Source organism: Bubalus kerabau, chromosome 19 (genome assembly GCF_029407905.1).
Source record: "Bubalus kerabau isolate K-KA32 ecotype Philippines breed swamp buffalo chromosome 19, PCC_UOA_SB_1v2, whole genome shotgun sequence".
Classification (NCBI taxonomy): domain Eukaryota; kingdom Metazoa; phylum Chordata; class Mammalia; order Artiodactyla; family Bovidae; genus Bubalus; species Bubalus kerabau.
In genome coordinates, this window is record NC_073642.1 from 15441462 (window position 1) to 15513550 (window position 72089).

Here is a 72089-nt window from a genome sequence, read left to right on the forward strand (position 1 = left end):
TGTGTGTGCTAAGTCACTTTAGTTGTGTTGGACTCTTTGTGACCCTATGGACCATAGCCTGCCAGACTCCTCTGGATTCTCCAGGCAAGAATACTGGAGTGGGTTGCCATGCCCTTCTTTAGGGGATCTTCCTAACCCAGGGATCGAACCCACGCCTCTAATGTCTCCTACATTGGCAGGCGGGTTCTTTACCACTAGGCCACCTGGGAAGCCCTCTGGTGAATGTATGTGGTGGTTTAGTTGCTAAGTCGTGTCTGACTCTTGTGGCCCATGGACTGTAGCCCATCAGGCTCCTCTGTCCATGGGGTTTCCCAGGCAAAAAGTGGGAAACCATTTCCTTCTGCAGGGGAGCTTGGATCAAACCCAGGTCTCCTGCACTGCAGGCAGATTGTTTATCAACTGAGCCACCAGGGAAGCCCCTGGTGAATGTATAGTGGTATGCTACTGTGGTTTACTTTGCATTTTGCTGATAGTTAATGATGTCAAGCATTTTTTATATGCTCATTAGCCATACATGTCTTTTCCTTTGTGAAGTATTTGTTCAGTTTTCCCATTTATTTATATGGTGGTTTTACTTAATGTTATTGACTTTGTATTGTTGTATTTGGTAGATCCTTGTTTTGTAAATATTTCTCTATCTATGGCTTGTCCATAAATTTTACTATTTATGTCTTGATATAAAAAGTTTTTGATAAAGTCTCATTTATCAAATTTTTCTCATTTATGGTTCTTGCTCACTGTGTCACATCCCATCTAAACTTTTGCTTATCCACAGGTTGCAAAGATATTCTAAGTTTTTCCAAGAAGCTTTATAATTCTAGTTTTTTCAGTTGGGTTTATGTTGCATCTTGAATTAGTATTTGGGTATGGTGTGAGGTGGGGGCTTCCCAGGTGGCGCTAATGGTGAAGAACATGCCTGCCAATGTAGGAGACATAGGAGACTCCAGTTCGATCCCTGGGTTGGGAAGATCCCCTGGAGGAGGGCATGACAATGCACTCCAGTGCTCTTGTCTGGAGAATCCCATGGACAGGGGAGCCTGGTGGGCTACGGTCCATGGGGTCCCAATGAGTCAGACATGACTGAAGCAGCTTAGCATGGACACACGCATGATGTGAGCTAAGGGGTCAAGATTCATTGTTTTTCATAAGAATGTTTAGCTGTTTCACTCCCATTAGTTGAAAATGCTGTATTACTTCTTTTTTACTTTTCAATTTCTCTCAGCAGTGTTTTAGAATTTCAAAATAGAGGTCGTCTGCATCTCTATTTTATATTGGGGTACAGTTCACTTACAATGTTGTGTTTCAGGTGTATAGTAAAGTGATTTAGTTATACATATATACATACATATATATACACATATATCCATTCTTCCAGATTCTTGCCATATAGCTTGTTACAGATTATTGAGTAGAGTTTCCCATGTTATATATTAGATCCTAGTTGATTATCTACTTTACGTAGAGTAGTATGTATATGTTAATCCCAAATTCTTAATTTGTTACCCCCCCCCACTCCCATCCCAGTTTTCCCCTTTGGTAACCATAAGTTTGTTTTCAAACGATATGAGCCTGTTTTGTAAATAAGTTCTTTGTGTCAATTTTTTTTTAAAAAGATTCTACTTTTAAGTGATATCATATGATATTTGTCTTTGGTACTTAGTGTAATCTCTAGTAGGTCTATCCAGTTCAGTTCAGTCGCTCAGTCGTGTCTGGCTCTCTGCGACCCCATGAATCGCAGCACACCAGGCCTCTCTGTCCATCACCAACTCCCAGAGTTCACTCAAATTCACATCCATTGAGTCGGTGATGCCATCCAGCCATCTCATCCTCTGTCATCCCCTTTTCCTCCTGCCCCCAATCCCTCCCAGCATCAGAGTCTTCTGTTGCTGCAAATGGCAATATTTTCTTTTTCGTGGCTGAGTAATAGTTCACTGTATATATGTACCACATCTTTATCCATTCCTCTGCTGATGGACATTTAGCTTGAGTCCATGTCCTGGCTGTTGTAAATAGTGCTTCAATGAACACTGGAGTGCATGTACCTTTTTGAATTATGGTTTTCTCTGGATACCAATGGGATTGTTGGATCATATGGTAGTTCTATTTTTGGTTTATTTATTTTTGTTTATACACTAGGTCTTCATTGCGATATGTGGGCTTCTCATTGTGATGGTGTCTCTTATTGTGGAGCACGGGTTCGAGGGACCATGGGCTCAGGATTGTGGCTCACAGGCTGTAGGGCGTGAGGCCTCACTAGTTGCAGCACACAGGCTTGGTAGCTGTGACTCAGCAGGCTCTAGAGCACAGGCCAGTATTTATGGCACATGGGCTTAGTTGCTTCACGGCATGTGGAATCTTCCCAGGCCAGGGATTGAACCCATATCCCCTGCACTGGCAGGTGGATTCTTTTCCACTGCACCACCAGGGAAGCCCTATTTCTAGTTCTTTAAGGAACCTCCATACTGTTGTCCATAATAGTTGTACCAATTTATAGTGCATAAGGGTTCCTTTTTCCCCACAGCTTCTCTAGCATTTATTATTTGTGAACTTTTTGGTGGCCATTCTGACCTGTGTGAGGTGATACTTCACTGTCGTTGTGAATTGTATTTCTCTAATAATAAGTGATGTTGAGCATTTTTTCATGTGATTTCTGGCCATCTGTAGGTCTTTAGAGAAATGTCTATTTGAACATGGACATTTTTTTTGATTGGGTTGTTTGAGCTGCATAGATTATTTGTAAATTTTGGAAATTAACCCCGTGTTGGTCACTTCATTTGCAAATATTTTCTCCCATTCTGTGGGTTGTCTTTTTGTTTTGCTCATGGTTTCCTTTGCTATCCAAAAGATTTTGAGTTTTAATTAGGTCCCATTTGTTTTTGTTTATATTTATATTACTCTAGGAGGTGAATCCAAAAAAATATTGCTGTGATTTATTTCAAAGAGTGTTCTGCCTATGTTTTTCTTTGAAGAGTTTTATAGTGTCTGGCCTTGCATTTAGATCTTTAATTCATTTTGAGTTTATTTTTATATAGTGTTAGAGAATGTTTTGAATTCATTCTTTTATATGTAACTGTCTAGTTTTCCCAGCACCACTTATTGAAGAGACTGTCTTTTCTCCATTGAATATTCTTCGCTCCTTTGTTGCAGACTAATAGACCATGTGTTTATTTCTGGGCTTTCTATCTTGTTCTGTTGATCTATAAGTCTTTCTTTGTGCCAGTATCATACCATTACAATTAGGGTAACTTTGTAGAATTGTCTGAAGTTAGGGAATCTGATTCCTCCAGCTCCATTTTTCTTTCCCAATATTGCTTTGTCTGTTTGGGGCCTCTTTCATACAAATTGTAGTTTTTTTTTTCCCCCAGTCCTGTGAAAAATGCCATAGGTAATTTGATAGGAATTTCACTGAATCTGTAGATTGCTTTGGGTAGTATAGCCATTTTGATGGTATTGATTCTTCTGATCTAAGAACATGGTGTGTGTCTCTATTGGTTTGTGTCATCTTTGGTTTCTTTCATTGATATCTTACAGTTTTCTGAGGACATGTCTTTTGCCTCCTTAGGTAGGTTTAGTCCTAGGTGTTCTATTTTCAGTGTGATGGTAAATAGGATTCTTAATATCTCTCTAATACTTTATTGTTCAGATCAGATCAGTCACTCAGTCATATCCAACTCTTTGCGACCCCATGAATCGCAGCATGCCAGGCCTCCCTGTCCATCACCAACTCCCGGAGTTCACTCAGACTCACGTCCATAAAGTCAGTGATGCCATCCAGCCATCTCATCCTCTGTTGTCCCCTTCTCCTCTTGCCCCCAATCCCTCCCAGCATCAGACTCTTTTCCAATGAGTCAACTCTTCGCATGAGGTGGCCAAAGTACTAGAGTTTCAGCTTTAGCATCATTCCTTCCAAAGAAGTCCCAGGCCCGATCTCCTTCAGAATGCACTGGCTGGATCTCCTTGCAGTCCAAGGGACTCTCAAGAGTCTTCTCCAACACCACACTTCAAAAGCATCAATTCTTTGGCCCTCAGCCTTCTTCACAGTCCAACTCTCACATCCATAAATGACCACAGGAAAAACCATAGCTTTGACTAGATGAACCTTTGTTGGCAAAGTAATTGTCTCTGCTTTTGAATATGCTATCTAGGTTGGTCATAACTTTCCTTCCAAGGAGTAAGCATCTTTTAATTTCATGGTTGCAGTCACCATCTGTAGTGATTTTGGAGCCCAGAAAAATAAAGTCTGACACTGTTTCCACTGTTTCCCCATCTATTTCCCATGAAGTGGTGGGACCAGATGCCATGATCTTTGTTTTCTGAATGTTGAGCTTTAAGCCAACTTTTTCACTCTCCTCTTTCACTTTCATCAAGAGGCTTTTGAGTTCCTCTTCACTTTCTGCCATAAGGATGGTGTCATCTGCATATCTGAGGTTATTGATATTTCTCCCGGCAATCTTCATTCCAGTTTGTGTTTCTTCCAGTCCAGCGTTTCTCATGATGTACTCTGCATGTAAGTTAAATAAACAGGGTGACAATATACAGTGTTGACGAATTCCTTTTCCTATTTGGAACCAGTCTGTTGTTCCATGTCCAGTTCTAACTGTTGCTTCCTGACCTGCATACAAATTTCTCAAGAGGCAGATCAGGTGGTCTGGTATTCCCATCTCTTTCAGAATTTTCCACAGTTTATTGTGATCCACACAGTCAAAGGCTTTGGCATAGTCAATAAAGCAGAAATAGATGTTTTTCTGGAACTCTCTTGCTTTTTCTATGATCCAGCGGATGTTGGCAATTTGATCTCTGGTTCCTCTGCCTTTTCTAAAACCAGCTGGAACATCAGGAAGTTTATGGTTCACATATTGCTGAAGCCTGGCTTGGAGAATTTTGAGCATTACTTTACTGGCGTGTGAGATGAGTGCAATTGTGCAGTAGTTTGAGCATTCTTTGGCATTGCCTTTCTTTGGGATTGGAATGAAAACTGACCATTTCCAGTCCTGTGGCCACTGCTGAGTTTTCCAAATTTGCTGGCACATTGAGTGCAGCACTTTCATAGCATCATCTTTCAGGATTTGGAATAGCTCAACTGGGATTCCATCACCTCCACTAGCTTTGTTCGTAGTGATGCTTTCTAAGGCCCACTTGACTTCACATTCCAGGATGTCTGGCTCTAGGTGAGTGATCACACCATCGTGATTATCTGGGTCGTGAAGATCTTTTTTTGTACAGTTCTTCTGTGTATTCTTGCCATCTCTTCTTAATATCTTCTGCTTCTGTTAGGTCCATACCATTTCTGTCCTTTATCGAGCTCATTTTTGCATGAAATGTTCCTTTGGTATCTCTGATTTTCTTGAAGAGATCCCTAGTCTTTCCCATTCTGTTATTTTCCTCTATTTCTTTGCATTGATCGCTGAAGAAGGCTTTCTTATCTCTTCATGCTATTCTTTGGAACTCTGCATTCAGATGTTTATATCTATCCTTTTCTCCTTTGCTTTTTGCTTCTCTTCTTTTCACAGCTATTTGTAAGGCCTCCCCAGACAGCCATTTTGCTTTTTTTGCATTTCTTTTCTATGGGAATGGTCTTGATCCCTGTCTCCTGTACAATGTCACGAACCTCATTCCATAGTTCATCAGGCACTGTATCTATCAGATCTAGGCCCTTAAATCTATTTCTCACTTCCACTGTATAATCATAAGGGATTTGATTTAGGTCATACCCGAATGGTCTAGTGGTTTTCCCTACTTTCTTCAATTTAAGTCTGAATTTGGCAATAAGGATTTCATGATCTGAGTCACAGTCACCCCCCAGTCTTGTTTTTGCTGACTGTATAGAGCTTCTCCATCTTTGGCTGCAAAGAATATAATCAGTCTGATTTCAGTGTTGACCATCTGGTGATGTCCATGTGTAGAGTCTTCTCTTGTGTTTTTGGAAGAGGGTGTTTGCTATTACCAGTGCGTTCTCTTGGCAAAACTCTATTAGCCTTTTCCCTGCTTCATTCTGTATTCCAAGGCCAAATTTGGCTGTTACCCCAGGTGTTTCTTGACTTCTTACTTTTGCATTCCAGTCCCCTATAATGAAAAGGACATCTTTTTTGGGTGTTAGTTCTAAAAGGTGTTGTAGGTCTTCATAGAACCGTTCAACTTCAGCTTCTTCAGTGTTACTGGTTGGGGCATAGACTTGGATTACTGTGATATTGAATGGTTTGCCTTGGAAATGAAGAGAGATCATTCTGTCGTTTTTGAGATTGCATCCAAGTACTGCATTTTGGACTCTTTTGTTGACCATGATGGCTACTCCATTTCTTCTGAGGGATTCCTGCCCGCAGTAGTAGATATAATGGTCATCTGAGTTAAATTCATCCATTCCAGTCCATTTCAGTTTGCTGATTCCTAGAATGTCGACATTCACTCTTGCCATCTCCTGTTTGACCACTTCCAATTTGCCTTGATTCATGGACCTGACATTCCAGGTTCCTATGCAATATTGCTCTTTACAGCATCGGACCTTGCTTCTATCACCAGTCACATCCACAGCTGGGTATTATTTTTGCTTTGGCTCCATCCCTTCATTCTTTCTGGAGTTATTTCTCCACTGATCTCCAGTAGCATATTGGGCACCTACTGACCTGGGGAGTTTCTCTTTCAGTATCCTATCATTTTGCCTTTTCATACTGTTCAAGGGATTCTCAAGGCAATAATACTGAAGTGGTTTGCCATTCCCTTCTCCAGTGGACCACATTCTGTCAAATCTCTCCACCATGACCCACCCGTCTTGGGTTGCCCCACGGGCATGGCTGGGTTTCATTGAGTTAGACAAGGCTGTGGTCCTAGTGTGATTAGATTGACTAGTTTTCTGTGAGTATGGTTTCAGTGTGTTTGCCCTCTGATGCCCTCTTGCAACACCTACCATCTTACTTGGGTTTCTCTTACCTTGGGCGTGGGGTATCTCTTCATGGCTGCTCCAGCAAAGCACAGCCATTGCTCCTTACCTTGGAGGAGGGGTATCTCCTATAGCGCAGGCGGCTGCGATATGGCGCGGCATGGTGCGCCATAGCAGGGCTGAGATGAGCCACCCCACATCCGAGGTCAGGGGCAGAAGCCAGGAGGACCCCATGCCCGAAGGGCGGTGGCCAAGAGGAGTTACCCCACTTCCGAGGTCAGGGGCAGAGGCCGAGAGGAGCTACCCCACTTCCGAGGTCAGAAGCGGCGGCCGGGAGGAGTTACCCCACGCTCCTAAGCCCGAAGCCAGGGGCGGCGGCTGGGAGGAGCTACCCCACGCCCCCACACCCGAGGCCAGGGGGGGCGAGGAGAGGAGTTACACCATGTCCGAGGTCAGGGGTGGCGGCCAGGAGGAGATACCCCACGCCCCAAGCCTGAGGCCAGGGGCGACGGGCTGGAGGAGCTACCCCACGCCTCTAAACCTGAGGCCAAGGGCGGCAGCGAGGGAGGAGCAACCGCACGACCGAGGCCAGGGGCGGTGCCCGGGAGGACAAACCCCACGTCCAAGGAGCCATGGCTGCGCAGGTGCAGGAGGGCCTAGAGGAGCTATCCCACATTTTATTGTTCGTGTATAGAAATGCAAGAGATTTCTATGTATTAGTTTTGTATACTGCAACCTTACCAAATCCATTGATGAGCCCTAATAGTTTTCCGGTAGCATCTTTAGAATTTTCTAGGTATAGTATCATGTCAACTGCAAACAGTGACAGTTTTACTTCTCTTTTGATTTGGATACTCTTTTTTTTTCTTTTTCTTCTGATTACCATGGCTGCTGCTGCTGCTGCTAAGTCACTTCAGTCGTGTCCGACTCTGTGTGACCCCATAGATGGCAGCCCACCAGGCTCCCCCGTCCCTGGGATTCTCCAGGCAAGAACACTGGAGTGGATTGCCATTTCCTTCTCCAATGCATGAATGTGAAAAGTGAAAGTGAAGTCGCTCAGTCATGTCCGACTCTTCACGACCCCATGGACTGCAGTCTACCAGGCTCTTCCATCCATGGGATTTTCCAGGCAAGAGTACTGGAGTGGGGTGCCATTGCCTTCTCCGGATTACCATGGCTAGGACTTGAAAATCTAGAACGAAAGTGACAAGAGTGGACATCCTTGTCTTATTTCTGCTCTTGGAGGAAATGCTTTCAGCTCTTCACCAGTGTGTATGATGCTAGCTGTCTGTCTGTCACACATGGCCTTAAATTACGTTGAGGTAGGTTCTCTCTAGTCCCACTTTCTGGGGAGGTTATTTTTTTAAATAAATGGGTATTGGATTTTGTCAAAAGCTTTTTTCCTGCATCTATTGAGATGATCATATAGTTTTTATTTTTCAATTTGTTAATGTGTTGTATTACATTGATTTACATATATTGAAGAATCCTTGCATCCCTGGAATAAATTCCACTTGATCATGGTGTATGATCCTTTTGAAGTACTGTTGGATTTGGGTTGCCAGTATTTTGTTGAGGATTTTTGCATCTATGTTCATCAGAGATACTGGACTGTAATTTTTTTTTTTGTAGTATCTTTGTCTGGTTTTGGTATCAGGGTGATGGCAGCTCATAGAATGAGTTTTTCAGGGTTCTTTCCTCTGCAGTTTTTTGGAATAGTTTCAGGATAGGTATTAACTCTTCTTTATATGTCCGATAGACTTCACCTGTGAAGCCATCTGGTCCTGGACTTTTCTTTGTTGGAAGATTTTAAATCACAGTTTTCAATTTCAGTACTTCTGACTGGCCTGTTCAATTTTTCTGTTTCTTCCTGGCTCAGTCTTGGACAAATTCTTAGGTACGACATTCTACTACTTTGAGGCTGTTCATTTAATTGGCATGTAGTTGCTTGCTGTAGTCTCTTATGATCCTTTGTATTTTTGTGATGTCCATTGTAAGTTCTCCTTTTTCAATTCCAATTTTATTAATTTGAGCCCTCTCCCCTTTTTTCTTGAGCCCAGGTAAAGGTCTGTCATTTTTTTGGTCTTTTTCAAAGAACCAACTGAAGTTAGTTTCATTGATCTTTTCTATTGCTCTTTGACTCTTTCATTTATTTCTGCTCTGATCTTTATAATTTCATCTTATCTAACTTTGAGTTTTGTCTGTTCTTCTTTCTATAGTTGTTTAAGGTGTAGATTTAGGTTTTTTGGGATTTTTCTTCTTTCCTGAGGTAAGATTGTATTGCTATAACTTCCCTCTTAGAACTGCCTTTGTTGCATCCCAGTGCATGTCAAATCTTGTGTGTACCCTCCAAGAGTACAGTCTGTCTTCTCAAGTACAGTCTGTTTCCTCACTCAAGCCCTGCTGACCCTCACAGCTAAATGGTCTGGGGGTTCCTCCTCACAATACCAGACCCCCCAGACTGGGGAGCCTGATAGGGGGCTCAGAAGTCTCACTCCTGTGAAAGAAACTCTGCAATATAATTATTTTCCAGTTGGTGGGACTTGATTATATTGCTAAAGTACCCCTCCTACTATCTCGTTATGATTTTCTCTTTGCCTTTATGTGTGGAATATCTTTTTTGATAGATTTGAATCTTCTTTGTCTATGGTTATTCATTGTGATTTTGGTGCTTCCATGAGAGGAGGTGAGCTCAAGTCCTTCTCTATCTTGAATCTCATCCCTCTATTGTGTGTCTTTTATTTATAAACCAAATCCTAGTCATGTGGGTTTCTTTTGTTGCTATTATAAATTGTTTTTATTTACATTTTTCAATCATTTGCACACTAGTATGTATAATACAACCAATTTATACATATTTATAGGGGCTTCCCTGGTAGCTCAGATGGTAAAGAATCTGCCTGCAATGCAGGAGACCCCGATTTGATCCCTGGGTCAGGAAGATCCCGTGGAGAAGGGAATAGCCACTCACACCAATATTTTTGCCTAGAAAATCCCCTGGACAGAGGAACCTGTTAGGCTACAGTCTGTGGGGTGACATGAATGAGCAGCTAACACTTTGACTTTCATGAGTGCTTATATGATTTGTCTTGCTAAATTCACTTATTCTAGTTGTTTTGTTAGATTCCTTGGGATTTCCTATGTGAACAATCATGCTATCTTTAAACAGTCTGTATATTTTTATACCTGTTAACAATGAAGTTTTCTTTTACTTGCAGCAGTGTTTAAAACTAATTATAAGAATAGCATTAGTGCAATTTGATACAGAACCAATGCCAAACAGAATAAAGCTCATCAAAGTATTAGTTTGTAAAAATGCTTCTGACTAGATGTTCAGTGATAGGGAATTAGTTCAAAAATTTGTGGCATACAAACATAATGAAATATTCTGCAACCATTAAAAATCTTGTTCTTAGATGAATGTTCAGTTCAGTTGCTCAGTCGTGTCCAACTCTTTGCAACCCCATGAATTGCAGCACACCAGGCCTTCCTGTCCATCCACCAAGTCGGTGATGCCATCCAGCCATCTCATCCTCTGTCGTCCCCTTCTCCTCCTGCCCCCAATCCCTCCCAGCATCAGAGTCTTTTCCAAGGAGTCAACTCTTCGCATGAGGTGGCCAAAGTACTGGAGTTTCAGCTTCAGCATCATTCCTTCCAAAGAAATCCCAGGGCTGATCTCCTTTAGAATGGACTGGTTGGATCTCCTTGCAGTCCAAGGGACTCTCAAGAGTCTTCTCCAACACCACAGTTCAAAAGCATCAATTCTTTGGCGCTCAGCTTTCTTCACAGTCCAACTCTCACATCCATACATGACCACTGGAAAAACCATAGCCTTGACTAGACAGACCTTTGTTGGCAAAGTAATGTCTCTGTTCTTTAATGTGCTATCTAGGTTGGTCATAACTTTCCTTCCAAGGATGAATGTTAGAGGCATGGAAAAATGCTGATGTGTTATGTGGGGGAAAAAAAGAAAACCCAAATAGAAAATAATCAGAATGAATTATGTTGTACTCAAAAACAGTTTCAAAGTCTTTAACACATCAAAGGTTGATTCACATGGGCCTACAGTCACTCCAGAATTCAGGCTGACTGTGTCCTACCATCTTGTGACTCCATCTGAGACGGGTGGTTCCTGTAGTTGCTGCCGCAGGGGGACAGGCTGGAGAATAGGCAGAAAGGGATATAGTTAACGTCTCACATTTCGTTGATGTAAACAAGTCCCATGGCCTTTTCCAACTGCAAGGGGCATAGATGGTCACCTTTATGACCAGGAGAGGAAAGGGACTGATGAACATCAGTCATGTCCTCTGCAGTATGATTCTAATCTTTAATGCAAATGTTTTATAGCATTAGTAATATTGAGGTGGTCAGAAAATATATCTGTAGTTGCATTTGCCCTACAGTTTGCAAGCCTGCATCTCCTGACTTAGATGTAGAAATTTACATAGAAAAATCAGTGTTCAAGATAAAGATTAGAACTCAAGGGTTCTTTTGAAATGACAAAAATGACATTAAAACAAAGGCAAATATTGTAGTAACTTGAGGAAATAACAGCTACTATCTATAGGCCAGGGAGGCATTTTGCAACATTTTTAGATGAGAGTAAATGGGTTCAGAGTGATGGACGTGCTTGGCAGAGACAGCAAACCTGCAAGTCAGCACAAGGAGAGGAGATAACTAATCACATAGAAGTAAGTCGATGGATGGAGATTTTTTTTCAATGGCATTTCTGGAAACTGCCAGCATTTCTGGAAAAATGCTTGAAATGTGTCAGAGAGAGGTACCCACAACTAACCTACAAAAACATTAGGAACCAGGTGACCAAGGCTCTGTACTCTGGCCTGCTGACTTTAGCTCCTACTCGTGACATCACACAAGCAAACCCAGGAGCCTGTCTGCAGTGGAGCCAGAGGTTGTGCGACAGGACCGTGGAGAGAAGAGAGGCCGGGACTGCAGTTGGCTGTGGAGGGGAAGAGTCGGCGGCACCGCAGTGGATTCTTGGATGCTCACAGCCTCCAAGCCAGTGCTTTCCTGACTCTCCTTGGCAACTAGTGCTCTGATCTTCTCATTCCTTCCAGAGTAAGTATTTACTGAATGCCATCTGAAGACCAAGCAATGTGGTATAATAATAAGCTGATTAAACAGCCACCTCTAAGACTCCACTAGCTCTCCTGGCCTGCTACTGCTGAAAGTTTTCTCCCGTGGGCTACCGCTGCCAACACAGAATGTCCACACACAACACTTTATAGCAAGTCAGTATGCTAACCAACTAGTAAGCCGGGTTCCCAGAGGAAGTTCACACCGTCTGTGTACGGTTCATATCAGTTTGCTATTTCTCACTGTGGGTGAGGAAGCGTGCCCAAATCACCAGGGTGATAGGTGTTTTATTTTCTAAGACTCTTCTCTAGACACAGTTCTTAGAGACTGTTGCACTTTCATTGGGACTTGGAGCAGTGGCATTGAAGGAGGGAGAGTTAAACTGGGAATGTATATTTTGAAAATGCTTGCCAAGTGATTCTGATATACAGTCCTCAAACCACTGACCTCAATTTCCCTTTGTAAAATAAACAGATCAGCAGTTTGAAGAGGAGAATCCAGCTGAGTGGCCAGGAAACAGGAACAACTTCAAAAGCATTAAATTCACAGTTGCCATGAGATGGGAGAGGCTATCAAATTCATAAAAATAAAAGAAAACAGCCATGGGGAAAGAAAATTCTACAAATGAAGGAAGAGATCTTGGAAATCATGTTTTCCACAAGACAAAATAAAATGAATATCACAATGGATACTTCAGAAAACTATACTAGAAATCAGGCCAAATGTTATCCTCCTAGAACCCAAAACTTGGAAATTAAAACAGAAAATATAAAGAAATATCAAGAATAGAGCCAGGGACTTAATATCTGGAGAAGAAAAATTCTAGGAGACACCGAAGATGGAGAACATTAAAGGAAATGATCTGACTTGAATATGACTTCAGAGGCATCACCACATGAAACTTCAGATGTTCTTTATCTTAGTTGAGGCTGCACAGGGGGAAGGATGGGAAACAATTACTGTAAATTTTAGCAGCTATGGGGGACCCTGCTTATGTAACTGGTCAAGAACCCTCAATAATGATGGTTTTCTTTTCCACCACTTATTCCATGTTTTCCTTACTGTCTACCAGCACTTTGATTGGATGGGATTCTGTTGTGTTGAAATTATGCCCACTCTCATTGTCACAAGATCAAATTCATTGTGGTCCCATCTTTATTGGATTTCTGCAATTTTCTTTTTTATATTTTAATAATTTGTATCATTTATTTCCCATTCTTTAAATAACAATTCAATTCAATGTGGCATTTTTGTGAAGCAGACTTCATTTCTTCAATTTTCTACCAATTACAGTGAACCCCTGTCTCCCAGATATAGTCCCACTTGCTCAGCAACCCAATTTGCCCTTGGTAGTGGGATCAATCACCCAAGTCAGTGAAATACCTCGTACAAGGATTTAAACATGGGTAGGTGTCAGTGTCGGGCCTCCCAGGTGGCACTAGTGGTCAAGAGCCTGACTGCCAATGCAGAGACAGAAGAGATGAGGCTTCAGTCTCTGAGTTGGGAAGATCCCATGGAGGTGGGCACGGCAACCCAGTCCAGTATTCTTGCCTGGGGAATCTCATGGACAGAGGAGCCTGGCAGGCTGCAGTCCAGTGGGTCGCAAAGAGTCAGACACAAGTGAAACAACATGGCATGCGCACATGCAGGATTCAGTGTCAGGCTGCAATGTCAATGAAATTGATCCCTGGTGGAAGCTTTCCCACTTTGGGCACTAGTAACTTCAACCTCCTCAAACCCATGGCCATAGTAAAGGAAAGAAAGTCTGCAGTGAATTCTTTGCTAAAATTGGGAGAGATGCAACTCCCAATTGCATGCTTTACCTCTTAGACCCATGAATTCTGGCAGCTGGAGTGACCCCAATATGGGCTGATTTAAGGAACATACTACACTCTGTAAGGTAGCTCCTCAGCCTAAATGCTAAATGTTATCTTCCTTCTGGTTCTGTAACTAAGCCTTCAGCATCTTACCGAGCCAGCTGCCTCTGGGTGGTGGGGCACATTGTGATTTCATGGGCATGAGGTTAGTGCTATAATTCTGCCATAAAAAGTGTGCTTCGTTGGAGATAATAGTCTTTTTAGGATACCATTATAACTGAGCTGCACCCTTTGGGCCCTTCCTGGGACGGAACATACCTCCATCCCACTGCCCAGGTCCTCCCTCTGCTTCTTGTTTATAAATTTAAAAACCACCAGAAAAACAAAAACCTAAAGCAACTACAGCCAAGTCTCATAGGCCCTCATCAAGTTCCAAAGAACAAATTTAATCCAGAAGTGAAAAATGCTGAAACAAAGGAAAACGGTCAAGCGAGACAAAATAATTAGAATTTAGCCATTAGACAGAGTCAGGGACCTTTTGTTCCTCCTCAAGGGCAATGGATAACCCTGTAAGCCATATCTGTGAGCTACAGATGCCGAAACCCAAACCAGGTGGAAGAAGCGAACTGCATGCTGATCACGAGCACATCGACACTAGATGACATCTGGTTTCTAGACTGGTGGAAGCCAGAAAGTTGATGTTGACTCCTGATTACCTCACCACCAGCCTGGTCAGAAGAATGTCCACGAGCTGATAACATACCCTCAGATCCTGTCTCTCACCCTCTTTTTATTTTTTATGTGTAGTGACTTTGTATTTACTTTCCTCTCCCTGTTTTAAAAAAAACCTTTTCCTAAAACAGAAGCTTTTTGAACATTAGTTGCCCATACTCTTTGCTTGGCCTTACAGTAAGTGCTACACTTTTCTTCACCATAACCTGGTCTCAGGAGATTAGCTTTCTGTGTACAGATGGGCAGACCCAAGTTTGGTTTGGAAACATGATAGTAGATAAGGCATTGATTGTCCTGTAAGTAGAAACAACATATAAGAAAGCAAGTCTATTAGCATGAAGTGCATTTATTCTGGTGAGGCAAAATTGTTTCCCTTTCCACAATGGAAGATGGAAGGAGCAATATAATCAACGTGTCCCAGATGACTGTCTGGTATACCCAGGAATTAGTTAGAACCATATTGAGTACTAATTGCCATTGGCAGAGAGGGCATTCAGTAAGTAGTAGGAACCAAGTGTGTCCCAAGAGGGAAAATCTTATGCTTGTTTGGGTTTTTTTTTTTTTTTTTTCTGCTTTAAAAATTTTTTTATTGGTGTATAGTTTTATTTTTATTGGAGTACAGTTGGTTTTGGTGGTGCTTTTAGTTGCTAAGTCATGTCCAACTCTTGCGATCCCATGGACTATGTAGCCTGCCAGGCTCATCTGTTCATGGGATTCTCCAGGCAAGAATACTGGAATGAGTTGCCATTTCCTTCTCCAGGGGATCTTTCTGACCCAGGAATCAAATCTGGGTCTCCTGCATTGCAGGCAGATTGTTTACTGACTAAGTTAAGATGGAAGCCCCACAGTTGGTTTTATATATATACATATATATCTATATATATATCTGATTTGCTTCACTGTACAGCAGAAAGTAACAAAACATTGTAAAAGTATCTTTTTTAGGTTCTTTCCCCATACAGGTTGTTATAGAGTATGGAGGAGTTTTCTGTGCTATATAGTAGGTCCTTTTTTATCTACTTTAAATATAGTAGTGTGTATATGTTGATATTCCTCCTCCTCTTCTACCCTAGTAATGATAAGATTGTTTCCTACATCTGTAACTTTATATCTTTTGTGTAAATAAGTTCATTTTGTACCATTTTTGACATTCCACATATAAGTGATATAATATGATATTTGTCCTTTTCTGTCTGACTTCACTCAGTATGACAGTCTCTAGGTTCATCTGTGTTGCTGCCAATGACATTATTTTGTTCCTTTTATGGCTCAGCAATATTCCATTGTGTGTGTGTACCACATCTTCTTTATTCCTCTATTGATGGACATTCAGGTTACTTCCATGTCCTGGCTGTTGTAGAGTACTGTTATGAACACTGGGTTGCGTGTGCCTTTTCAAAGTATGGTTTTCTCTGGGTATATGTCTGGGAGTAGGATTGCTGAATTGTTGTTTGCTTGCTGAGTTGTGTCCGACTCTTTGTGACCCCACAGACTGTGTAGCTTGTCAGGCTCCTGTGTCCATGGGATTTTCCAGGCAAGAATACTGGAGTGGGTTCCCATTCTCTTCTCCAGGGGATCTTTCCCATCCAGGCATCGAACCCACAGCTATTGCCATGTCTCCTGCATGGCAGATGGATTCTTTACCACTGAGCCACCAGGGAAGCAGGGATCTCTATACTGTTCTCCATAGTGACTGTACCAGTTTACACTCTCACCAACAGTGTAGGAGGGTACCCTTTTCTTTACACCTTCTCCAGCATTGATCGTTTGTTGATTTTTTTTTTTACCGATGGCCATTCTGACTAATGTGAGGTGATACCTCATTTTAGTACTGATTTGCAATGTTAAAATTTTTTTCACATGTCTATTGGCCATCTGTATGTCTGCTTTGCAGAAAAATCTATTTAAATTTTCTGCCCATTTTTTTTATTGGGTTGCATTTTGTTGTCATTATTGATCTGCATGGGCTGTTTGTATATTTTGGAGATTAATCCCTTCTTGGTTGCTTTTTTTTTTTGCAATTATTTTCTCCCATTCTGTGGGTTGTGTTTTTATTTATGGTCTCCATTCCTGTGCAAAAAGCATTTAGGTTTAATTAGATCCCGTCCATTTGTTTTGTATTCTCATTACTCTATGAGGTAGGTGAAAAAAAGATCTTGTGGTTTATGTCATCAAATTGTTCTTCCTATATTTTCCTCTACAGACTTTTATAGTATCCAGCTTACGTTTAGGTCTTTGGCCCATTTTGAAATTATTTTTGTGTATGGTGTTAGAGAATGTTCTAATTTTTTTCTTTTGCATATAGCTATCCAGCTTTCCCAATACCACTTATTGAAGAGACTGTCTAGTCTCCACTGTATATTCTTATCTCCTTGTCATAGATTAGGTGCCCATAGGTGTGTGGGTTTATCTCTGGGCTTCCTATCCTGACCCACTGATTGATATTTCTGTCTTTGTACCTGTACCATACTCTTTTAGTTATTGTGGTACAGTCTGAAGCCAGGGGGCCTGATTCCTCCAGCGCCATTTTCCTTAAGGTTGCTTTGGCTATTTGGGGTCCTTAGTGTTTCCATGGCTTCCCTCATAGCTCAGTTGGTAAAGAATCTGCCTGCAGTGCAGGAGACCCCAGTACAATTACTGGGTCGGGAAGATCTGCTGGAGAAGGGATAGGCTGCCCACTCCAGTATTCTTGGGCTTCCCTTGTGGCTCAGCTGGTAAAGAATCTGCCTGCAATGCGGGAGACCTGGGTTCGATCCCTGGGTTGGGAAGATCTTCTGGAAATGGGAAAGGCTATCCACTCCAGTATTTTGGCCTGGAGAGTTCCATGGACTGTATAGAAAGAGACAGACATGTTCCATACAAATTGTAAAAAAAAAAAAAAAAAAAAAAAATGTTTTTGTTCTAGTTCTGTGAAAAATGCCATTGGTAATTTGATAGCAATTTACATTGAATCTGTAGATTGCTTTGGGTATTCTTCCAATCCAAGAACATGTATCTCACCATCTGTCTGTCATCTTTGATTTCTTACATCAGTGTCTTACCATTTTCTGAGTACAGACCTTTTGCCTCCTTAGGTAGGTTTTGTTGTTTAGTCGCCAAGTCATGTTCCTAAAAGCCAGCTTGAATATGTCCCTTAGTTGAAACTGGAGGAGAATTCGGACCAACGCGGGTCCATAAGCCTTTCTCCCTCTTAAAACTAAGGCAGATCAAACAAGACCTGGGAAGCTATACAGATGACCCAGGCAAACATATAGATACATTCCAACATATTACCTTGGCCTTTGACTTGACATGGAAAGACATCATGGTCATATTTAGCCAAACTTTATCTGATCCTGAACATACCAGGGTCTTAAAGGAAGCCCAGAGGTATGCAACAGGGCTCCACATGTCCAGTGATAGATACCCAGTAGGGGAAACTGCAGTCCCTTCCTCCGATCCTAATTGGAATTATAATGACCCTGAGCACATCTGGGAAAGAGATCATTTTCTAATCTGTGTGAAGGCAGGACTGAAAGCAGCCCAACAAAAAGTAATTAGCTATGCCCGGGTCTCAGCAATAACTCAGGAGCCCAATGAGAACCCCATTGCCTTTCTGGAGAGGCTAAAAGAGGCACTCCAAAAGTTTACCAACCTGGACTTAGACTCTTACGAGGGACGGGTGATTTTAAAGGACAAATTCCTGTCCCAATGTGCATCAGATATCATAATTAAGTTACAGCAGCTACAACAGCAGGACCCTGCTGCCTCTTTAGATGAGATGGTCCAGACAGCCACCAATACCTTTTATAACAGAGAACAGAAGAAGGAGGCCAAGGCTCAGGAGAAGGAGAGAAAGAAGGAGACAAGGCATGCCCAGATGCTGGCCGCCCTCCAGAGAAGCCCTATGGCAAACCCTGAGTCCTTGAGGGACAAGGCACGACGCAGATGCCTGATCTGTAGACAGGCGGGGCATTGGGCCAAAGAGTGTCCAAACCATGACAAGTCTCCTAGAACGGCTTGCCACACATGCCATCAACTGGGACATTGGGCTGCACTCTGCCCTTGGGACCCAAGAGCCTCAAGGTCAAGGGCCAAGCCTACCCTCACGATGGTTCAAGAGGACTGAAGCGGCCCGCTCCAGCCAGCCCACCTGTCACAGATAAGCATCACGGGGCTGGAGCCAAGGGTGCAACTGGATGTGGCAGGTGGGTCTGAGAATTTCTCGGTTGACACAGGGGCTACCTACTCTGTCTTGATCTCCTACTCCGGAGCCTTCTCCTCCCAAACCTGTACCATTTTGGGTGCTACAGGAGAAGCAATTACTAAAAGATTCACCTGAGCACTTCTTTGTTGCTGGGATGGACAAATATTTTCCCACCAGTTTCTGGTGGTCCCTGACTGTCCTACCCCCTTATTGGGAAGAGATATACTCACTAAACTGGGGACCACCCTTGTGATGGGAAATTTTTCAGCCCTTAGAGCTCTACAGCTCCTGGTTACTACTGAAGAACCCATTACACCTTCAATAGAGAGGGACCAAAAACTATGGGAAGACAAAATTACCCCCCAGGTGTGGGACCAGGAGAGTCCTGGACGAGCCCACCAAGCTGAACCGGTCGTCATCGTCCTCTGAGATCCCACTCGGTTTCCTAACCGGAAACAATATCCTCTCAAAAGAGAGTCTTGGGAGGGACTACAGCCTTTAATAAATAAATTCCTTGCTTGTGGGCTATTGGTCCCCACCAGTTCGCCATGTAACACCCCAATCCTCTCAGTAAAGAAAAAGACGGAACCTGGCGAATGGTTCAAGATCTCCAGATCATAAATGAAGCTGTAGTCCCCCTCCATCCCACAGTACCCAATCCCTATGTAATCTTGGGAGAAATCCCACCCAGTGCCAAGTGGTTTAGAGTCTTGGATCTCAAAGTGCATTTTTTTTGCATACCACTGGCTAAAGAATCCCAATACCTTTTTGCTTTTGAGTGGGAGGCCCCAGGAGAAAAACACCAACGATGGCTTGGACAGTATTACCTCAGGGGTTCAGAGATAACCCCCACCTGTTTGGACAGGCCCTTAGCCAGGACCTCCTAGATCTGGACCTAGGACCTAATGGGAAAATATTACAATATGTAGATGACCTACTAATCTGCTCTCCAGATGAGAAAAGTGCCCAACAACATGCAATTCAGGTTCTAAACTTCTTGGCAGAAAGGGGATATAAAGTCTCCTGTGCTAAGGCACAGATGGTTGAGACAAAGAGCACTTACCTGGGAGTTCAGATTACACACGGGCCCAGGAGGCTATCCTCTGATCAGGTACAAGGAATCCTCCAGTTGCCCTCCCCCACGACTCGAAAACAATTTCGAGCTTTCCTGGGGCTAACTGGTTATTGTAGAATCTGTATACCCAATTGTGGTCTAATTGCCCAGCCTTTATATGAAAGCTTAAAGGGACGAGATGATTCAATCCCACTGATGTGGGGAACTCCTCAGAAGGAGGCAGAGGCTACACTAAAACAGGCCTTAACTCAGGCACCTGCCTTGAGGTTGCCAGACCCAGAAAAAGCATTCCAACTTTATGTCCATGAAAGAGAGGGAATAGCCTTGGGAGTGTTAACTCAAAGGTTGGGATCTGAGCCCCAGCTTGTAGCTTACTTATCCAAGAGGCTTGATCCAACTACCCGAGGTTGCCCCCCCGCCTTCGAAATCTTGCAGCTATTGCAATCATGATAGAAGACACTTTAAAACTCTCCTTTGGGGGCAAACTAACTGTTTTTACCAGCCACCAAGTAAAACAACTCCTGAATGGGAAAGGCCATTTATGGATGTCTGATCAAAGACTCCTCAGATATCAAGTAATGCTGATGGAAAATCCAGGCCTCGCTATATCCCCTTGTGAGGTTCTTAACCCAGCCACCCTCCTGCCTACCCCCGAGGGCTCTCTCCCCTTTCACTCTTGTCTAGAAACCTTGGACCACTGGACAAAACCCCGAGAGGGATTGTCAGAAGATCCTCTGACCAATCCTGAGGAAATCTGGTACACTGATGGAAGCAGCTTTGTCTTGGATGGAAAAAGAGCCGGGTATGCAGTAGTCTCCAATTTTGAGACCATAGAGGCTAAGCCTCTGCCACCAGGTACTTCAGCCCAATTAGCTGATCTCATAGCCCTGGCTCGAACTTTAGAGCTGGGAGAAGGAAAAAGAATAGCCATTTACACTGACTCCAAGTATGCCTTTCTGGTGCTACATGCACATGCGGCTGTTTGGAAAGAAAGGGGCCACTTGACCACCTGAGGGTCCGCAATCAAATATGGTGATCAGATTCTTCGACTCTTGGAGGCAGTCCATCTGCCCACTGAGGTGTCAGTCTCCCACTGTAAAGGACACCAAAAAAGGAACACGGAAGTGACATGAGGGAACTAAGCAGCTGATCAGGCAGCTAGGAGGGCAGCATTACAGAACCATGACTTAATAGGGATTGCCACCTTAGTTCCACAGACTAATTTGCTAGAAACTCCTTCATATACTGAAGGTGAGACTCTTAAAGCTAAGAGCAAGGGCTTCCCAAGAGACCTCCCTGGGATGGAAGGAGGCTTTACCAATAGCTCTCCTCCGCACCCCCATTGCCCTTAAGGAACAGGTTGGTCTTAGTTCTTATGAGATGCTATATGGGAGACCTTTTGTTTATGTCAATGACCTCTTCCAGAGGTTCAGACCCTCCAGTCTTATACCATAACCGTTGGGCAATTCCAACAGGATATACGCTTGTGGGGTATGAACCAGGACCCAAAAGATTCTAAAGAGTCACCACTATATGCTCCAGGGACTCAAGTCCTAATTAAAGTCTGGAAAGATGGGTCCCCAAAGGCTTAACTCCAGCCCACATGGAAGGGCCCCTACCCTGTAATACTGTCTACCCCCACAGCAGTCAAGGTACCAGGACATGACTCCTGGATTCACTACTCAAGAGTCAAGCCATGGAAGAAAACAGAAGAGGACACTCAATACACCTGTCAACCAGATACAACATGCAGTGCCAGTTCAACAAAGATATAAAACTGCAGCTGACCACGGAAAATACCACACACCCTTGGACACCACTATAAGGACTCTGAGGATTGAGACTAGCAAGAGGGGGAGGCCCAATACCCCTCACCATCCCAGTTCATCAGGAAGTAGCCAGAAAGACCTCGACGCCCCTATTCCCAAAGAACTGGGCCTCCCATCTCTTGAGTGGGGAATGTTAGGTAGGTAGGATAGGGAAAAGGAGTCCAAAATGGCGGTGGCTAAAGGTCAAAGGAAGGTCCGAGGACCAGAGTGAAGACTTCAGGCAGAACAAACAGCACTCCTGGCTAAGCCCAATTTGCATAGGGCAGGCCCAGGTGGAGGAAAAAAACATAAAAGGAGGAGCCAAAGCGCTTTTTCACGGACTCTCTCTCCTCCATGTGTGCACTCTCTTCCCTCTCCCTCTCCCTCTCCCTCCCCCCTCACCCCTCACCCCCTCCCCCTCCCCCTCCTGCTATCTTCTAAATAAAATGGAGCTGTAACACTGATTTGCCTAAGAGCTGTAGCACAGTTTGTCCAAGACCCGAGAGCTGTGACGCGCCGAGGGCTTTAACGTCCATCACTCCAAGTCTTTGTTGTGATGAGACAAAGAACCGAGGAACGTACACTCGCGTGACATCTATGGTGCCATGACTGTTTCCTTAACGTTTCCTTAATTTCTCTTTCTGGTCTTTTGTTGTTAGTGTATAGGAATGCAAGAGATTTCTGTATAATAATTTTGTGTCTTACAAATTTACTGAATTCGTTGACGAGCTTTAATAGTTTCCTGGTAACATCTTCAGGATTTCCTGCGCACAGTGTCAGTGGCATACCATGACAGTTTTACCACTACTTCTCCAATTGGGATTTCCTTTATTTCTTCTGATTGCCATGGCTAGGGCTTTTAAGACTATGTTGAATGAAAGTGGCAACAGTGGACATCCTCGTCTTACTCCTAACTTTAGAGGAAATCCTTTCCGCTTTTCCCCATTGAGTATTATGCTATCTGTAGGTTTGTCATACATGGACTTTATGTTGAGGTAAGTTCCCTCTGTGTCCACTTCCTGGAGAGTTGTTTTTTCTTTTTTTAAATCATAAATGGGTGTTGAATTTTGTCAAAAGCTTTTTCTGTATCCATTGAATTGATCACATGGTTTTTATTCTTAAGTATGTTAATGTGTATCACACTGATTTGCATATATTGAAGAATCCTTTCATTCCTGGGATAAATCACACTTGATCCTTTTAATGTATTGTTGGATTCATATTGCTACTATTTTGTTGAGAATATTTTCGTCTATGTTCATCAGTGATATTGACCTGTAATTGTCTTTTTTGTAAGTGATGTCTTTGTCTGGTTTTGGTTTCAGGGAAATAGTTGCCTCATAGAATGAGATTTGGAGTGTTACTTCCTCTGTAGTTTTTTTGGTAAGAGTTTCAAACAGAAAGGCATTAATTCTTCTCTAAATGTTTGATAGAATTCTCCTGGTCCTGTGCTTTTGTTTATTAGCAAATTTTTAGTCATAGTTTCACTTTCAGTACTTGTAATTAGTCTGTTTATATGTTCTATTTCTTCCTGGTTCAGTTTTGGAAAGTTGTACTTTTCTAAGAATTTGTCCATTTCTTCCAGGTTGTCCATTTTGTTGGCATATAGTTGCTTGTAGTAGTCTTATGATCCTTTGAATTTCTGTGGTGTCAGTTGCAACTTCTTTTTCATTACTAATTTTATTAATTTGGTGTCCTCTCCCTTCTTTCTTAATGAATCCGGCTGTTTATCAATTTTATCTTCTCAAAGAACCAGCTTTTATTTTTTTATGAACCTGACATTTATTAAGTTTATAACTTCCAATTAATTTATGGCGTATTGTTTGTGACTTTCACTGCAAAAACGAGACTAAAGCTTTAAAAGAGCCCACTTTCAGTTTCATTGATCTTTGCTATTGTTTTCTTTGTATTCACTTATTTCTGCTCTGGTCTCTGTGGTTTCTTTTCTTCTACTAAGTTTGGGTGTTGTTTGTTCTTCTCTCTCTAGTAGCTTTAGACGTAGTTTAGGTTGTCTATTTGAGATGTCTTATTTCTTGCTGTAAGATTGGATTGCTATAAACTCCCCTCTCAGAACTGCTTTTGCTGTGTCCCATAGGTTTTGCATTGTTGTGTTTTCATTGTCACTTGTCTCTAGATATTTTTAAATTTCCTCTTTGATTTCCTCAGTGATCCATCAGTTTTTAGTAGCATATTTTTTAGCCTTCACGTGTTTGTGGGTTTTTTTTTTTTAACTTTTTTCTTGTAATTGGTTTCTAATCTCATAGAACTGTGGTTGGAAAAGATGCTTGATGTGACTGCAGTTTTCTTGACTCAGTTTTGCTGAGGCTTAACTTGTAGCCATGGTGGCTGAGGGTAAAGCGTCTGCCTGCAATGCGGGAGACCTGGGTTCGATCCCTGGGTCGGGAAGATCCCCTGGAGAAGGAAAGGGCAACCCACTCCAGTATTCTTGCCTGGAGAATCCCATGGACAGAGGAGCCTGGTGGGCTACAGTCCACGGGGTCGCAAAGAGTTGGACACGACTGAGCGACTTCACTTTCACTTTCAACTTGTAGCCCAAGATGTGCTCTAACCTGGAGAATGTTCATGTGCACTTGTGAAGAATGTGTGTTCTATTGGCTTCAAATTAAATCTCCTATGAATATCCATTAAATCTGTCCAGTCTAACGTGTCATTTAAGGCTTTTGTTTCCTTAATGAACTTCTGCCTGGATATCTGTCCATTCGTGTAAGTGTGGTGTTAATGTCCCCCACTTACTGTGATGCTGTTGATTTCCCCTTCTATATATAAGGTGTCGGCAATTTGCTTTATATATTGAGGTGCTTCTATGTCGTGTGCACATATATTTACAATTGTTATATCATCTTGGGCTGATCCCTAGATCATTATGTAGTGTCCTTTGTCTCTGATAACAGCCTTTATTTCAGAGTCTATTTTTTTCTAATATAAGTATTGCTATTCCAGTTTTTTTTTTTTGGTTTCCATTTGCATAGCATACCTTTTTCCATCCTCTCACTTTCAGTCTATATATGTCCCTAGATCTGAAGTGAGTCTCTTGTAGACAGCATATATATGGTCTTGTTTTTGTATCCATTCAGCTAGTCTGTGTCTTTTGGTTGGAGCATTTAATTCATTTATGTTTAAAGTATTAATAATTACCAATATTGACATTTTCTTAATTGTTTTGGGTTTGTTTTTGTAAACCTTTAGTCTTATTTTGTTCTCTCTTGATTTGATGACCAGACATGGTATTGAGTTTGGGTTGTTTTTCCTTCTGTGTGTACTTACTGTATTTTTTGGTTTGGTGTTCCCATGAGGTTTTGATACAGCAGTCTATAAGTGTACAAGGTTCTTGTAAGCTTCTGGTCTCTTTCCCACCTAGAGAAGTTCTTTTAGCATTTGTTGTAAATCTGGTTTGAGTTGTGATGAATTCTCTTAGCTTTTGCTTGTCTATAAACTTTTGGTCTCTCCACTGAATCTGAATGAGAGCCTTGCTGGGTAGAGTATTCTTGGTTGTATGGTTGGCAAAATCATTTGAGTTCATCCTCCAACAATGACTCCATGGCTAGTTTGGGCATGAGCCCATTGAGCATGCACTGGGTGGCTGGGAAAAGGTTGACTGACATCCACTGTCAGTCTGACTGACAGTTGAGGACTTGCTCTGTAGTGATGCCCTCTGGGGGTGGCATTTTTGTAAGAAGTGATTATCTTCTCTGTGTTCATGCTGAGAGGTCCATCTGCACATCTTTAACCCACGCTTCTTTATCAGTAAGTTTCCAATCCTGATCTTTTCAAGTTCCTAACCAGCCACCTAGTTGTTAACCACTGCCAATGACTTAATGTCAAGCCTTACTTCTGGTCTTTTCCTTCTTCAGGAGATGTAGGCAGGAAGAGGTGCTACTCAGTGTCAGCCCAAATGAAGTCATCTCTTTTCTTTCAAGGCCAGCCTCCACCCTGCCCCCTGTGGAACTATATATCTGCAGATTTATGCATAAACTGTGCTCATATTTTTTTTCCTCCTGTAACTGATGATTGAAAATTCCCAATGAGGCCATTAGTGTGAGTAGATGGAAAAGCAGGGAAATATTAGAAGGATGTGCTTATTCATGCCATCTACTTGTGCCTTCTGGACTTACTTGACTCTGGTCTCAATTAGACCATTTCCATTTAACAAGGCATTCTGTGTCCAACTCTGTGATTTGGTGAAATTAGATACCACCCAGTTCGCCATAGGCAGTTTTTGTCACCATGTACAATTTGTACACTATTACTGACATAATGGCCCTTCATTATGTTCTGTGGCATATTGAATGGTCAAGGTCCATCTGGATAATATTCTGACAAAAGAGCAAGAGAGTTGACAATGTGAAGGCAAATCCATCCTGATCATCTTTAAAAATAGAAATTGGAGAAATAGCATGTGTCAAGCTGCATTCCTGTGGCCAGTGTGCTGATTTTCTTAGTAAATCACCATATTTGCAACCAAAGTTAAAATTGGTGTCACTGCCTGATTAAGTTTGCAATAACACACAATTATTCTCCACAGCCATCTGGTTTTGTTTTGTTTTGGGGTCTTATTTATTTGTTGAAGTATAGCTGATTTATAATGTTGTGCTGATTTCTGCTCTACTGCAAAGTGACTCAGTGGTAAATAAGTACATTCTTTTTTATATTCTTTTCCATTATGGTTTACAATAGGATACTGAATATAGTTCCCTGTACTATAAAGCAGGAACTTGTTGTTTGTTCATCCTATATGTAGTAGTTGGCATATACTAATTCCAAACTCCCGGTCCATCTCTCCCCTATATCCTCCCCGACCTTGGCAACCACAAATCTGTTTTCTGTGTCTTTGACTCTGTTTCTGTTTCACAGGTTCATTTGTGTCATAGTTTAGATTCCAGGTAAGTAATTTAATATGGTATTTCTTTTTCTGATTTACTATACTTAGTATTATAATCTCTTCATCCATCCATGTTGCTGCATGTAGCATTATTTCATTCTTTTTAATTGCTGAATAGTATTCCATTGTATGTATGCACCACATCTTTTTTATCCATCCATCTGTTGATGGACATTCAGGTTGTTTCCATGCCATGGCTATTGCAAATAGTGCTGCAGTGAACATAAGGATACATGTATCTTTTTGAACTATATACTCCAGATATATGCCCAGGAGTTGGATAGCTGGATCATATGGCAGCTCTCTTTTTAGTTTTTTGAGGAATCTTCATACAATTTTGCATAGTGGCTATATCAACTTACATTCTCATGAACAGTGCAGAAGGGTTATCTTTTCTCCACACCCTCTCCAGCATGTATTATCTGTAGTTTATTTAATGATGGTCATTTTGACTGATGTGAGATGGTATCTCATTGTATTTTTAACTTACATTTCTATGATGATTAACAATGATGAACAGCTTTTCATGTGCCTATTGGCCATTTGTAGGTCTTATTTTGAGAAATGTCTATTTAGGTCTGCCAATTTTTTGATTGGGTTTTTTGGTTTTTGTGGTTGTTGAGTTGTATGAGCTGTGTTTATATTTTGGAAATGAAGCCTTCACCAGTCCCATTGTTTGCAAATATTTTCTCCCAGTCTGTGGATTGTCTTTTCATTTAGTTTATGATTTCCTTTGCTGTGTAAAAGCATATAAGTTTGATTAGGTCCTGTTTGTTCACTTTTGTTATTATTTCTATTGCCTTGGGAGATTGATAGAAGAAAATATTGGTACAATTTATGTTGGAGAATGTTTTGCCTATGATCTCTTCTAGGAGTTCTATGGTGTCATGTCTTATGTTTAAATCTTTAAGCCATTTGTTTATTTTCATGAGTGGTGTGAAGTTGTGCTGTGGCTTCATTGATTTACATGCAGCTGTCCAACTTCCCCAGTACCACTTGCTGATGAGACTTTGTCTCTTTCCTATTTTTTATTTTTGCCTCCTTAGTCAAAGATTGACTGTAGGTGTATGGGTTCGTTTCCGGGCTTTCCATTCTGCTCCATTGATCCATATGTCTGGGTTTGTGCCAGTACCACACCGTTTAGATTACTGTAGCTTTGTCATATTGTCTGAAGTCCGGGAGGGTTATGCCTCTTGCCCTACTTTTCCTCAGGATTGTTTTGACAACTCTGGGTCTTTTATGGGTCTATATAAGTTTAAGGATTATTTGTTCTAGTCCTGTTAAAAGGGTCATGTGTAATTTGATATGGATTGCATTAAATTTGTAGATTGCTTTGGCAGTATTGTCATTTTAACAGGATTCATTCTTCAAGAACATGGGATATCTTTCCATTTGAATCCTCTTTAATTTCCTTTATTAATGATTTATAGTTCTCAGCATAGTCTTTCACCTCCTTGGTCAGGTTTCCTAAGTATTTTTTAGTGTAATTTTAAAAGTTTTTTTTTTTATTCCCTTTCTGATATTTCACTGTTACAGTGAAAAGAAATGCAACTGATTTCTGTAAGTTAATCTTGTATCCTGCTACCTTGCTGAATTCATTTACCAATTCTAGTAGTTTTTGTGTGGAGTCTTTAGGGTTTTCTTTATATAGTATATGCCATCTGCATATAGTGTTAAGGACTTCAATACTATATTGAATTGAAGTGGTGAGAGTGGGCATCCTTGTCTTATTCCAGGTTTTAATTGGGAGGTTTTCAGTGTTTCACCCTTGAGAATTATACTGGCCATGGGTTTGTCATAAATAGCTTTTATTATGTTGATATATGTCCTTCTATGCCCATTTTTCTGTATCTATTTTGATGATTACATAGCTTTGTATCTTCTTTTTTTTTTTTAGTGTGGTGTATCACATTGATTTTGCATATTTTGAACCATCCTTGTGAGTTTGGGATGAATCCAACTTGGTTGTGGTGTGTGAATGTTTATGTGCTGTTGGATTTGGTTTGCTGATATTTTGTTGAGAATTTTTGCATCTATATTCATCAGAGTTATTGGCCTATAATTTTCTTCTGTGGTGGTGTCTTTGTCTGGTTTTGATATCAGGGTGATGGTGGCTTCATAGAGTGTCTGTGAGTGTTCCCTCTTCAAAACCTTTGGAGGAGTTTAAGAAGGATTGATGTGATATTTTCTTATGTTTGGTAGAATAAGCCATCTGGTCCTGTACTTTTGTTTGTATGGAGGTTTTTAAAAAATAGATTCTATTTCATTTCTAAGGATCAGCTTGTTCAAATTATTTATTTCTTCTTGATTTGATTATGGTAGGGTGTATGTTTCTAGAAACCTGTTAATTTCTTCTAGATTGTTGAATTTGTTGGCATATAATCGCACAATTGCACTCATCTCACATGGCACCCCACTCCAGCACTCTTGCCTGGAAAATCCCATGGATGGAGGAGCCTGGTGGGCCGCAGTCCATGGGGTCGCTAAGAGTCGGACAAGACTCAGCGACTTCACTTTCACTTTTCACTTTCCTGCATTGGAGAAGGCAATGGCAACCCACTCCAGTGTTGTTGCCTGGAGAATCCCAGGGACGGGGGAGCCTCATGGGCTGCAGTCTATGGGGCCTCACAGAGTCGGACACGACTGAAGCGACTTAGCAGCAGCAGCACATGCTAGTAAAGTGATGCTCAAAATTCTCCAAACCAGGCTTCAGCAATACATGAACTGCGAACTTCCAGATGTTCAAGCTCATTTTAGAAAAGGCAGAGGAACCAGAGATAAATTACCAACATCTGCTGGATCATTGAAAAAGCAAGAAAGTTCCAGAAAAACATCTATTTCTGCTTTATTGACTATGCCAAATCCTTTGACTGTGTGGATCACAATAAACTGTGGAAAATTCTGAAAGAGATGGGAATACCAGACCACCTGACCTGCCTCTTGAGAAACCTGTATGCAGGTCAGGAAGCAACAGTTAGAACTGGACATGGAACAACAGACTGGTTCCAAATAGGAAAAGGAGTACGTCAAGGCTATATATTGTCACCCTGCTTATTTAACTTATATGCAGAGTACATCATGAGAAACGCTGGGCTAGAAGAAGCACAAGCTGGAATCAAGATTGCTGGGAGAAATATCAATAACCTCAGAAATGCAGATGACACCACCCTTACGGCAGAAAGTGAAGAGGAACTCTTGATGAAAGTGAAAGCTGAGAGTGAAAAAGTTGGCTTAAAGCTCAACATTCAGAAAATGAAGATCATGGCATCTGGTCCCATCACTTCATGGGAAATAGATGGGGAAACAGTGCCAGACTTTATTTTTTGGGGCTCCAAAATCACTGCAGATGGTGACTGCAGCCATGAAATTAAAAGACGCTTACTCCTTGGAAGGAAAGTTATGACCGACCTAGATAGCATATTAAAAAGCAGAGACATTACTTTGCCAACAAAGGTCTGTCTAGTTAAGGCTATTTTTTTTCCAGTGGTCATGTATGGATGTGAGAGTTGGACTGTGAAGAAAGCTGAAGAATTGATGCTTTTGAACTGTGGTGTTGGAGAAGACTCTTGAGAGTCCCTTGGACTGCAAGGAGATCCAACCAGTCCATTCTAAAGGAGATCAGTCCTGGGTGTTCATTGGAAGGACTGATGTTAAAGCTGAAACTCCAGTACTTTGGCCACCTGATGCGAATAGCTGACTCATTGGAAAAGACCCTGATGCTGGGAGGGATTGGGGGCAGCAGGAGAAGGGGATGACAGAGGATGAGATGGCTGGATGGCATCACTGACTCGATGGACGTGAGTTTGAGTGAATTCTGGGAGTTGGTGATGGACAGGGAGGCCTGGTGTGCTGCGATTCATGGGGTCGCAAAGAGTTGGACATGACTGAGCTATTGAACTGAACTGAATTGTTCATAATATTCCCTTATTTTTTTGTATTTTTGTGGTATTGGTTATTATGTTTCCTTTTTCATTTCTTTTGCTTATGTGGGTTCTCTCTCTTGTTCTTGGTGAGCCTGGCCAGCGGTTTGTCAATGTTGTTTATCCTTTTAAAGAACAAGCTCTTGGTTTTATTATTTCTTTTTCATAAAAAAAATCTCTATTTTCTCTATGACCTTTACTAGTTCCTTCCATCTGCTGGCTTCAGATTTTGTTTTTGTTTTTTCCTAATTCTTTTAAGTAGGAGGTTAGATTGTTTATTTGAGATTTTCTTTTTTTTCTTTCTTTCTTTCTTTCTTTTTTTTTTAATAAGGAAAACCTGTATCATTATGGACTTCCCTCTAAAAACTGCTTTTACTGTATCCCATAGATTTTGTATAGTCATGTTTTCATTGTCATTGTCTTGAGTAGTTCTGAATTTCTTCTTTGATTTAATCACTGATTCTTTTTTTTAGTCTCCATGTTATTGTTCTTTTCTCATATCTTTTAGTTTCATAGCATTATTGTATTCCTGTCAATTTCTCCCTGTATGTATTAGTCTGTTACCAAGTTGTGTCCAGCTCTTTTGTGACCCCATAGATGGCAGCCCACCCAGGTGGCACTGTTTGTGTTGGTTGCTTGGTCGTGTCCAACTCTTTGCAACCCCATGGACTAGGCCACCAGGCTCCTCTGTCCATGGAATTATCCAGGCAAGAATACTGGAGTGGGTTGCCATTTCCTTCTCCAGGGGATTTTCCTGACCTAGGGATTGAACCCGGGTCTCCTGCATTGTAGGCAGATTCTTTACCATCTGAGCTATAGGGAAATCCTCTTATGTCTATTAGCATTTATTTTATATATTTGTGTGATCCTTATTAGTTACACCTATGGTGACAAGTGTAAAATCCTCTTCTTGTACTGATCCTTCTTTATTATATAGTGCCCTTCTTTATGGCCTTTCTTTTAAAGCCTATTTCATCCGATATGTCTTGTGACCCCCACTTTCTTACCATTTGCATGAAATATCATTTTCTATACCCTCACTTTCAGTCTTAGTGTGCCCTTTGCCCTAAAATGAGTCTTATGTAGGTAGCATTTTAGAGGCTCTTAGTTTATTTTTTAAATATAATATGCCACTCTATCTTTTGATTATATTTAGTCCACTGATATTTAAGATAGTTTTTGATAAATATGTATTTATTGTCATTTTAAACGTTGTCCAGTTGATTCCATTTCTTCTTTGTTTTTTTTTTGTTTCTCTTTTTGCAGCTTGATAATTTCCTTTTATTTTATGCTTGTGTTCTCTTTTTTATTTTTGTGAATCTATTATTATATTTTGATTTGTGATTACCCTGTTTTTCAAGTCTGTTAACCCCTTCCTATATCTGCTTACTTTGATGGTCATATAGACTCAAAAACATTCTAAAAAATAAAAAGAATCTATATTTTCTTACTACTCCCATTTTATACTTTTGATGTCCTCTTTTACATCTTCATGTTTATCATTTCATTTTTCCTTGTGTTTGCCATCTTTCACAAATAGATTATTTTCTTTTTGTTCTGTATCCTCACTTATATAAGTGATTTGCTTTCTTATTGTGATTTTCTCTTTCCTGTATCTTTTTGCTTTCTTTTCTATTTAGAGGAGACCTTTCAATACACTTTTTAGGATCAGTTTAGTGTTACTCTAGTCCTTTATTTTTGCCTCTCTGAGAAACTCTTCATCTCTCCTACTCTATATGATCTTTCTGGGCGGAGTGTTCTAGATTGCAGATTTTTCCTTTCCAAGATTTTGAATATATTAATATTTTGCCACTCCATTCTGGCCTGCAATGTATCTATAGAGAAATCAGATGATAGACTTATGGGGGTTCTTTTGTAATTAACTCTATTTTTCTCTTGCTGCCTTTAGAACCTTCTCAAGCTTTAACTTTTGCCATTTTTTATTATATCTTAGGGTATGTCTGTCTAGGTTTATCTCACTTGGGACCCTCTGTGCTTCCTGTATCTGGATATATGTTTCCTTCTCTAGGTTTGAGACGTTTTTAGCCATAATTTCTTCAAATACATAATCAGTCCCCTTTTTCTTTCTTCTGCTCTGTAACCCCAATTATGTGTAGATCAGCACACTTTATACTGTCTCATAGGTCTCTTATGTCGCTTTCATTCCCCTCCCCCGCCTCAATTTGGCTTTCTGTTGTTCTGATTGGATAATTTCCATTATTCTATCTTGCCAATCACTTAATCTTTCTTCTGCATTATTCATTCTTCTGTTCATTGCCTTTGGCTCAGCTTTTATCTCGGCTAATGAATTTTCTAATTTTTCTTGGCTTCTCCTTATCATTTTTAGTTCTTTTTTGAGTAATCTGTCAATAGCCTTTCTTAATTCCTTCAGTATGTTCATTACCTCCTTTTCAAACGTGGTGTCTGTTAGACTGGATAGGTCTGTTTCATTGTTTTTCTTCAAGGGAATTCTTTTGGCTCTTTAGCTGAGAGTGGGCCTCTCTTAATTTTACTTACATTTCTCTTACTCTCTGAGTTTAGGAGAAACAATTATCTACAGTTGTGTTGGAACACCATCTGGTTTTTTTTATAAGCCAAATAATTTGTTAAATGGGGCTGTGTTAAGAGTTACCACTTCTGTATTTCTCAAGTCTTTGGACCTCTACATGTTGGAACTGGACAAATAAACCATGATGAGTCCCACTAGACTAATGGAGAGGTAGAGTCACTCCGAAACTCTATGCATCATCTAATTTACATAAGTCACCACTCTGAACTGCCAGCATGGGCCACTTGTCAATCCCCAGAGCCTGACATTAGTTCACAGAGAGAATCTAATAACCTTTGGAAGGTCTAGGTATTCCTTTTCCTGAATATTTTCTTCCTTCTGGGGAAGGCCTGGAGGAAAATTCATAGCATATACCTGTGGCCGCACTGTAGTGTTCTTCCTCAAAGGATAAAACCTACTCTGGGTCTGTAAACCAGTTTATGACTAGAAAATGTATGTGAGGTGATAGAAACCCATGATAGTGGTTTATATTAGGATTCTGCCCACTAGAACCAGAATGTTCAGCACACCTGATAAGCTGTGCATTTATTTGATTTCTAGGGGATCCATCATCAAATTACCCATTGTCACAGGCACTGTGGGTTAAAATATTTGCATTTTCACAAAAGACACCATTGTTAATTTTAGAAATTGTGTCCATGTTATCTCTAACGGTGTGTGCTACCACACGGCCTCTGAACTACTCCTGGTACCAGTTACTGTGTCAGTCCAAGCCTGTCAAGTAGTAGTTGGGACACTCAGAAGGGTGAGTGGGAGAGTTTAAGGAAGGGTCTCTGTAGAGATGTGGGTTGGGTTGCAGAGTCCACAAAGCAAGGTGTAACACCCCAGGATTAGTAAGACTGGAGAGATGCTCCCTGCATATTCCCTGCTGCCCAAAGCTTGAAGGGCAAGAGGAGGGAATATTTTCCAGAAACTGTGAAGTGGGGGCATCTAACCAAAGCTGTGGTCCTTTTTAGAGAAATGCACCTACTGACAAGACAATAGTGAGGAGGCCTGGAGAGTGGATGTGCTGAGCTTCTCCCTTCTCCCCCACCAACACCTCGTTAGCTTTCTTAAAGGTCCCTGCACTGCCTGAACCCAGCCAATCACTAGATGGCCAGCAAGCCCCCTTCCTCACACAGAGCATGCGGGTCCAGGGGTCCAACAGAGTGAAGGCCTAGAAAAGGAGCAGACAACACACACTGGATAAAATCCAGCACAAATTCAAGAGCCAAACTATAACTATGAAGGAAGGGGAATTCCTTAACTTGAACTGAGCACAGCTAACAGAAAACACATGCAAAGATTACACCTATTTATGAAATATTAGAATTCCCACTTAGAAGTATCAATTTATATAAAGTCTTAAACACACATATGCACATTTATGGGTCAAACTGCCTTCCAGTAGTTTATTCTAAAGTAATAATTATACCCACAAAATTGATAGTTCATTTTTGCTCATTGTATGATTCTTTATTAATGGGAAAAAAATCCCAGTACTGCATGTGTTCAGTAATTAGAGGTTGATTAAAGTATGGCCGAACCATACAATGGAATGCTGTCCTAAGAAAGACATTTCTTCTTTCTGTTGTTTTTCAGGTTTAAATTTTATTAGCCTTTTCTGTGCATCCAACTGTAGATAAGGCACCATCAGTCATTTTCTCAAGGTTCCATTTATTCTTCATTATTCTGCTTGGTTTAACATCAGACATGTGTTTTTCAATTAAAACACTTTTATGAAAGGACTAGTCTTTGAAAGACATCAAGATAGCTACTGTAGAGTGGACAAAATGATCAAGATGTCCTCTTTCCCAGTAAGGGACTCCCAGCTAAAGAGGGCAAAGAAGACACGTGTATTATAGCCCACAATGTAGTAGGCTATAAAAGCATTCCAGGAGCATAAAGGGATAGAGCTTTCTCTTGTCTGAGTTGTAAGGAGGTCGTCTTGGAGGAAGAGTTCCCTGTCTTTCATCTCTGTAATGAGGTAGGACTTGACTGGTGGGCATAAGGACTGGTGGGCATAAGCAAAGGACCTCCAGAGGAGACAGAGATGGAGATACAGACTGTGCTCAAGACTGGTTTGGCACGAGTGCTGTTCAGTGTAATTATGGGTTAAGAGGATTTTAATGACTATCCTATGATCTCAATCATCATTGTTTCTGTCAAAAGCAAATGCCCTATTTTATTTATATAATGTACTTTCAAGTGAAAATCTCTTCAGAAATCAGAGGTTTAAAAAATCTGAGTTTTTTTGTGAGCATGATTCAAATCTACCAGTAATAATAATGCTGATTTTCCTCAATATCCTGCTCGCTGTTATATTTTATTGGCTCATATTTAAAAGGGGGTGCCTCCTTATTGCATATGTCAGAGATTTGGTTACAGAATGTGTGTTTTTCCCAGGGATCATCCCCTTGGGGCCAGTGGTTCCTTATCAGCAGTGCATTGTTTTATTTGGGGTTGATCATGTGTGTTTAACAAGGCATTCAGTTGGAACTCCGTCTCATCATTTGAGTTGTCGACTGCTCCTCCTTGTGGAGGGTGTTCCTTCCACCATATGGGATACAGACGTGGAGAGGATTGACAGGACATCTGGGGCTGGGAGAGGAGGGAGGGTACTCCGAGCTTGTCTACATGGATGACTATGACAGCTGTTGGCCATGGGCAAGTTAGGATGGAAGGGCAGTAAACACTGAGACACGGAAACATGCTGGAATGAAAGGGCCTTCAGGAAAAGCAGTATCGTGGCTCATGAGAGGTTCACATGGGATACTCTGCACTCTTCTCAGCAGCAGAGGGCTCGGAGGCCATGTGGAATAGGCAGAAATGAAGCACGTGCTGCTTTCCCACAGCTGTCGCCCTGAATCTGCCAAGCAGAGGCCAGGAGCGTGGCTGCCTTTTGTTGTCAGTCATCCCAGGCTGCTCTGTTGGTGTTCTGGATCCTGACTGTGTCTTTTGACCATGCTGCCTAGGATGTCCCTAGGCTGACCATGTCCCTAGGTCAGCCCTGGGGAGAGTGGCAGTGGTTTTCTGAAATGTGATGAGCAGAGAGGGGGCCAAGTACGCGGCTACCAAGGCTGGAAACAGGGCAATTACTCAAGTGAGGTTGGTGTGAGGCTTGGCCGGGGGCTTCAGTGTCATGGAGTGCTCCCAGGCTCCATGTGTCATGTCACACAAAAGTGTGAATATGTGCTGCTGGTGGTCACAAGTGTCTCTTGTCAACTGTACTCACTCACCATGTTCCATCCTGACCCAGTGTCCCCAGAGACCCCAGCCAGGCAGGATGGAATTCCTGGAGTCAGCAGAAAGCGGGCGCCCTCTAGACCTGACATCCCCTCATCCCAATGGGACTTTCCAACCTGCCTTCCTTTGGTTCTAACATCTGGTTCATTTCATGGGCAACACAACTGAACTTTTCTCTTTCCCGTGTTTCCTTCCTCCCTGCCTTGGGTCTTTCTATTACCCTGGAATCCAAACCTTATCACTCTCCCAAATGCCCCCTCCTCCACAAAACCATCCATAGCTTTCCCAGCTGGGAGGGATGGCACCTGTTTCAGTAGCTCCATCCCTTTGCTCTTCCTCTGCATGTAGTTTGAATCATAAATTGTGTCATTTGGGTGGACTCCTCTCACCAGTGGACAGACAACTTCCCAAGAGCAAAGTAGTTTCTTTGCACAATGCCTAAAAGAAAATTGTCCCTGACTGTTCAGGGTACAATGATCTTTTGTTCCCCCTTAAAACATTTTATGCTTGTTGTTCTCTATAGGGCTCCTTTTGTGGATTTTCACAGCTGACTTTAACTGGCCATGTTTTTGTGAACTCTAGGGCTCAGAGGAATGAAGGAGATGAAAGGAAGGAGCTTATACTAAACATCTGCTTTGAGCTAGGTTCCGATGTGACCTCAGTGTCTCAATCACTTTCCCAGAGAAGCCTAAGCAATCTTACCATTTTGTATATTCATATTCCATAGACCCTATTTTTTACATTGACAGTCTTTGCAACCTTTTAAGCATCCCGTTTTATACATTATCTGATGAACAGACATTTGTAGCTATCATGTTGAGGTCACAGCCATCAGCCAAAGGACCTTGAGCTGCGAGTAGGCAGCTTTAAGGGTCTGGAGGTTGCCTCCCTTCTCTTGGGTGCTACCTTAGTTACCACATGGCCTCCACAGGGCAGGACCTTCCAGAATAAGAGATAGCTCCAGACATCCCATAGGAACCAGATGCTCTGATAAGAAAGGAGTCCTGGAGAAAAAGAGGCCAATGAAAGGAAGGCAAACAGTCAAACCCAAGAGAATATGATGGGAGGCTGGACATTTTCAAGCTCACTGCATTTACAAGGAAAGGCCCATAACCGATGGCACTGGTCCAGTTGTGACCTGGGCTCTGATTGTCATCAGCTCCCTCCTTCTTCCTCAAGATTAGCAGGTGGGGGAGGCAGGTAGCTTTGAAGGGTGTTACCAAGACAACATGGCTTACGAAGCCCTTGAAAATCCCTGTCCCTTCCCCTCCCCGTCCTGTTTATTCCCCTAGAACTCTCTTATCCCTTTGCTCTTGTCCTGGCTGTTCTTCTTTCTAGAAGGTTCTTCCCCTTTCCACTCCCCCACTTGCCATCACCTTTGCCAGGCTAACTTCCCCCTGTGTGTCCCTGCTCAGCCGAGACCCCAGTTCTCCCAGAGAGCCCATTGTTCTTCCGCTCCCCATGTTGACAGCAGGGAGTACCTTTGCACGTTCCATGAGCCTGCCTCCTTACTTCTGTCTCTGAATCTGCTCCAGCTCGTTAGGAGTGGCTGCTGTCTCATGTACCACTTACCTGTAACCTGGCACACTTCTGTTTGCATACAGAAGGCCCTCAAGTAGCCGTTGAATGAATGGAGTGAATGAACGAATGAATTCCTGAGTCCTCTTGCATACTCTAGGGGGATGGTTTGTCATTATTTGGAACATTATTTGGAGATCAGCATGAACACACTTTAACATCTTGACGGGGCTCACAACATGAAAAAGAGTTCAATTTCCCCAAGTTTACTGGCAAAATTCCTAGGACCTCAGGACTCAGGGTGAAAGGACTTTTTGTTTTCCACTGAGATTCTGCACAGCATCACAAGATGGGACCCTGATTGACAGATACGTGGCCCTCCTTGGGCATGCTGGTTACAAATGGGATTATTGCTCTCTGCATGCAAGTGTGTCCTGAGTCCCAAATCTGTGGGCACTCGTGGTTACGTGAAGTTGGTATTTATATAGCTGATGGTACATATAGAGCTGGTATGTGTGTAGCCCATATAGCTGATGGGCACAAAGTCCTGCTAGCCAACACCTATGGGAGTGAGGCTGCCAGGGACTGGATTCTAGTTTACAGATGTAGTGACCTCCCCTGGATTCTGGTTTATAGGATTCTGCTTTACAGGCATTGTTACCTCCCCTGAGGTCCTGAGAGGTAGGGCATGAGCCTCCACCGGGCTCTCATCCAAGTGAGGAGAGCAGAAAGCTCCCGGCTACATTGCCCCCTTGTGGGAGGCCAGGCTCAGGCATGGAGTGGCGGAGTGAGGCCGGAATCTGTCCTCCAAGCTCTTCAATGGGAGAAAAAAATGTCAAGAGCAAGCTGTTGTTTCATTTCATTTTAAGATGGATTCCCCCAAATTTCAGGAGCTTCTTTGAGAAGTCTCCTGTGCCTATGAACGGCAAAGGTGCTGACACTCGTTTTCTCATATTTTGCATTTGTTTCATTTGAAAAACCCCACTGAATACACTTGGGAATTAGAGACCCCCCCCCCCCCCCCCCCCCCGCTCCCCAGCCCCATTGCTCTAAATCCTCATAAAAGCAACACTGCTAATGCCTTGACTTCTACTTTTAACAAGTAGATATTTTAGCATAACTGTAATTAGAGTTATAATTTCTTATCTTCCTTTTTACTTTTCATGTTATCAGGACATAATTTTAAAAGCCATAATTTTAAAAATGGTTCATTTTTTCATGATAAACTTAGTGCACACTTACATTAAACAGTGATTAAGGGGAAAAGAGCAAAATTTAAAAGAGTCCTGCAAACACAAAATGCCTAATTTTGTGATGTTTTCTTTCAGGTGTTTCTAGGGCATCGAATTTAAAAAATACAGCAGTAATTAAGCTCTAGATGCAGTGCTGTGTCATTGTTTTCTCTTTTAACTTAACCTCAAAAATGTTTGTTGCTGTAATGCAATAATTATCACTTGGTATTCACAGACATAATTTTTAATGGCTATGTAATGTTCTGTCGACTAAACTCTGGGCAGTTGTGGACAATCTGTTATCATCTACATAACTACAATGAATATCTCATATTAGGATGATTTCATTATATTGTATTCAATTTAAAATTATTATGACTATTATATTTTGCATTTGTTCCCCCAATTCTAAGGCATCAGCTCTTTTTCAGGAGATGGGATTACTGCCCTTTGAAATAAACCTGGGCTGGAGTCAGCGGGTGTTACAGCCTTCTTAAATCTGAGGGCATTTACATTGAAAGGCTATGGCTGTGGGATCTAATCTGCCAGGCATATATGATTATGTGCCCAGTGGAGACAGCTGCTTCTCTGTAAAGGACAGAGCCTAGCTTATAGTTCCACCAGCAACAGAGGGCAACAGCGGAGACTCAGTACTGTACTTCCTGCACTATGGAGACTTAATATTCCCCAGCTCAACACTTTGAGGTTAATAAAGCCAGGATCCATTTTCAAAATATTTAAAAAATTTTTAGGAGCACACTGGAATATAAATAAACAAAAAATGGTGAGTATATGGACATATCCACCTTGCTAAATCTGAGGATATCTAGCTTTAACATGCTCGCTCACTTGGTCATTTATGCCTGTATTTTTAGTCATTGCACCCTCCTGTGTTTCTTAATCTCCCCTTTTCCATTCAAATCCACGTGCTTATCTCTAAAAGCCAGTAGTTACTTTGTGTAACTGGAAAAGGTCAATGGCTTAGAAGAGCTGCTGCTTCTGGAACTGGAGCCTAGGAAGAAAGGGGTGGTTTTAAGGAGGGTAATCTTTTATTGTCAATTAAATCTGGCAAATAGAGAAATCCCCAAATTCCTCTTTAGTTTCAACTCCTTAGGGCTTCCCAGGTGGCACTAGTGGTAAAGAACCCACGTGCTGTTGCTGGTAGACGCGGGTTTGGTCCTTGGGTCAGGAAGATGCCCTAGAGGAGGACATGGCAACCCACTGCAGTATTCTTGCCTGGAGAATCCCATGGACAGAGGAGCCTGGTGGGCTACAGTCCATGGGGTTGCAGAGTCAGACAAGACTGAAGCAACTGAGCACGCACACATGATTCCTTTAAGCAATCTGCATTGTACATTTTAGATTTTAACATGTACATCCTTCAGGTAATCTCTGTTGTACATTGTAGGTTTTAACATGTACATTATAATTAAAAATCATGCTGGACTAACATCCTGTTTTCCTGTTCTTATAATATTTAATCTTTTATTTTCCACTTAAGTCTGGAGACCAATACTACTCAAAATGTGATCCCTGGACAGCTGCATCAGTATCACCCGGGAACTTGTTAAAAAGGCAAATTATAGGTGCTACCCAGATCTACTGACTCAGAAGCTCTGGAGGTGGGGCCTATTCATTTGTGGTTTAACAACCCTGCAGGTGATCCTGAGGCACCCAGTTTGAGAACGGGTGCTCTAGATTATTTTACTAGGTATCTCCAATGTGGTAGACATTCTTTAGACCAGTGGTCCCCAACCTTTTTGGCAACAGGGACTGGTTTTATGGAAGACAGTTTTTCCACGGACCAGGTTAGGGGGATGGTTTTAGGATAAGTTAAGGGCATTACATTTATTGTGCATTTTATTTCTATTATTATTTCTATTTCTATATTATTTTATTTCTATTATTTATTATTTCATTTATTTCTATTATTTTATTTCTATTTATTTCTATTATTATTATTATTTCTATTATTTATTTCTATTATTTCTATTATATCAGATCATCAATCATTAGACTCTGGAAGTTGCGGACCCCTGCTTTAGACCTTGCTAACCAAACTGTGGCCCTTAGATCAGTGGCATAGGCATAACCTGGGAGCTTACTAGGAAGGGCAGATCCTCAGATTCTACCCCAGCTATGCTGCATGCAAATTAGGATTTTAAGAGCAATATGAATCACCAGACTCCTGTTAAAACGCATATTCCAATGAGGTAGGTATGAAGTAATGGGTGAGAGTCTGCCTTGCTGGTGAGCTTTAGGTCTTGAGGGTGCTATTGGTTTGTGGACCAGGCTGAAAAGGCTCTTCTGGACATTTTTAAATACCTTTGAAGAGTACCTAATGAGCTTTTAAAAAAATACATATACCAGGTACTTTATATAAGGATAAGTTATTCACTAGCAATAGCTTCCTTTTGTAGATGAGAAAAAATGAGGTCAAGAGAGGTGACTACACATGGACATCACCAGATGGCCAACACCGAAATCAGATTGATTACATTCTTTGCAGCCAAAGATGGAGAAGCTCTATAGAGTCAGCAAAAACAAGACCAGGAGCTGACTGTGGCTCAGATCATAAACTTCTTATTGCCAAATTCAGACTTAAATTGAAGGAAGTGGGGAAAACTGTTAGACCATTTAGGTATGACCTAAATCAAATCCCTTAAGATTATTCAGGGGAAGTGAGAAATAGATTGAAGGGATTAGATCTGATAGACAGAGTGCCTGAAGAATTATAGATGGAGGTTCATGATGTTGTACAGGAGGCAGGGATCAAGATCATCCCCAAGAAAAAGAAATGCAAAAAGGCACAATGGTTGTCTGAGGAGGCCTTACAAATAGCTGAGAAAAGAAGAGAAGTGAAAGGTAAAGGATAAAAGGAAAGATATACCCATTTGAATGCAGAGTTCCAAAGAATAGCAAGGAGAGATAAGAAAGCCTTTCTCAGTAATCAGTGCAAAGAAATAGAGGAAAGCAATAGAATGGGAAAGACTAGAGATTTCTTCAAGAAAATTAGAGATACCAAGGGAATATTTCATGCAAAGATGGGCTCAATAAAGGACAGAAATCACATGGACCTAAAAGAAGCAGAAGATATTGAGAAGAGGTGGCAAGAATACACAGAAGAACTGTACAAAAAAGATCTTCATGACCCAGATAATTACGATGGTGTGATCACTCACCTAGAGCCAGACATCCTGGAACATGAAGTCAAGTGCGCCTTGGGAAACATCACTACGAACAAAGCTAGTGGAGGTGATGGAATTCCAGTTGAGCTATTTCAAATGCTAAAAGTTGATGCTGTGAAAGTGCTGCACTCAATATGCTAGCAAATTTGGAAAACTCAGCAGTGGCCACAGGACTGGAAAGGTCAGTTTTCATTCCAATCCCAAAGAAAGGCAATGCCAAAGAATGCTCAAACTACCACACAGTTGCCCTCATCTCACATGCTAGCAAAATAATGCTCAAAATTCTCCAAGTCAGGCTTCAACAGTATGTTTGTTAACTGTGAACTTCCAGATGTTCAAGCTGGTTTTAGGAAAGGCAGAGGAACCAGAGATCAAATTGCCAACATCCACTGGATCATCGAAAAAGCAAGAGAGTTCCAGAAATACATCTACTTCTGCTTTATTGACTGTGCCAAAGCCTTTGACTGTGTGGACCACAACAAACTGGAAAATTCTGAAAGAGATGGGAATACCAGACCACCTTCCCTGCCTCCTGAGAAATCTGTATGCAGGTCAGGAGGCAACAGTTAGAACTGGACATGGGAACAACATACTAGTTCCAAATAGGGAAAGGAGTATGTCAAGGTTGTATATAGTCACTCTCCTTATTTAACTTATATACAGAATACATCATGAGAAATGCTGGACTGGATGAAGCACAAGCTGGAATCAAGATTTTCAGAAGAAATATCAATAACCTCAGATATGCAGATGACATCACCCTTATGGCAGAAAGCGAAGAAGAACTAAAGAGCCTCTTGATGAAAGTGAGAAAGGAGAGTGAAAAAGTTGGCTTAAAACTCACCATTCAGAAAACTAAGATCATGGCATCTGGTCCCATCACTTCATGGCAAATAGATGGGGAAACGGAGGAAATAGTGACAGACTTTGTTGTTTTCTACTCCAAAACCACTGCAGATGGTGACTGCAGCCAGAGACATTACTTTGCCAACAAAGGTCTGTCTAGTCAAAGCTATGGTTTTTTCAGTAGCCATGTATGGATGTGGGAATATAAAGAGGGCTGAGCACCATAGAATTGATGCTTTTGAACTGTGGTGTTGGAGAAGACTCTTGAGAGTCTCTTGGACTGCAAAGAGATTCAACCAGTCAATCCTAAAGGAAATAAGCCCTGAATATTCATTGGAAGGACTAATGCTGAAGGGGAAACTCCAATACTTTGGCCACCTGATGTGAAGAACTGACTCACTGGGAAAGACCCTGATGCTGGGAAAGATTGAAGGCAGGAGGAGATGGGGATGACAGAGGATGAGATGGTTGGATGGCATCACCAGCTCAATGGACATGAATTTGAGTAAACTCTGGGAGTTGGTGATGGACAGGGAGGCCTGGCTTGCTGCAGTCCATGGGGTTGCAAAGAGTCGGACACAACTGAGTAACTGAACTACTAACCACCACTAAGAGAGGTGAAGTGACTTGCTCAGGGTTGCATGGCTAGTTCCTGTAGAAGCCAATTAAAAGATATGTGACTCTTCACCTGCCTCTACTTCATGGTTTTCAGGGTTGAATAACTCTAAACACCCTCAGAAGTAGTAGTAATAATGAAGCAAGCACAAATCCAATTTCCTGGCGCCATCACCTTCTAGTCTGTTAACATAACTAGCATTTGTATCTCTACCTCTCTTTTTTGACTGTACCGATTTGTATGTTGATCATATGTTTAAATTATGGCGACACAGGATGTTGTTATTGATGCTTACAGGTAACACTGGTAACAAATCTCACATCTCGTATCATTCCTCCCAAAGACTGAGATGTTTTAGCTCTGTTTTTTGAGCTTCGGTAACATTTTTCATACAATTACCACTTTTTTTCTTAAACGTGTGAATCTAAAACTATTAGCTGCCTTATGGGACTTCACCTTGACTGTGAAATTCTTCCAGAAGGCTACATTTGCAGCCTCACCCAGTGCTAATAACTTCCCATGTTACACCCCTCGAGGGGTAACAAATACGCTTGAAACTGCTAACGGACCTGGCATCTTTAATCTGAATCAGCTGCTCTGTTTTTATATCCTGGAAGGACAGAGTATCATTTTCTAAAGCAGGTGAGTGGAAGAAAAGGGAAGGGAATATGGTTTGAGCTGTTTCTTGGTGTCTCACTTTGGAGGTAGCCTAATATGCATGTTTTTTAAGTCTTCTCTTCCCTGTGAACCAGGCTTTGTGTGGAGCCCAAAGTCAGGAATCGTGAACGAGTTGGGAGATGAGCTGGAGGCAAAGGCAAAGTCTTCAAAGACCCACCTCATGGCTGCTTTCTGTCCTGCTCTCTCAGCGGACGCTCATTTTCTGAAAGGAATAGGTTTCATTCCGCCCTTGTTACTGACGTGTCAGTCAAGCTGCACAAGAATCTGAAGCTATTACCAAGGGAGGGGAGAAGAAAAAAGCCCCATTGCACTTTTAAATTACATTTCACATTAAACGATCTCATTACTTCCAAAGTAAGATGAAGTACAATGTAATTCTAGCAGATGTCTCGGCAGACTCTTCCTTTCCAATAGGGTGTGTTGGCGCTTCGGGGATGATGGATAGGTGGAGGGGAAGAGACCCAGCTTGCTCCATGTAGTCAAGATCTCAGTCGGTACACAGTGATAAACAGATCACCTTACCAACCTCTGAGGCAGGTTGCTGCATTTATCCAGACTGATAGATTCACAAAACAACTAATTTAAAGATCAGGCTTAAGGGATGCAAAAGAGGATTCTGTCTGGCACACTTAGCATCAAAAGACCTGCTGCCTGTCTGTGAGAGAAGCCCCTTTCTTGGAGCCTGCTGCCCAGGGAAGGCGAGTCCTCCTCCAATGGGCACTGCACACCATGTGGCTATTCAGATTCCTGTAGTCTGTGCTTTAAAAAGAGGGTCCGTGCGACTTGTGGACATGGAATCCTGGGGTTACTCCTACAGGAATGTGCCTTTCCTAAGAATGGGTAATGACCTCTGTCCTAGAATTATACCACTTAATTACCACTCAACTCAATTTAAAATGGGCTGAGCGAGGCAGAAATTAACTATTTGCCTTTGTACTTTAATTTAGACACTTTTGGTTAGTCACACTGATTTCAACCAGATAAGGAAGCCACACACTAAAGACCCATTTCAGGGAAGCTGGAAAACTGTCGTGCTTCTTTACCCTTTTGATTTATAGTCTTCAAATTCAGCTGGATTATGAGTCACTAGGGCAGTGAACTACCGCACAATTGCACTCATCTCACACGCTAGTCAATTAATGCTCAAAATTCTCCAAGCCAGGCTTCAGCAGTACGTGAACTGTGAACTTCCAGATGTTCAAGTTGGTTTTAGAAAAGGCAGAGGAACCAGAGATCAAATTGCCAACATCTGCTGGATCATCGAAAAAGCAAGACAGTTGCAGAAAAACATTTCTCCATAAAAAAATTTTATGGAGAAAGGAAGGTGGGCTGATCCTATAGGATCAAATCTGCATTCATATGGGCTTGTTTTTTCTGAGTATGCATTTAGTTGGGGAGTCAGAACGCGATAATAACAAGTAGTGTAGCTAGTGTAAGATTGGTTAGGAGGGCTAATATTAGGTTTATTATTCTTTTTCGGATTAGACCAAAACTAACTGATTGGAAGTCAGCTGTACTGATTAATACTAAAAGAATATGAGCCTCATCAATGGATAGATACGTAGAGGAAAAGTCATACTACATCTACGAAGTGCCAGTATCAGGCGGCAGCTTCAAAGCCTGCTTTATTGACTATGCCAAAGCCTTTGACTGTGTGGATCACAATAAAGTGTGGAAAATTCTGAAAGAGATGGGAATACCAGACCACCTGACCTGCCTCTTGAGAAACCTGTATGCAGGTCAGGAAGCAACAGTTAGAACTGGACATGGAACAACAGACTGGTTCCAAATAGGAAAAGGAGTACGTCAAGGCTGTATATTGTCACCCTACTTATTTAACTTATATGCAGAGTACATCATGAGAAATGCTGGGCTGGAAGAAACACAAACTGGAATCAAGATTGCCGGGAGAAATATGAATAACCTCAGATATGCAGATGACACCACCCTTATGGCGGAAAGGGAAGAGGAACTCAAAAGCCTCTTGATGAAAGTGAAAGAGGAGAGTGAAAAAGTTGGCTTAAAGCTCAACATTCAGAAAACGAAGATCATGGCATCTGGTCCCATCACTTCATGGGAAATAGATGGGGAAACAGTGTCAGACTTTATTTTTTGGGGGCTCCAAAATCACTGCAGATGGTGATTTCAGGCATAAAATTAAAAGAGCTTACTCCTTGGAAGGAAAGTTATGACTGACCTAGATAGCATATTCAAAAGCAGAGACATTACTTTGCCAACAAAGGTCCATCTAGTCAAGGCTGTGGCTTTTCCAGTGGTCATGTATGGATGTGAGAGTTGGACTGTGAAGAAAACTGAGCGCCGAAGAATTGATGCTTTTGAACTGTGGTGTTGGAGAAGACTCTCGAGAGTCCCTTGGACTGCAAGGAGATCCAACCAGTCCATCCTAAAGGAGATCAGTCCTGGGTGTTCTTTGGAAGGAATGATGCTAAAGCTGAAACTCCAGTACTTTGGCCACCTCATGCGAAGAGTTGACTCATTGGAAAAAACTCTGATGCTGGGAGGGATTGGGGGCAGGAGGAGAAAGGGACGACAGAGGATGAGATGGCTGGATGGCATCACTGACTTGATGGACGTTGAGTCTGAGTGAACTCCGGGAGTTGTTGATGGACAGGGAGGCCTGGCGTGCTGCAAGTTATGGGATTGCAAAGAGTCAGACACGACTGAGCGATTGAATTGAACTGAGGGCAGTGATCTTAAGTCTTTTTGTTTCTCTGCAGTCCTGCCACACACACACACACACGCGCGTGCGCGCACACACACACACACATACTGCTATATCCCTAGTAAGTTCTCACGATTCTTTGCTTATTTATTTTAATTATTTTTATCCCTAGTAAGTTCTCATGATTCTTTGCTTATTGATTTTAGTTATTTTTAGCTGTGCTGGGTCTTGGTTGCTGAACGTGCACTTTCCCTAGTTGGGGAATCGGGGGGCTCTAGTTGCATGCCTTATTGCAGAGCATGGGGTTTAGGGCGTGCAGGCTCCAGTGGTTGTGGTGCATGGGCTTAGCTGCCCAGGAGCATTTGGAATCTTAGCTGTCCAGGAGCATTTGGAATCTTCCTGGACCAGGGATTGAACCCATGTCCATCGGCAGGTGGACTCTCAACCACCGGACCACCAGGGAAGTTCAAGATTCATTATTTAAATCTTCATAGAGAGGTCTGGCCATGTTAAACATTTATTCAACAGTCCTCAGTGGCCTCTCATGGTCTAAAGAACAAAGACCTGTCTCCTTAACACACCATCCTAACTCTCTGCTCTTACCTCAGTCCAGTTTTTGTCACCTGCTCTCTTCCTGTGTGAATGAGTGAAACCAAAGGAGCAAAGTCCAAAATCCCTGTAATGTTTTCTCATGATCAGTTCAGTCAGTTGCTCAGTCGTTTCTGGCTCTTTGCGACGCCATGGACTGCAGGATGTCAGGCCTCCCTGTCCATCACCAACTCCCGGAGCTTGCTCAAACTCTTGTCCAATAAGTTGGTGATGCCATCCAACCATCTCATTACATTTCCCTCTAAAGAGAATGTTCATTCATCTATCAAAATCCTACTCACTTTTCAAGGCCCCTTCTGATTGCTGCCTTCTGCCCGAAGCCTTTCCATAAGCCCCAAACCAGAGTTCCTGTCCCCTTTACTTGTTTTCTCTGGAGGACTCTGTTTCACAATGGTTAACATGTATGCTTGCACTCAGGAAAGTAGTCCCTACTCAGTTTGCCTACTTTCCTTTCACAAATTTGTTCTTGATATCTTCAGAGCAGGTACTCTAAAGTGGTTCTCTGATACCTTTAGAACAGCTAAGTCAGCAGTCTGATTTGTACTGGAGCACCCCACTCCAGTACTCTTGCATGGAAAATCCCATGGACGGAGGAGCCTGGTGGGCTGCAGTCCATGGGGTTGTGAAGAGTCGGACACAACTGAGCGACTTCACTTTCACTTTTCACTTTCCTGCATTGGAGGAGGAAATGGCAACCCACTCCAGTGTTCTTGCCTGGAGAATCCCAGGGAGGGGGGAGCCTCGTGGGCTGCCGTCTATGGGGTCGCACAGAGTCGGACACGATTGAAGCGACTTAGCAGCAGCAGCAGCAGCAGCAGAGAAGTAATCTGGGCCAGGATGGAAACACGGGTCTTATCTGAGGCAGAGAGGGTTTCTTCAGGGCCGTCTGTGTGAAGGGCTCCTGGAAGTTGCAGAGTACTCAAGAGTATAGCAATAGAGTTTATTTTGCTTGTTTTTCAGTTTTTATGAAGTTTATTATGCAAAAGTATAAGTTATGAAACATAATCATCAAGTAGGCACTCAGTCTACTCCCCAACTTAAGAAATAGAGCATTGCAGAATGTATTCAGACTCTCCAATACTCCGCTCCAGTTCCATGTCCCCACCTGTCCCACCGATGAGCGTAACCACGAGTATTCTAAAATTTTCATCCTTCCACTGCTTTCATTATAATTTTGTCAAATATGGATGTATTTCAATAGTATCTTTATTTCATTTTTCTTGTCTTATAAATGGTGTCCTACTATTTGCATTCTTCTGTAACTTTTCAACTCAAATTATATTTCAAAGGTTCATCCAAGTTTATAGTGTAGTTTTTTCCCCAAAGATTTCTTTTTTAGAAATTTTATATTGGAGAATACTTGATTTATAATGTGTTAGTTTCAGGTGTGCAGCAAAGTGATTTAGTTATGCCTTTACATATGCATACATATTTTCATATTATTTTCCCATATAGGTCATTAGAGTATTGAGTGGAGTTCCTCTGTTTATACAGTAGGTCCTTAGTAGTTATCTATTTTATATATAGCAGTATGTATGTATGAATCCCAGTATTCCAGTTTATGCCTCCTGCCCCTACCCTTTTGGTGACCATAAATTCGTTTTTGAAGTCTGTCTTTTTCTTTTTTGTGAATAAGTTCACTTGTCGAAATTCTTTTTAAAGATTCCACATATAAATGATACCCTATATTTATCTTTGTCTGATTTTGTTTCGTATGATAATCTCTAGATTCATCCATGTTGCTAGAAATGGCATTATTTAATTCACTTTTATGGCAATAGCAATAAAAACTACCCAAACACTATTTTTAGCAATAGAAACTATCCAAAATGAAAAAGAGAAAGAAGACAAAAAATAATGAAGCATCAGTGAGCTGTGGGACAGTGTCAAGTGGCCTAAATGCATGTAGCTCAAATACCAGAAAAGAGGAGAGAGAAAAATATTTGAAGCCATGTCTGAAGTTTTTTTCCAAAATTAACAAAGACTAGAAACAGACCAAATAAAGTCCAAGGAGGTCAAACAGAGAAAATATGAAGAAAACACCACAGCATATCACAATCAGATGTAAAAATGTCAAATATTAGTCATAATATCTTAAAAGCACCCAAGGTCAAAAGCGATCATACACAAATTAACAAACAAGAATAATGACAGCAACAAGGAGAGCCACAATATAGTGGAGTAACATAGTATTTTAAAATATTAAAGAAAAAATACACAAAGAACTCTATAGCATTTCTTTTCAGACATAAAAACTGAAAATACTCATTGTCAGTAGACCAGCACTCCAAAAATATTAAATAAAATTCTTTGGGCGTAAGGAAAATGTTACCAGATGGATATTTGTGGCTACACAAGTAAGTGCTGCTGCTGCTGCGTCGCTTCAGTCGTGCCCGACTCTGTGCGACCCCATAGACGGCAGCCCACCAGGCTCCCCCGTCCCTGGGACTCTCCAGGCAAGAACACTGGAGTGGGTTGCCATTTCCTTCTCCAATGCAGGAAAGTGAAAAGGGAAAGTGAAGTCGCTCAGTCCCGTCCGACTCTAGCGACCCCATGGACTGCAGCCTACCAGGCTCCTCCGTCCATGGGATTTTCCAGGCAAGAGTACTGGAGTGGAGTGCCATTGCCTTCTCCACGAGTAAGTGCAGAGGACTGAAAATGGTAAATACACAGAAAAAGGCAAAATACTTTCTTCCTAACCTTAAAATTTCTAAAAATTATAATTGACTCTCTTAAAAAAAAATTGGGCTTTCCAAATGGTGCAGTGGTAAACAATCTGCATGCCGATGCAGGAGGCACGAGATATGTGTTCCATCCCTGAGTTGGAAAGATTCCCTTGGAGAAGGAAACAGCAACCTACTTCAGTATGCTTGCCTGGACAACCCCATGGAGAGAGGAGCCTGGCAGGCTCTATAGTCCATGGGGTGGTAAAGAATCAGACATGACTGAGCACATACACTGATCAGTATATGAAATTTAGAATATTTAGAATATTTTAATTTAGAATTTAGAATATTTCAACATCGATCTTTCACGCCCAGCTGGGGTATTGTCCAGATATTTGGTTTCATCTTGTTAGCATTTCAAACTCCATCAGTGTTTGTTTAGATATCATGTTAACTGTTTTCTTTACATTTCCAACTTTTCATTATGCAAGTACTTAAAATGCACAGTGGTTGAAAGTACAGCACAAAAAGTAGTATATATACACTTTGTAATAAATTTTATTTTTTTACTGAACCATCTAAAAGTAAGCCACATACATCATGACAGACTTTATTCTATATAACCACAGTATCATTAGTACACATGAACAACAACAAAAAAAACCAGTAACTATAATCCCATAATATCTAATATTTGGTACATTTTCAAAATTCCTCAATTGCTCCCCAAATATCTTAATAGCTTATATTTCCCCTTGACTTTGTTGTTGTTCAGTCACTCAGTCACATCTGATTCTTTGTGACCCCATGGACTGCAACATGCCAGGCTTCCCTGTCCTTCATTATCTCCTGGGGTTTGCTCAAACTCACCCCTGAGTTTAATGTCTTATTAATATAATCAGGTTCACATTATACTTGGTTGTTAAATCTTGTTAGCTTCTTTTAACTTAAAGCTGTCTTTTCTTTTATGAATCGACTTTTTAAAATCTACTTGTCTTATAAAATGTCTCATTTTCTGGATTTGTCTGGTGTCTTTTTCTTGGTGTCAGAGATGCTAAATGTAATTATATGATTAAGGTTCAGCCTCGTTCTTAAAAGATTTTCTTTTCTTTAGCAGTTACACAATGGAAGATATAATGCCCCTCCCCTGCCTCCACACTTTGAAAACAGTATTCAAATGCTTGCTTGCTCCTTTTGTAGCTGTTGAGGTCTGGCATGTCTCTCTATCTTTTCTTTCCCCCTTTTAAAGATTCTGCTTTTAAGAAACTCCAGCTGATTTTAAGATCTTCTCCTTTTCTTTAGTGTTCTGCAGGAGTAGGCAATGGCACCCCACTCCAGTACTCTTGCATGGAAAATCCCATGGAGGGAGGAGCCTGGTAGGCTGCAGTCCATGGGGCCGCTAAGAGTCAGACACGACTGAGTGACTTCACTTTCACGCATTGGAGAAGGAAATGGCAACCCACTCCAGTGTTCTTGCCTGGAGAATCCCAGGGATGGGGGAGCCTGGTGGGCTGCCGTCAATGGGGTCGCACAGAATTGGACACGACTGAAGCAACTTAGCAGCAGCAGCAGTTTGACTATATTGTATCTAGGTGTGGAGTTCTGTTTGTTTATCCTACATTTGGTTTCCTGAGTCTTATCCTTTTTTTCTCTTTTAGGAAATTTAAACTGTTATCCCTTCAAATATTGCCTGTCCATTCTTTGTCTTAGCTTCCTCTGAATTCTCATTCATTGTTCGCTGGGCCTTTTAACTGAGTCTTTCTTGCCTTATAATCTCGTATTTCCCCACCCTTAATTAGACGCTTCCTGAAACATTTAAGGGTGAAACCGTTGAAGTTTACCTTTAGATGCTTCAGCAAAAATAGAGGCATACAAGCTTACATACGCACATGCTAGATTTTGGTTTGGTGCTAGTTCCAGCCATTCTATACTTAAAAGTTTTCATGATAACAAGTTGGAAATATAAAGAATGAGGATGAAATAGGATGCTTTTAAATTTTAAGAAGCAATTTTGAAATAGAATTCTTCATTAAAGAAATATCCAAAAATATTATGCCTGATGTCTAAAAAGCAGTCCCCAAGTGTACAGATCAACCTATCAGTTCACAAATAATTTCTTCATCTTACTTTTTTATGCTCTTAAACTTTTCTACAGTATTTTAAAACCTAAATTAAAGTGAAAGTCACTCAGTCGTGTCTGACTCTTTGCGACCTCACGGACTGTAGCCCGCCAAGCTCCTCTGTCCATGGAATTCTCCGGGCATTGGAGTGGGTTGCCACTCCGTTCTCCAGAAGATCTTCCTGATCCAGGGCTCGAACCCAATTCTCCTGAATTGCAGGTGGATTCTTTACTGTCTGAGCCACCACACTTTATTCTGAGAAATTCCACTTTTTTCAAAACGGCTTATCAATTTTGATAGGCTTTTGCTCATTTCTTAATTCTCTTTTGATTCTTCAAATACATTTGACATATTTAATTAGACCACATCTGCTAAGTATATAGTTAAATGATAATTCTTTTCCAAAAAGAATCATCAGACATAAGGGGGCAACAGAGGATGAGATGGTTGGATGACATCACTTTTGAGCAGCTCTGGGAGATAGTGAAGAACAGGGAAACCTGGTGTACTACAGTCCAAGGGGTTACAAAGAGTCAGACACAACTGAACAACCGAACAACAACTGATAATTCTAGCATCTGAAGCTTTTGTAAACATGGCTTGTCATTGTAGTTTTTCCTTTCTGCTTTCTCTAATCAGGATAATTTTTCATGTGTTTGGTATGTTTTTGTTTGTTTGTTTGGAAACTTATACTTTGGGAGGATACTTTCTGCAGTTTTTCTGCAACTTGGGTTGCGTTTCTTCAAGGAGGGTTTGTTTGTTTCTCCAGGGACCTGGATTCACTCAGATGCAGGTCAATGTTAAACAAATGTTAAATAGAACTTCTTGAGAGGTCTTAAGCCCCAAATGAGTTGTATGACTTCTGTCTAGGCTAGTTTATGATTATAGAAGTTTTAGAAAGGCTGTTTTCAAATTTATATTTTATTTTTTACTTTGTAACTAGAACCTGGATTTAGCAAGGGAAGGATCCACAGACACTTTGATAACAATGACGATGGTCACTTTGGATGCCCAGGTGGTGCCAATAGTAAGGATTACATTTCCTTCCAATGCAGGAAATGTAAGAGATACCGGTTCAATCCCTGGGTTGGGAAGATCCGCAGGAGAAGGGAATGGCTACCCACCCCATTATTCTTGCCTGAAGAATTCCAATGAGAGAAGAGCCTGGTGGGCTAGAAAAGAGTTGGGAATGACTGAGTGACTATCACTTTCATTTTCTATGCTCACTTCTCTCCTTAGCCTCTGCTTTCTTTTCAACTCCTTTTTCAATCATTACCTCAAGAGATTTCTCTTTATTTTAAAATAATTGTCCATTCATTTAAAAGTGTGTATGTGCATGCACATGTGTAATGTAAAATTATTACCTACTTTGTGATCAGAGAATTTCAGAATCACTGTCATATCATTGGGGATAGTAGTGTTCTGCTAAGACTTGTGTTATGCTTTGTCCTTGGGCCCATAGTGTGTTCTTATGTTGTTGTTGTTCGGTCACTAAATCATGTCTTGGTCTTTGCAGTGCCATGAACTGCATCACGCTAGGCTTCCCTGTCCTTCACTATTACCTGGAATTTGCTCAAACTCATGTCCATTGAGTCCAATGATGCTGTCTAACCATCTCATCCTTTGTTGTCCCCTTCTCCTTTTGCCTTCAATCTTTCCCAGTTTCAGCATCAGTCCTTCTAATGAATATTCATGGTTGATTTCCTTTAGGAGTGACTGGTTTGATCTTCTTGCCAGTCCAAGAGACTCTCAAGAATCTTCTCTAATACCACAATTTGAAAGCATCAACTCTTCAGTGCTCAGCCTTCTTTATGGTCCAAGTCTCATATCCATACATGGCTTCTGGAAAAATCATACTTTTGACTACATGACAAAGTAAGCATACTTTGTCAGTAAAGTGATGTCTCTGCTTTTGAATACACTGTCTAGCTTTGTCATAGCTTTCCTTCCGAGGGACTATCATCTTTTAATTCATGGCTGCAGTCACCATCCACAGTGATTTTGGAGCCCCCCAAAATAAAGACTCACTGTTTCCATGTTTTCTCCTTCCATTTGCCATGAAGTGATGGGACTGGATGCTCTGATCTTAGTTTATTGAATGTTGAGCTTTAAGCCAGCTTTTTCACTCCCCTCTTTCACCCTCATCAAGATGCTCTTTAGTTCCTCTTCACTTTCTGCCATTAGAGTGGTATCATCTGCATATTTAAGGTTGTTGATATTTCTCCTGGCAATCTTGATTCCATCTTGAGAGTGTTTTAGTCTGGCATTTCACATAATCTACTGTGCATATAAGGTAACTAAGCAGGGTGACAGTGTACAGCCTTGTTGTACTCTTTTCTCAATTTTGAACCAGCCCATTGTCCCATGTCCACTTTTAACTGTTGCTCCTTGACCTACATGCAGGTTTCTCAGGAGGCAGGTAAGGTGGTCTAGTATTTCCATCTCTTTAATAATTTTCCACAGTTTGTTGTGATCCCCACAGTCAAAAGCTTTCATGTAGTAAAGAAGCAAAAGTACATGTTTTTCTGGAATTCCCTTGCTTTCTCTATGATCCAATAAATGTTTCTAATTTGATTTCTGGCTCCTCTGCCTTTTCTGAACCCAGCTTGTACCTCTGGAAGTTCTCAGTCCACAAACTGCTAAGGCCTAACTTGAAGGATTTTGAACATAACCTTACTAGTATGCGAAATGAATGCAATTGTATAGCAGTTTGAACATTCTTTGGCATTGCCTTTCTTTGGGATTGAAATGAATATTGTCCTTTTCCAGTCCTGTGGCCACTGCTGAGTTTTCCAAGTTTGCTGACATATTGAGTGCAGCACTTTAATAGCATCATCTTATAGGATTTGAAATAGCTCAGCTGGAATTCCATTACCTCCACTAGCTTTGTTTGTTGTGATGTTTCCTAAGGCCCAGTTGACTTTGCACTCCAGGATGTATGGCTCTAGGTGAGTGATCACATCACTGTGGTTTTCTGAGTCATTAAGATCTGTTTTGTATAGTTCTTCTGTGTATTCTTGTCGCCTCTTCTTAATATCTTCTGCTTCTGTTAGGTCCATACCATTTCTGTCCTTTATTGTGCCCGTCTTTGCATGAAACGTTGCCTGGCTATCTCTAGTTTTCTTGAAGAGATCTCCAGTCTTTCCCATTCTATTGTTTTCCCTTACTTCTTTGCATTTAAGAAGGCCTTCATGTCTCTTCTTGCTATTTGTAAAGCCTCCTTGACAACAACTTTGCCTTCTTGCATTTCTTTTTCGGTGGGATGATTTTGGTCACATCCTTCTTCAGGCACTCTGTCTACCGTATCTAACTTCTTGAATATATTTGTCTTCCCCTTTATAATCATAAAGGATTTGATTTAGGTGATAGCTGAATGGCCTAGTGGTTTTCCCTACTTTCTTCAGTTTAAGCCTCAATTTTGCGTTAAGGAACTCATGATCTGAGCCATAGTCAGCTCCTACTCTTGTTTTTGCTGACTGTATAGAGCTTCTTCACCTTTGGATGTGAAGGATATAATCAATCTGATTTTGATATTGACCATTTGGTGATGTTCATGTGTAGAGTTGGCTCTTGTGTTGTTGCCAAAGGGTCTTTGCTATGGCGAGTGAGTTCTCTTGACAAAACTGTATTAGCCTTTGCCCTGCTTCATTTTGCACTCCAAGGCCAAACTCGCCTGTTACTCCAGGTACCTCTTGACTACCTACTTTTGCCTTCCAATCCCCTATGATGAAAAGGACATCTTATTCTGATGTTAGTTCTAGATAGCCTTGTTGTGGTGAGGTGGCCTGCATAACTCAATGAAGATATGAACCATGCCGTGCAAGGCCACTCAAGATGGATGAGTCATTGTGAGTTCTGACAAAATGTAGTCCATGGGAGGAGGGAATGGCAAACCACTCCAGTATTCTAGCTGAGAGAACCCCATAAGCATTATGTAAAGGCAAAAAGATATTTCACTGGAAGATGAGCCCTCCCATATCAGAAGGTGTCCAATATACTACTGGAGAAGAGTGGAGGGCAATTACCAATAGCTCCAGAAAGAATGAAACAGGCCAAAGCAGAAATGACACTGTTGTGGATATGTCTGGTGGCAAAAGTAAGATCTGATGCTGTCAAGAACAATATTGCATAGGAACCTGGAATGTTAGGTCCATGAATCAAGGTAAATCGCGTATGGTCAAGCAGAAGATGGCAAGAGTGAACATCAACATCTTAGGAATCAATGAACTAAAATGGATGGGAAAAGGCAAATTTAATTCAGATGACCATTATATCTACTACTGTGGGCAAGAGCCCTTTAGAAGAAATAGAGTAGCCCTCATAGCCACCAAAAGAGTTGAAAATGCACTACTTGGGTGCAGTCTCAAAAATGACAGAATGATTTCAGTTCATTTCCAAGGCAAACCATTCAACATCAACCAAGTCTATGCCCCAACCACTGAAGTCAAAGAAACTGAAACTGACTGGCTCTATGAAGGCCTACCAGAGAAGGCAATGGCACCCCACTCCAGTACTCTTGCCTGGAAAATCCCATGGGCAGAGGAGCCTGGTAGGCTGCAGTCCATGGGGTCACTAGAGTCGGACATGACTGAGCGACTTCACTTTCACTTTTCACTTTCATGCATTGGAGAAGGAAATGGCAACCCACTCCAGTGTTCTTGCCTGGAGAATCCCAGGGACAGGGGAGCCTGGTGGGCTGCCGTCTATGGGGTCACACAGAGTCAGACACGACTGAAGCGACTTAGCAGCAGCAGCGTGAAGGCCTACAACACTTTCTAGAACTAACACCAAAAAAGATGTCCTTTTGTCACAAAGGATTGTGTTCTTATAGGACACACAATTAGAAGATTTTTTTTTGACTATCTCTTTTAATGCAGTGCTGCTATGCACTAATTTAACATATGGATGTTAGCCCAGATAATGGTGCCTTGTGTTTTCAGCCTGCTGTACTTGTCTAATCCCCCAAAAGGAATCAAGTTCGTGGGGACTTGGAATGCATTTCACTCATGACTTGTTTCCAGTGGTGTGCTGTTAAACAGGCTCCCTGAATGTAAAATGCCCTGATTTGAAGGTTGAAGGGTAAATACTCTGACCACGGCCAATTTCAAGCTACCAGTCGTTTAAAAACTGGATCAAAAAATTCCAGAAATTTTAAGTATCAGCTCTTGCCAGTTGACAGAGCTGGTTCCAGCATACTACTGCCACGGCTCTGCACACATATGTAACATAGAGGATGTTCAACAGATACTTGTTAAAGTGCAAAATGACTTTTTAGTAACCTGTGCAGTGCTAACGATAGTAATTCCTCTCATTTTTCAGATTTTCACAGTGGCTCCTCAAGTAAAATTGTCTCTCTAAACCTCCTGTCATTCTATTTTTCAAGTTCAGGCAATGCAATGACTAAATGCCTTTGTTTTTTAATGTCATCTGTTAATTTCCTGTAAGTCTGTAAGATAAAATGACTAGAACAGGAATGATAGCTTCGGCATGAGGTGGAAAACAAAGTTTGTCATAAGTAAGTTTCAATGCATTTAGTGCCTCTATAGGTAATAAAAAATGAAGAGTTGGCTGCAATACCAAAAGCAAATTTTCTGTGTTGCAAAAATGGAAGAAAAGAAAAACCCCAGGTCAGAGTGAATTATTCACAAAGTGAAATAATTGGTTTTATGGCTATAATGTGCATAGCATTCCTAACTGATTTAATTGGCCCAGTTAGATTGACTATTGAGTAAAGGTATCCAGCAAATCCCTAAAAGCATGTAAGCTTAGAGAAGGCAGAACTGCTTCCAGCTTTAGTGATAAAAACAGGCTTCATGAAAGAAATAACATTTGAGTTGAGCCTCAAAAGATGTGCAAAATTTATCCATGCCAAGTTGGGAACAGTTCCAGAAATAGAGGCAACATATAAAAACCATGGCAACTGTCTGCCTTTTTCCAAATTTACATGCATACCTGAGGACTGTAAATGCGATAACAATTTATACATTCATGTGCATGAAGGTGTCTTAAGGATAGATAACTTCCTCTTAAAAAAGGTGGGAAGAATTAAACTATGAAAGTCTCTATTTCTCTTTTTAATTAAGGTTTTACTTTCAAAGGGACCAAGAATTAACTGAATTGGGCCCCTCCACTAGCTGCCCTACCCACAAGTGGACCAATAATAGTCCCAGGCCATGCCCACCAGCAGGCAACACCAATTCCAGACTGCCATATCCCTGCTCAGCAGCGGGCAGGCACCGGGACCAGAGTCCTGCAGCCCCGCGACCAGTGAACCTGGGACCTGGCCCCTCCCACCAGCAGGCAGGCACCTGAGTTGTGCATCCAGCCACACTGGGATCTGACCCAGCCCACCAGTGACTGGCAGCCTCCTTGTTAGTCAGGGTCTGGCGACTAAATGCACAAGGGGCCAGCCATGCCTGTCAGCATCCCTAAGATACTTGGCCCCATCACAACAGGAGCCACATGGCCCCCATAAAGGGCACGTCTAAAGAATATAGCCCTGGTGACCAGAGGAGAGACTGCCACTGTGCCCTATAGGACATCGCGTATACAAGGTCACTTCTCCAAGATTGGGAAGCAAACCCGACCTACCTAGTAAATAGGAAAAAAAATAGAGAATTAGGCCAAATGAGGCAACAAAAGAACCCTAGAACAACGACTAAGTGAGATGGAGATAGGCCATCTACCCGATAAAGAGTTTAGAGCCATGATCATAGAGATGCTTAAAGAACTTGGGCTCAGAATGAATGAACACAGTGACGAGTTTAGCAAAGAGATAGAATACATAAAGAAGAAACAAACAGAACTGAAGAGTATAATAACTGCAATGAAAACGCACTGGGAGGAATCAACAGTGGAGTAGGTAACAGAGGAATGAAAAGATGTGATATGTATACATATTGTGTATGGATACATTCTGGAGAAGGAAATGGCAACCCACTCCAGTGTTTTTGCCTGGAGAATCCCAGGGACAGGGGAGCCTGGTGGGCTGCCGTCTATGCGGTCACACACAGTCGGACACGACTGAAGCGACTTAGCAAGCATGCGTGGATACATTGCCATAGAAACAAATAAGAGCTTGCCATTTGTAGAACATGGATGGACTTAGAGTATGTAATGCTAAGTGAAATAACTCAAACAAAGACAAACAACTGTATGATTTCATTTACGTGTAGAATCTTAAAAAAAATGGACAAACACAACAAAACAAAAACAGAACAAAAAGGTGGTTGCCAGAGGGGAGCAAGGTTGGACAATGAGAAAAATTGGTGAAGGAGATTCGTGAGTACAAATTTCTAGTTACAAAAGAAGTAATGGGTGTGAAACATACAGTGAAGGGAATATATTAAATAATTGTGTAATATCTTTGTGATGGGTGAAAACTAGAATTATTTTGATCATTTTGGAATGTGTAGAAACATTGAATTACTATATTATTATGCACCAGGAACTAAGTAGTATTGTAGATCAGTTATACTTCAATGATGAACAAACAAATTCATAGAAAAAGATAAGATTTATGGTTTTTAAAGGTGGGAAGTGGACAGAGGAGAAACTGGATGAAGGAAGTCAAAAGTTATAAACTTTCTGTTATAGGATAAATGAGTACTAGGGATATAATGCACAATATTAATTAGCACCGCTGTGTGTTATATAAAGAGTAAATCCTTAGAGTTCTTTCACAAGGAAACAGTTCTATTTTATTTTGTATCTATATGAGATGATGTTCACTAAGCATATTGTGGTAATCATTTATAATGTAAATCAAATCATTCTATACACCTTAAATTTATACAGTGCTTTATGTCAGTTATACCTCAATTAAAACTGGAACAAAATACATCCAAAGGTTTTAAGGATGAGGTTTGATAAGATTGATTCCAAAGTTTGCTTAGAATCTTATGGAATTTATTATATGTTTTGTTGGGAGAGGGCATTGTTGAAAGTTCAGCAAAGATCTGACAGATTCTGAGTTTTTTGAATGTCCAAGTTTCAGTGTCAAACATTTTGAAAGTCTGTGGTAAAACGATAATAATCTGTCATCCCCATTGTCTAAAGTCAGAAAATTGGAACTTAAATTCCTTTTTCTCACCTGTCTCCAATCAATCACCAATCTTATTCATCATACCTCATTAATATTTCCCAAATCCATCCACTGGCCTCCATCTCCTTTTTTTACTGAGTGTAATCTACCAGCTCTTTTTATTCAGAAACCTGCCAGTTCATCTTTTTACTTTTAGCTTTGTTTTTCCTCCTTACCAGTTGTGATTAGTTTCTGCTGCCTATAACATAAGACACAAATCACAGCAACTGAAACAAAATAACTGTGTGTTTTTCTCTCAAACAAAGAGTTCTGCAGTTAAGCCAACTTCTAGGACTGGTATTTGAAAAGACCCTGATGCTGGGAAAGATTGAAGGCAGGAGGAGAAGGGGATGACAGAGGATGAGATGGTTGGATGGCATCACCGACTCAATGGACATGAGTTTGAGCTAGCTCCGGGAGCTGGTGATGGACAGGGAGGCCTGGCGTGCTGCAGTCCATGGGGTCGCAAAGAGCTAGACATCACTGAGCGCCTGAACTGAGGGCTAGGATGGCAGAGAACTGACTCTGTTTCTGCTTTGCCATTTCTAGCATATGGTTTCCAACCTCAAAGCTATCTTGTGATGGATGGACATTATTACTTCTGCTATTACACCCACATTCTAGATAGCAGCAAGGAGGAAGATAGCAAGGGCAAAAGAATTTGCCTTCTAGTCAATCTCCTTTAAAAAGAACAGTTGGGGACCTAGGCAGAGGAATAAGAATAATCAACGGGACAGTGAAATGACTCATCAGAATCGACTATTTTTCACTCCAGATTCCATTGTTTAAAAATACATTTGATGGAAAAGTACAAAGTAAAGATGTGAAACATGTTTTGCATGGCCACTAGAAAATAAATGCATATTGTCGATTATCCAAGTAGAATTCAAGTTTAATGATGAGTTATGAGGGCTGCCCGGCAGTCTTTGACCTGAACACGACCTGTGGGCTGATCTCTACCTGAACATACTTGTCACACATAAATGATAATATTGCTAATAATGTTAAATAAACCACTGAGATTTCTTATGGAGCATATCATAGAGGCAATACCATTTTGCCTATTAATTTTGATAAATTATGCTATCAGAGTCCAGTCTTTGTCCAAGACTAAGGAGTCTGTGGAAGGAAGGTTACTGCCACCCTCTGAAATCATGGGCCTGTGTCAGGACGAAGATGTGAAAGTGGAAGCGTTAGTTGCTCAGTCCTGTCCTACTCTTTGCAGCCCCATGGACTGTAGCCTGCTAGGCTCCTGTGTCCATGGAATTCTCCAGGCAAGAATTCTGGAGTGGGGAGCCATTTCCTTCTCCAGGGCATCTTCCCAATCCAGGGTTTGAAACTGCGTCTACTGCACTGCAGGCAGATTCTTTACAGTCTGAGCCAAGACTCTGCACTTTCAAAACAGAGTGTGTGGGTTAGGTCCCTGGTCGGGGAACTGAGATGCTGCATAGGATGATAAAAAAGAAAAAAAAAAAAAACAAACAACCATCTCATTGGTACTACAAAACTATTCATTTCTCCAGTCAATGAGAATGTTTTTAACGTTTGCTTTATGCCAGACACAGGGTGTGGCTCTGAAACAAGGAGTGCCCAGCTCCATTGCCTTTCTGTGGTATTCAGTTCAGTCCAGTTCAGTCTCTTACTCGTGTCCGACTCTTTGTGACCCCATGAATCGCAGCACGCCAGGCCTCGCTGTCCATCACCAACTCCTGGAGTTTACCCAAACTCATGTCCATCTAGTCAGTGATGCCATCCAGCCATGTCATGCTCTGTCGTCCCCTTCTCCTCCTGCCCCCAATCCCTCCCAGCATCAGGGTCTTTACCAATGAGTCAACTCTTCACATGAGGTGGCCAAGTATTGGAGTTTCCCTTCAGCATCAGTCCTTCCAAAGAAATCCCAGGGCTGATCTCCTTCAGAATGGACTGGTTGGATCTCCTTGCAGTCCAAGGGACTCTCAAGAGTCTTCTCCAACACCACAGTTCAAAAGCATCAATTCGTTGGTGCTCAGCTTTCTTCACAGTCCAACTTTCATATCCATACATGACCACTGGAAAAACCATAGCCTTGACTAGACGAACCTTTGTTGGCAAAGTAATGTCTCTGCTTTTGAATATGCTATCTAGGTTGGTCATAACTTTCCTTCCAAGGAGTAAGTGTCTTTTAATTTTATGGCTGCAATCACCATCTGCAGTGATTTTGGAGCCCCCCAAAATAAAGTCTGACACTGTTTCCACTGTTTCCCTATCTATTTGCCACGAAGTGATAGGACCAGATGCCATGATCCTCATTTTCTGAATGTTGAGCTTTAAGCCAACTTTTTCACTCTCCTCTTTCACTTTCATCAAGAGGCTTTTGAGTTCCTCTTCACTTTCTGCCATAAGGGTGGTGTCATCTGCATATCTGAGGTTATTGATATTTCTCCCGGCAATCTTGATTCCAGCTTGTGCATCTTCCAGCCCAGCGTTTCTCATAATGTACTCTGCATAGAAGTTAAATAAGCAGGGTGACAATATACAGCCTTGACATTCTCCTTTTCCTCTTTGGAACCAGTCTGTTGTTCCACGTCCTGTTCTGTTGCTTCCTGACCTGCATATAGGTTTCTTAAGAGGCAGGTCAGGTGGTCTGGTATTCCCATCTCTTTCAGAATTTTCCACAGTTGATTGTGATCCACACAGTCAAAGGCTTTGGCATAGTCAATAAAGCAGAAATAGATATTTTTCTGGAACTTTCTTGCTTTTTCGATGATCCAGTGGATGTTGGCAATTTGATCTCTGGTTCCTCTGCCTTTTCTAAAACCAGCTTGAACATCTGGAAGTTCACGGTTCACCTGTTGTTGAAGCCTAGCTTGGAGAATTTTGAGCATTACTTTACTAGTGTGTGAGATGAGTGCAGTTGTGTGGTAGTTTGAGCATTCTTTGGCATTGGCTTTCTTTGGGATTAGAATGAAAACTGACCTTTTCCAGTCCTGTGGCCATGGCTGAGTTTTCCAAATTTGCTGGCATATTGAGTGCAGCACTTTCACAGCATCATCTTTTAGGATTTGGAATAGCTCAACTGGGATTCCATCACCTCCACTAGCTTCGTTCCTAGTGATGCTTTCTAAGGACCACCTGACTTCACATTCCAGGATGTCTGGCTCTAGGTCAGTGATCACACCATCGTGATTATCTGGGTCATTAAGATGTTTTCTGTACAGTTCTTCTGTGTATTCCTGCCACTTTTCTTAATATCTTCTGCTTCTGTTAGGTCCATACCGTTTCTGTCCTTTATCGAGCCCATCTTTGCATGAAACGTTCCCACGGTATCTCTAATTTTCTCGAAGAGATCTTTAGTCTTTCCCATTCTATTGTTTACCTCTATTTCTTTGCATTGATCGCTGAGGAAGGCTTTTTTATCTCTCCTTGCTATTCTTTGGAACTCTGCATTCAGATGCTTAAATCTTTCCTTTTCTCCTTTGCCTTTTTTTTTTTGGGTGGCATATTTCTTTTTTTTTTTTAATTTTATTTTATTTTTAAACTTTACATAATTGTATTAGTTTTGCCAAACATCAAAATGAATCCGCCACAGGTATACATGTGTTCCCCATCCTGAACCCTCCTCCCTCCTCCCTCCCCATACCATCCCTCTGGGTCGTCCCAGTGCACCAGCTCCAAGCATCCAGTGTCGTGCATCGAACCTGGACTGGCGACTCATTTCATACATGATATTTTACATGTTTCAATGCCATTTTTGCTTCTCTTCTTTTCACAGCTATTTGTAAGGCCTCCCCAGACAGCCATTTTGCTTTTTTGCATTTCTTTTCCATGGGGATGGTCTTGATCCCTGTCTCCTGTACAATGTTATGAACCTCCGTCCATAGTTCATCAGGCAGTCTGTCTATCAGATCTAGTCCCTTAAATCTATTTCTCACTTCCACTGTATAATCATAAGGGATTTTTTTTAGGTCATACCTGAATGGTCTAGTGGTTTTCCCTACTTTCTTCGATTTAAGTCTGAATTTGGCAATAAGGATTTCATGATCTGAGCCACAGTTACCCCCAGCCTTGTTTTTGCTGACTATATAGAGCTTCTCCATCTTTGGCTGTAAAGAATATAATCAATCTGATTTCGGTGTTGACCATCTGGTGATGTCCATGTGTAGAGTCTTCTCTTGTGTTGTTGGAAGAGGGTGTTTGCTATGATCAGTGCATTCTCTTAGCAAAATCCTATTAGCCTTTTCCCTGCTTCATTCCATACTTCAAGGCCAAATTTGCCTGTTACCCCAGCTGTTTCTTGACTTCCTACTTTTGCATTCCAGTCTCCTATAATGAAAAGGACATCTTTTGGGGGTGTTAATTCTAAAAGGTCTTGTAGGTCTTCATAGAACCATTCAAGTTCAGATTCTTCAGCATTACTGGTTGGGACATAGGCTTGGATTACCATGATATTGAATGGTTTGCCTTGGAAACAAATAGAGATCATTCTGTTGTTTTTGAGATTATATCCAAGTACTGCATTTCGGACTCTCTTGTTGACCATGACAGCTACTCCATTTCTTCTAAAGGATTCCTGCCTGCAGTAGTAGATATAATGGTCCTCTGAGTTAAATTCATTCATTCCAGTCCATTTTAGTTTGCTGATTCCTAGAATGTCGACATTCACTCTTGCCATCTCCTGTTTGACCACTTCCAATTTGCCTTGATTCATGGACCTAACATTCCAGGTTCCTAAGCAATATTGCTCTTTACAGCATTGGACCTTGCTTCTATCACCAGTCACACCCACAAGTGGGTATTTTTTTTGCTTAGGCTCCATCCCTTCATTCTTTCTGGAGTTATTTCTCCACTGATCTTCAGTGGCATACTGGGCACCTACCAACCTGGGGAGTTCATCTTTCAGTGTCCTATCATTTTGCCTTTTCATACTGTGCATGGGATTCTCAAGGCAAGAATACTGAAGTGGTTTGCCATTCCCTTCTACAGTGGACTACATTCTGTCTGACCTCTCCACCATGACCCACCAGTCTTGGGTGGCCCCAAATGGCATGGCTTAGTTTCATTGAGTTAGACAAGGCTGTGGTCCTAGTGTGATCAGATTGGCTAGTTTTCTGTGATTATGGTTTGAGTGTGTCTGCCCTCTGATGCCCTCTTTCAACACCTACCATCTTACTTGGGTTTCTCTTACCTTGGACATGGGGTATCTCTTCACAGCTGCTCCAGCAAAGTGCAGCCACTGCTCTTTACCTTGAACAAGGTCGCCCCTCTTGTGATATTCATTTCAGTTCAGTTCAGTCGCTCAGTTGTGTCCGACTCTTTGTGACCCCATGAATCGCAGCATGCCTTGCGATATTAGTGGGTTTTTAAATCCCATGTCATTCAGTGGTTTTAGCTGTTTCTTTTCCTCTTATTTTCTTCAGTAGAAATAACTAAAACTCAAATATTAAATGACTCCAGGGAAGGAACCCATAATGCTTCTCCTATTATTAACAATAATTTATAATTGTTATTATTAATAATCTTGTTATAGATAATAAGTCTAGTTAATATCAGTCACCGTATACAGTTACAAATTATTTTTCTAGTTATGAGGGCTTCAAGATCTATAGTCTCAGCAACTTTCAAACATGCAGTATAGTATTAGTAACTATAGTTGCCATGTGTTATATCCCCATGACATATTTATTTTATAAGTAGAAATTTGTACTTTACATTCAACATACAAGTGAGATCATATAGTATTTGTCTCTGTCTGACTACCTTCAATTAACAAAATACCCTTGAGGTCCATCCATTTGGTCACAAGTATCAGGATTTCCTTTTTTTATGGCTAAAAATATTCTAGTATAGATACACCACAGCTCCCTTGTTTTTTGCCTGTGCATAGTTTTTACTATGTAAGTTTCAGCCATATAGCACTATCATTCAACATCTATATAAACTACAAAATGATCGCCACCGTAAGTCTAGTTATCATCCATCACTATACAGTTGATTCCAGTCATTCATTTTGCCCACCTCCCCTCTGGTGACAATGACTAATCTCATCTTTGTATCTATGATTTTGTTTTTTTCTTTTTTTAAGCTTTCACATATGAGTGAAATTGTATGGTATTTCTCTTTCTCCATCTGACTTATTTCACTTATCATAATACCTCCAAAGTCCGTCCATGTTGTTGCAAATGGCAGAATTTCTTTCTCTTTTATTGGCTGAGTAGTATTTATATATATCTATTACATCTTCTCGGAGAAGGCAATGGCACCCCACTCCAGTACTCTTGCCTGGAAAATCCCATGGATGAAGGAGCCTGGTAGGCTGCAGTCCATGGGGTTGCTAAGAGTCGGACACGACTGAGAGATTTCACTTTCACTTTTCACTTTCATGCGTTGGAGGAGGAAATGGCAACCCACTCCAGTGTTCTTGCCTGGAGAATCCCAGGGACGGCGGGCCCTGGTGGGCTGCCGTCTATGGGGTCACACAGAGTTGGACACGACTAAAGCGACTTAGCAGCAGCAGCAGCATTACATCTTCTTTATCCACTTAGGTTGTTTCTATATCTTGGCTATTGTAAATAACACTACAATGAACATAGAGGTTCATATATCTTTTCAAATTAGTATTTTAGTGGTTTTTGGATAAACACCCAGAAGTAGAACAACTGGGTCATATGGTAATCCTACTGTTAATTTTTTGAGAAATCTCCGTACTACTTTTCAATGGTTACACCAATTTACATTCCCATAACAGTGTACAAGGGTTCCACTTTCTCCACACCCTCTCCAACATTTGTTATATCTTATCTTTTCAGTAATAGCCACTCCAACAAGTGTGTCCTAATAGCCTTATGGGGTTCTAAGTATCAAGTTGTTTTCCTCTTGCTGCTTTTAAAATTCTCTGTTTATCCTTAACTTTTACCATTTTAATTGTAATGTTTCTTAGTGTTTTTCACTTTGGGATTGTAAAACAACTGTGTATTACTGTGTTATACAGTAAATCTTTGTTGCTTAAATATTTTATATACAATAGTTTGTATCTGTTAATGACATACTCCTATTTTATCCCTCCCCTGCTCCCATTTCCCCTTTGGTAACTGGAAATTTTTTTCCTGTATCTGTGAATCTGTTTCTGTTTTGTATATATATTCACTGTATTATTTTCTAGATTCTATATATAAATGATAGCATACAATATTTGTCTTTCTCTGCCTGACTTACTTCACTTAGTATGATATTCTCTAGGTCTATCCACATTGCTTCAAATGGCAATATTCCATTATTTTTTATGGTTGAATAATATTCCATAAATATATATACATATGTGTGTATATGTATATATACCCATACATACACACCACATTTTAAACAAGTCATATGTTGATGGGTACTTGGATTATTTTAAAATATTGGCTAATGTAAATAGTCCTGCAGTAGAATTTGGGGTGCATGTATCTTTTTGAAGGAATTGGATCACACGGTAGCTATACTTTAAGTTGTATTTTTTTTAGAGGAAACTCCATACTGTTTTCCACAGTGGTTGCACCAATTTACACTTCTAGCAAAATTGTAGGAAGATTTCCATTTCTTCACACCTTCTCCAGCATTTATTTTTGGTAGACATTTTGATGATAGCCATTCTAACCAGTGCAAGGTAATCCTCATTGTGGTTTTGATTTGAATTCCTCTAATAATTAGTGAAGGATGTTGAGCATCTTTTCTTGTGCATCTTGGACATCTGTATGTCTTTTTGGGGAAGAAATGTCTATTTAAGTCTTCTTCCTAGTCTTTTATTGGAGGGTTTTGTTGATTTGTATAAGCTTTCATATATTTTGGATATTAAAACCTTCTCAGTCACATCACTAGCAAATATTCTGTCCCATTCTGTAGGTTGGCTTTTCATTTTGTTAATGGTTTCCTTTGCTGGGTAAAAGCTTTTAAGTTTGATTAGGTCCCATTGTTTATTTTTGCTTTTATTTCTTTTCCCTTGGGAGACTGACCTAAGAAAATATTGCTGCACCTTACATCTGAGAATGTTTTGCTTGTGTTCTCTTTAGGAGTTTTATGGTGTCATGTCTAATATTTGTCTTTGAATAATTGTGAGTCAATTTTTCTATGTCATGTGAGGCAATATTCTACTTTCATTGATTTACATGTAGTTATCCCCCTTTCCTAATACCACTCGTTGAGGAAACTGTCTTTTCTCCATTGTATATTCTTGCCTCCTTAGTCAAAGGTTAATTGGTCATAGGTGTGTGGGTTTATTTCTGGGCTCTCTATTTTGTCCCATTGATCTATATGTGTGGGTTCTTATCCTAATACCACACTGATTTGATTACTATAGATTTGTTGTATTGTCTGAAGTCTGGAAGGTTTATGCCTCCAGCTTTGTTCTTTTTCCTTAGGATTGATTTGGCAATTCTGGGTTGTTTGTGGTTCCATATAAATTTTAGGATTATTTGTTCTATTTCTGTTGGAAAACATTGTGGGTATTTTGACAGGGGTTGAACTAAATCTGTAGTTAGCTTTGGGTAATATAGACATTTTAACAATATTAATTCTTCCAATCCAAGAGCATGAAATATCGTTCCATCTCTTTAAATCATCTTAAGTTTCTCTTGAAATGTTTTATACTTTTAAACATATAGATCTTTCACCACTTTGTTTAAATTTATTCCTATTTTGTTTTTTGATGAAATTTAAGTGGGATTAAAATTTTTTTTCTTTCTGATATTTCATTGTTTGTATAAAAAAATCAACATTTCTGTACATTAACCTTGTATCCTGCTACCTTGCTAATTCATTTATTTTAATAGTTTTTGTGTGGAGTCTTCGGAGAAGGCAATGGCACCCCACTTCAGTACTCTTGCCTGGAAAATCCTATGGATGGAGGAGCCTGGAAGGCTGCAGTCCATGGGGTCGCTAAGAGTCAGATACAACTGAGCGACTTCACTTTCACTTTTCACTTTCATGCATTGGAGAAGGAAATGGCAACCTACTCCAGTGTTCTTGCCTGGAGAATCCCAGGGACAGGGGAGCCTGGTGGGCTGCCATCTCTGGGGTCACACAGAGTCGGACATGACTGAAGTGACTTAGCAGTAGCAGCAGTGTGGAGTCTTTAGGGTTTTTTCATGTCATCTGCACAAAATGATAATTTTACCTCTTAATTTCCAATCTGGATATTTTATTCCTTTTTCTTGTCCAGTTGCTGTGGCTATGATTTCTAATACTGTGTTAAATAGAAGTGGTGAGAGTGGGCATCCTTGTCTTGTTTCAGATTTTAGTGGGAAGGCTCTTAGCTCTTCACCATTGAGTATTATATTGGGTGTGAGTTTGTCATAAGTCACTTTTATTGTGTTGAGATATATTCTTTCTATACTGACTTTGGTGAGAGCTTTTTTTTTTTTTTTAATCAAGAGTGGATGTTTAATTTTGTCAAATACTTTTTCTGCATCTGTTGAGATAATTATGATTATGTGATTTTTATACTTGCTTTTGTGAATACGGTGCACCACTTTAGATATGTTGAAACATCCTTGCAACCCTGCAATGAATCTGGTGTGATCATGGTGTATGATCCTTTTTATGTATGGTTGGGTTTGATTGGCTAAGACTTTGTAGAGAATGTTTGCCTCCTTACTCTTCAGAGATACTGGCCTGTAACTTTCTTTTGTGGTGATATCTTTATCTGGTTTTGGTATCAGGGTGGTTTCATAGAATGACATTGGAGGTGTGTTCCTTCCCTCCATTCTTTTGGAAGAGTTTGAGAAGGATCAGTGTAAGTTCTTTTTTATGTTTGGTGGAACTCCCCAGTGAAGCCAATGAGTTCTGGACTTTTATTTCCAGGGAGTTTTAAGTTACAGGTTCTATTTCACTTCTACTTGATTGGGCCGTTCAAACTATTTATTCCTTTTTGAATTAAATTTTTATTTTATCTTAGAGTGTAGTTAATTTACATGTTGAATTAGTTCCAGGTATACAGCAAAGAGATTCAGTTATACTTATATCCATTATTTTTCAGATTGTTTCCCCATATATGTTAATAGAGAATACTGAGTCGAGTTCCCTGTGCTATACTTTAGGTCCTTGTTGGTTACCTGTCTTATAAATAGTAGTGTGTGAAGGCTAATCCCAAGCTCCTGATTTATCTCTCCGCCTACCTTTCCCCTTTGGTAACCATAAGTTTGCTGTCAAAGACTGTGGGTCTGTTTTTGTTTTGTAAACAAGTTCATTTGGATCATTTTTAGGTTCACATATAAGCAGTGTCTGTTGTTGTTCAGTCAGTAAGTCGTGTCTGACTCTTTGTTACCCTAAAGGATTGCAGCATGCCAGTCTTCCCTGTCCTTCACTATCTCCCAGAATTTGCTGAGATTCATGTCCTTTGAGTCAGTGATGAAATCTAACCATCTTGTCCTCTGCCATCCTCTTCCCCTTTTGCCTTTAATCTTTCCCAGCATCGGGGTCTTTTCCAATGAGTCAACTCTTCGTATTAGGTGGCCAAAGTATTGGAGCTTCAGCATCAGTCCTTTCAATGAATTTTCAGGGATGATTTCATTTTGGATTGACTGGTTTGATCTCCTTGCAGTTCAAAAGACTCTCAAGAGTTTTCTCCAGCACCACAATTCAAAGGCATCAATTCTTTGGCATTCAGCCTTCTTTCTGGGCCAACTATTACATGCATACAACACTACTGGAAAAACCATAGCTTTAACTTTACAGACCTTTGTTGGCAAAGTGATGTCTCTGCTTCTGAATACACTGTCTAGATTTTCATAGCTTTCCTTTCAAGGAGTAAGCATCTTATAATTCCATGGCTGCAGTCACTGTCCATAGTGATTTTGGAAGCCAAGAAAATAAAATCTGTCACTGATTCCACTTTTCCCCCCTTCTATTTTTCTTTCTTTTTATTATTATTATTATTTTACTTTACAATATTGTATTGGTTTTGCCATACATCAATATGCATCTACCATGGGGGTACACGTGTTCCCCATCCTGAACCCCCCTCCCACCTCCCTCCCCATACCATCCCTCTGGGTCATCCCAGTGCACCAGCCCCAAGCTTCCTGTATCCTGCATTGAACCCGGACTGGTGATTTGTTTCTTATATGATATTATACATGTTTTAATGCCATTCGCCCAAATCATCCCCACCCCGCCCCCCCCACAGAGTCCAAAAGACTGTTCTATACATCTATGTCTCTTTTGCTGTCTCGATGCAAAAAAGGAAAATGGCTCTCTGGGGAGGCCTTACAAATAGCTGTGAAAAGAAGAGAAGCGAAAAGCAAAGGAGAAAAGGAAAGATATAAACGTCTGAATGCAGAGTTCCAAAGAATAGCAAGAAGAGATAAAAAAGCCTTCTTCAGCGATCAATACAAAGAAATAGAGGAAAACAACAGAATGGGAAAGACGAGGGATCTCTTCAAGAAAATCAGAGATACCAAGGGAACATTTCATGCAAAGACGGGCTCAATAAAGGACAGAAATGGTATGGACCTAACAGAAGCAGAAGATATTAAGAAGAGATGGCAAGAATACACAGAAGAACTGTACAAAAAAGATCTTCACGACCCAGATAATCACGATGGTGTGATCACTGACCTAGAGCCGGACATCCTGGAATGTGAAGTCAAGTGGGCCTTAGAAAGCATCACTATGAACAAAGCTAGTGGAGGTG